Source organism: Perognathus longimembris, chromosome 2, assembly GCF_023159225.1.
Source record: "Perognathus longimembris pacificus isolate PPM17 chromosome 2, ASM2315922v1, whole genome shotgun sequence".
NCBI classification, from domain to species: Eukaryota; Metazoa; Chordata; class Mammalia; order Rodentia; family Heteromyidae; genus Perognathus; species Perognathus longimembris.
Genome location: NC_063162.1, coordinates 28,741,766 through 28,794,741, shown reverse-complemented (window position 1 = coordinate 28,794,741; position 52,976 = coordinate 28,741,766). Strand labels below are relative to the sequence as shown.

At 40.4% G+C, this 52,976-nt stretch overlaps 1 protein-coding gene across 1 annotated transcript; it reads left to right on the top strand.

Moving 5' to 3' along the window:
- The first annotated feature begins 6,420 nt into the window (after positions 1-6,420).
- On the top strand, positions 6,421-48,469 carry Kif11 (kinesin family member 11). The gene is made up of 22 exons (XM_048338691.1): positions 6,421-6,723; positions 12,420-12,552; positions 12,788-12,885; positions 12,976-13,054; positions 14,759-14,944; positions 15,042-15,166; positions 15,881-15,971; positions 16,481-16,723; positions 17,127-17,222; positions 19,388-19,476; positions 21,751-21,838; positions 24,200-24,388; positions 25,841-26,048; positions 29,119-29,291; positions 32,598-32,723; positions 32,801-32,959; positions 34,296-34,402; positions 39,777-40,056; positions 42,002-42,224; positions 43,569-43,720; positions 44,492-44,617; positions 47,452-48,469. Exons 1-22 carry the CDS (start codon positions 6,647-6,649, stop codon positions 47,584-47,586), a joined length of 3,183 nt encoding a protein of 1,060 aa, XP_048194648.1. The 5' UTR covers positions 6,421-6,646; the 3' UTR covers positions 47,587-48,469.
- Positions 48,470-52,976: the final 4,507 nt, after the last annotated feature.

Below are 52,976 nucleotides of genomic sequence, written 5' to 3'. Positions count from 1 at the left end.
TCTCAGCCTCCTGAGTAACTAGGATTATAGCCATGAATCATTGGCACCTGAAAGAACTACATTTATATAAAGTTAAAAGTAAGGAAAAACAAATTTGAGTGTTAGAAATCAAGTTAACGGTTACCTGACTTGGAGAAGTAATAGAAAGGGAGAAGGTGGAGATAAGGGAGTGTTGGGGTATGTTTTATATAGGGGTGTACAAATTTTGAAAATTAATTGAGCTGGACACTTATGCTTACAACACTCCAATCAACTCTCCCCAAACACCAGGCATAGTAGCACATGACTGTAATTCCATCAGTCCAGAGGAGGTTGAAGGCAGGGGAATAATGGGATTCAGGCCACCTTGGGCAACATCATAAAACCTTGCCAAAAAGAAAAAAAGAAAAAGCAAGTTGTTGGTGGTTCATGCCCCTAATCCTAGCTACTTAGGAGGATGAGATCTGGAGGGCTAAGGTTCATGTAAATTCCTGGCAGAAGGGGTTGGGGATATGGCCTAGTGGCAAGAGTGCTTGTCTCGTGTACATGAGGCCCTGGGTTCGATTCCCCAGCACCACATGTACAGAAAATGGCCAGAAGTGGCACTGTGGCTCAAGTGGCAGAGTGCTAGCTTTGAGCAAAAAAGAAGCCAGTGACAGTGCTCAGGCCCTGAGTCCAAGCCCCAGGACTGGCCAAAAAAATAAAAAAATTCCTGGCAGAAAAGTCCAAAACTCCATCTTCAACCCCACCAGCAAAAAGCAGGACTTGGAGGTATGGCTCAAATGGAGCAAGCAAGCTTAGCTAGCTCAAGGTCTTGAGTTTAGACCCTGAGTTACTGAAGGAAAAAAAAAGAGAGAGAAGGAAGCAGTTGGTGTGGGTGGCTCATGCCTGTAATCCTAGTTACTGAGGAGGCTGAGATCTGAGAATCTCAGTTGGAAAATCTGTTTAGATCTATATCTCCAATTAATCACCAAAAAGCAGAAAGTAGAGTTGTGGCCCAAGTGGTAGGGTGCTAGCTTTGAGCAGAAAAGTAGTGCTCAGGTCCTGAATTCAAGCCCTAGTACTGGCATGCTCACGTGCATGTGTGTGCATGCACGCGCGCGTGCACACACACACAAATCCTTTGAGATATATCTTGAAATATTAAAAGATGAAACAAACGGGGCGCCAGTGGCTCACACCTGTAATCCTAGCTACTCAGGAGTCTGAGAGCTGAGGATCGAGGTTCAAAGCCAACCTGGGCAGGAAAGTCCCTGAGACTCTTATCTCTAACCACCAGAAGTGGCAATGTGGCTCAAGTGATAGAGTGCTAGCCTTTAAAAGCTGAAGAGCTCAGGGACAGTGCCCAGGCCCAGAGTACAAGCCCCACAACTACCGCCACCAACAAAAGATTGAGTGGAATTTAGTTCAGAGTAGTCACTGAAGAAAGAGTGAGGAGAAAGTATGGATAAATAATATTGACCTGGAAGGGATCATTACTAAAGCTGGCTAATGGATACAATGTTATTTATTACATTGTTACCTTTGCTTTTGTATATGTTTGGATTTCAGTAACATGAAGTTTAAAATATGTATTAATTTTAAGCCTACAGTAACAAAATATCCTATAATATGAATAAAAAATATTTATATGTAGTTGATTTTTTCCTTTCTTTTTACCCCTTCTTTCCTTTTTTCTTTTCTCTTCCTCCCTCCCCAGTACTGAAGATTAAACCCAATGCCTTAAACGTAATAGGCAAGCACTCTACCACTGAGCTATATCTCTAGCCTGTGATTTATTAGTTATGAGTTCTTCTAAATGACTCATACTTGCTTAGTCTTAAAAGTTTTAATGGACACTACTTAAAAATATATAAAGTAAATAATTCATACTTTCTACAATTAAGACTACCTTTTCCCCTTAATAAGACAGTGTTTCACTTATGTATCCCAGGCTAGCCTTAAAAATGGTGATTCCCCCCTACCTTAGCCTCCTGAACACTGGGCATGTACCACCATACCTGGATTTTAAGACTACTCTTATGCAGGATGTTGGTGGCTCATGTTTGAAATTCTAGCTACACAGGAAGCCAAGAACTGAGGAGCAAAGTTAAAAGCTACCCTGGGCAGAAAAGACAGTGAGACTCTTAGCTCCAATGAACCAACAAAAACGTTGGATATGGAGGTGCAGCTCAAGTGGAAGAGTGCCAGCTTTGAGCTTTTGGACAAAGCTAAGGAGTAGCACCAGGGCTCTAAGCCCAAGTCCCAGTATTACAGGCCTAGTCCTTGCTTTCAGTGGTGAGCATACACCAGTATAAGTCTTACAAATTTGTATTATATTGAGATAACCAAGTAAATTATTGTATAAAATAGATTCATAATATGATTAAAATACTATTAAGGGGAACCAGGGTGGGGTTTCCTATTTTCCAGCTTCACCAAGTAGCAGCTCTGGGACTTTCCTGTTATTACTGCTGCTCCTCCAGATGGGTTGAGGTGACAAGGATATTACCCTTAATAGGTGTTTGGCATGTCCTGGGCTGTTGATAATGGAAGTTTGCACATGGCACAGTTTATTCAGATGGAGGCTGAGCAAACTTCCAGAGCACGTGGGCCAGTATTTGAGCTTCATCAGCAGCTGTCAATGAGGAGTCAGCTGATGTGGCCCTTCTCATGGACTAGCACCAGAACATCCTCCCTCCTCTTTTTGATTGTCCTCAGCTCCTGATATTCTTTCCATCCAAGCCAGAACTTTGTCATTAAAGGTTAAAAGAAGGGACAGGCACGTTTCTCCTCAGTGTGTTTGTGTGCATAAGCGCACACACTTGAACTCAGGGCCTGGGTACTGTTCCTGAACTTTTGTGCTTAAAGTTAGTACTCTAGAACTTGAGCTACAGCGGGACTTTCAGATTTTTGGTAGTTAATTGAACATAAAAGTCTCCTGGATTTTCCTGTCTGGGCTGGGTTCAAACCATAATCTCAGGTCTCAGCCTCCTGAGTAGCTAGGATTATAATCAGGAGCCACTGGTGCCAGCATAAAGAGGGTTTGGCAAAAGATTTGGGGGAGGGGGCTGCATCAGAAAGAGCTCTCTGAAAAGGTAACATTTACATTGAGATTTGAAAGAGACTCACCAGGAGACAACCATGAGAATAGGTGAGGAAGCTATCTCTTGTGAAGGTTTGGGACAGGAGAGTCTGGCATAGTCCAGGGACTGACAAGCGGCCAGGAGACTGAGCTAGAGACTTTTCTCTTTCCCTCCCAGTTAACCTTTGCTATAAAGATTCTATTAGGAAACCAAAAATAGTAACCACAATGTGGATTTAGTGAAGCTTTATACTTAAGCATATATATATATTTTTTTTTTTGCCAGTCCTGGGGTTTGGATTCAGGGCCTGAGCACTGTCACTGGCTTCTTTTTGCTCAAGGCTAGCACTCTACCACTTGAGACACAGCGCCACTTCCAGCTTTTTCTATATATGTGGTGCTGAGGAATCACAAGCAGGGCTTCATGTAGGCTAGGCAAGCACTCTACAGCTCACATTCCCAGGCCCCATTTAAGCATTTTTAACTGTTCTTTTTTTAAAATTTATGAACAGTTCATGAACTGTGTTTTTTCATAGTTTATAAGCACATACAAACTTATTTACTATTGTTCTCTTTAGGTGCTCACAGATACATAGTAACAGAACTTGACATGATTCTAGTGACTATGAACACATGGCTAAAGTTAAATAGGTTGTCCTCAACTGTTCACTACAGAAATGCATATGCGTTGCTCAAGAATTTTAAAAGATCATACAAATAGAAATGATGTTTATGCATAATTTCTGAAGTACTGAAAGAATGCTTAAGTTATGTTAATGTAAGATGCAAAAACATGTTCAATTTAATTTCACTTATTTTTAAATATACATAGATAACTGGAAAGAAATTCATCATATTTTAATGGTGTTAATTTCTGAGAAGTACAGATCTACTATCTATACATAGGAATTCCAGAACAAAAGAATAGATTTAAAAAAGGAACGAGATGTTTGATGAATAATTCAAAGCCATTTCCCAGAATTGATGGAAATGAGTTGCCAGACTGAAAGAATTCTCTGAATGTTCAGTCTAATGGATGAAAATATATGCACACCAGAGTATATCATCAAAATTTCTAGTCCAAGTCAGGTGTCAGGGGCTCACATCTGTAATCCTAGCTATTCAGGAAGCTGAGATCTGAAGGTCATGGCTCTAAGCCAGCCCAAGCAGGAAAGTCTGTGAGACTCCTCTCCAAAGAACCACAGAAAAGCTGGAAGTAGAGCCATAGCTCAAGTTGTAGAGTGCCAGCCTTGAGCAAAATGTTTAGAGACAAGCACTTAGGCTCTTCCTTCAAGCCTAGCACCAAAACAAAAACAAAAGAAAACTTTCTTAAAGTCTAGTACCTAGAATGAAAGCCTCAACTATGAACAGACATAACCCAAATATAATAATTTATTAAAAATATGTAACATTGGGTATATGTGACAGAAAGTAGAGAGGATCGAAAACGCTGGAAGTAAATCTTTATCTACAATGTCAACAAGCGATGCCTAAAATTGGTTAATCAAAAAGCAACAGTATGTACAAATTCCTTCCAAAACCAGGCTTGGTAATGAGTCTGGATTTAATTCCAAGTACAATGAGAAGGTAGTATTTAAGAAGGCACTATTTGGGGGGGCGGGCAGAAAGGGGGTCGATCATGGGGCTTGAACTTGGCCTGGTAGCAGTCCCTGACCTTTTTTGCTCAAGGTTAGTGTTCTACCACTTTGAGCCATAGCTCTACTGCTGGTTTTCTGATGGCTAATTGGAGTAAGAGTCCCAGGTAAGACTTTCCTGCTCGGACTGGCTTCGAACTGCCCTCAGATCTCAGCCTCCTGCGTAGCTAGAGTTAAGGGCCTGAGCCACGAGTGTTGGCTAACGATATTTTATAAGAAATACATTCCCAGCAGAGTGAGCGCAGTGGGAACAGGAGAGAGTAAAAGCAGTTAAACTTGTTAAGGAAGCTGATAACAGGAATTCCTGGTAGAGATAAAAGGCCTGGCACGGAGGTGGTGGCAGACGAGACAGAACAAAGGACTGCGCTAGACAGAGAGGAGCCAGAAGTTCTGGTTAGTGTCCAGATGAGAAAGATGTGGGTAGACGTCGGAGGGCAAGGAGACGTCTGAGGCAATTGCTCGGTAGACAGCTGGCGGTGCATGATGGACAGGACTAGAGGTCTCACCGTAGATGCATTTACGTGGAGGAAACGTGGACGGGATACCAGGGCTTTCCACTGCACCAGGCCATTACTTAAGATAAAGCTGAACTGCCATTTGGGTTCCCATGGGGCTAAGTGTAGCCCATGAGTGCAGCTCGGGGAATCGACCAGACAGGCGCCTAGCGCAGAACGTTCCGGGCCGGCGACGCCACACCATAAGTGACCGCGTTACCCCACCCAAAGTGCAGTCAGGACGGGCGACAGCGCACCTCCCGAAAGCCGGAGGTCGCCGAGGCCAGCCGGCCTGCGCGCCTACGCGAAGCCGGAAACGGAAAGCCCGAGGTCATTGAGGCCGGTAACGCCGGTGAGCGCGAGGCACGCCGGGATTTGTAGGCTGGGACGGCGCGCCTGCGCAATCTCCTAAAGCTGGGCACGCTGACTGTGAACCCCACCCCGCCCCCCACCGTACGGCGCTGGTCCTGTCAGCCTAAGCCCTACCTTGTACTTTCGCCCGGAATCATTTAGCTGTGACTTTCCCTCCATCAGAGGATAAATCCAACGTCCTTCATATGATATCCAATATCTACTTCACGAAAACTATTCTAGACGCAGTCTACAGGGAGCGTCTCTCGGACGCTTGTCTTCTGTGCTTACCATTTTCTAGTCATGATAACTCTAGTTAGCTTTACTTAGATGTTTACTATATGTATGGGTCTATACTATTTTTTTTTTCTGCCAGCCCTGGGGTTTGGACTCAGGGCCTAAGCACTGTCCCTGGCTTCTTGCTCAAGGTTAGCACTCTGCCACTTGAGCCACAGCACCACTTCTAGCCTTTTCTATATATGTGGTGCTTAGGAATCGCTCCCAGGGCTTCATGCATGCTAGGCAAGCACTCTACCACTAGACCACATTCCCAGCCCCGGGTCTATACTACTTACTAGCGTGATCTCATTAATTCTCACCACCACCCTCTGAGGCAGTTACTATCGAGCTATCTCCTCTTCCAGGTGAGACTACCAAGGGTTAGGGACTTCATTTAACTTGAGCAAAACCACACACACTGGACACAGAAAGGCAACCCCGCCCTTTCGTTCTGGCTACAACTTCTGCGCAGGCGCGGCCTCAGCGACCCCGCCCCCGCGTAAGCCACGCCCCCGGGGCGTCAACTCCGTTGACGACACCGCGTTCCATGGTTCCTTGCGCGCCAGCGCTGCTATTGGCCTGGCAACTCCGCTCATTTTTCAAATTGAGGCGCACAGTCGTTACTCGGTTTCTGGGCGCCGACGAAATCGGAGGTTTGGTGGCCCTCGCTGGGGCCTCACGGTCGCTGCAGCTCGAGCTCCGGGTAGGAAGAGAGGGCGAACGCCGAGCTCCGTGCGTCGATCCACCGCACCACACCAGCGCCCGGGGCGGGGACGCGGACAACCCAAGCGCCCATTTATTTTTATTTTTGGACCGGGACGGTCATGGCGTCCCAGCCAAATTCTTCTGCGAAGAAGAAAGAAGAGAAAGGAAAGAACATCCAGGTGGTGGTGAGATGCAGGTAGGGCGAGGGCGAGGCTGGCGGGCCTCGAGCGCTGGGCCTTGACTGCCGGGCTGCCTCCCGAAGGCCGGCGGTCAGCCGTGAGGATTTGTTTGCTTTTCTGGAGCGGATCAAACCCATCGGTTTCTTGGTTCTTGGATGATCGGTCGGATAAAATTACCAGTTGCTATGGGATGCAAAAGAGGAATGTTTGTTGTTGTTTTTTTAACTGCATTTTTTTGGTCTTTTCTTTTTTGGTACTGGTCGAACCCAGGACGTTGCATTTGCTAGGCAAGCGCTTTCCTACTGAGCTACGTCCCCAGGAGGAATGTTTTATTAGAGGCAGTGGTTAGTTAGGCTGCTTCTGTTCACAGGAAAAATTTGATCGTCGGTCATTCTGTTCCTGAAAATTGCGTTCTTATTTATTTATTTTTTGAATGGATGTTGACTTGAGTGTCACTTTTCCGATGCCGGTGTCAGTTTGTAAATAAGGACGCAGGGCCTTGCAGATGATTGACCTCTTGGGGTTGTCATTTCCATTGGTCTCTTAAATGCAGTATGTTGTTCGTGTTTATCAAACATGTAAATATCACTTTATTTTTAAAATAGCGAGTTCATAAGGATGGAGAAGAGTTAGGTGTAGCTGCAGCTTCTGTTTCACCGTCCTCTTTGTTTATAGATTAAAAAGACAGAATTTTAGGGGTGAGGAGAGTGTGTGTGTGTGTGTGTGTGTGTGTGTGTGTGTGTGTAGTCTGTGGGTGTGGGTGGGTGGGCGGTGGTGGTGGTGGTGAGGGGAGGGTCTTCATCTCTCCCTTGACTGGTTTCAGAAATCTAGGACTATTATTATTATTATTATTTATAAGAAATGTGTTTTTGCTGTGTTGTCCTGGTTGCCCCTGAACTGCTGGCCCTCACTCCTGTTCCTCCTACTTCTCAATTTTAAAATGAGCTAGTAGAGGAAGAACAAAGTTTTCGAAATGGCTGCTGAATTAGTGATTGCTTTATTCCTTTTTTAGTTGCTCTTCACAGCCCATCTGTGTAGGTGTACTTTGTGTGTCTGCTTTTTCTTGCTGTCTAAATTGATTATTGCATTTTTTGTAAATGCAAATGTGTTCTAAAATTAAAATTTTATTAACAGTATCTGTGTCAACAAAATTTCTTAGGTGATTAACCAAGCTTTGATGACTAGAGATGTAGATATCAAAGGCAATGGTCCAAGTTTTAAAGCGAGGTGTCAGAGAGGAGATTTGGTGATAATCTTATGTCTAGTCCATGACAAATAACTACTGGGCTTTTGGTTAGTACTTACTTTGAACCTCTCTCTCTCTCTCTCTCTCTCTCTCTCTCTCTCTCTCTCTCTCTCTCTCTCTCTGTTTCCCTTTCCTTGTCTTTCTTTAAACTGGGTATTGGGGTTTGAACTCAGGGATTCCACTTGTTAGGCACACTCCCAGTCCCTTTTGACTTTAGTTATTTAACAGGGACAATTTTTGGACTATGATCTTCCTACCTATAGATAGCTTCCATCATAGCTGGGATAACCGGCACATACCCTTGCTAATTGAGATGAAAATCTCACTTTTTTGTTCCCAAACTGTGATTCTCCCAATCTCCATTTTCCAAGTAGCTATAATTACAGATGTGAGCTCTTTACTCTGGGTCGTGAAGATTTCTCTTTATTTAAAAGATTTACTTTTAATTAGAATAGTTGACAAAATCAATTTTTCTTTAAAAAAGCCCAATAGAAAGATTTTAATGAAGCTTTATTAAATAAAATGTTTAATAGAGCTAGGCAATATTACCTTTCTCTTTGTGCTTTTAATTTTGTTTACTTTTTTTGCTGTCTACGGAATATTTTAGGATTATACAAAGCTATGAAGAAACATAGCAAACATTTGTGTATCCATTATCTGAAATTAAACAGCATACCAATTATTTTAGCTCTCTTCTTCCGTCCTTAGTTTACCTCATACATTTAAGCTTTGTACCTTAGAAGAAATTTTATTTACATTATAACCAATGAAAAGTGCTTAGATTGTGTCTTATATATACAGCAATTTTGGTATAACTTTTTTTTCTGGTTAGACTTAAAATAGCCTTCTTGGTTCAAGTCTGTCATTGAACTTTAGTAATAAGCAACCTGTGAGGCTTTTGAGGCTGGGCAACCTATCCTTATAAGGTCTGGATGATGAAATAGTTAATGAATACTCTTATCTTTCTGAAACTCTCTTCACTTATTCCTAGTTTTTAAATATACATAATACAGAATTTACCTTTTGCTGTTTTTATTTTTGCTAGTGTTGGGATTTGAACTCAGGGCCTGAGCTCTGTCCCTGGCTTCTTTTTGCTCAAGACTAGCACTCTGCTACTTGAGCCGCAATGCCACTTCTGATTTTTTTCTGTTTATGTGATACTGAGGGATCAAACCCAGGGCTTCATGCATGCTAGGCAAGCACTCTACCACTAAGCCACATTCTCAGCCCTTGCTGTTGTTCTTTGAGACAGGGTCTCTATATAGCCCATAGTTATATATTATATACATAGTAATCTTCTTGCCTTGCTTTAGACTCTGGAGTGCTGGGATGACAGGTATACAGTGTACAGGTGAGTGATATTAAAAACATTCATAGGGCTGAGGCTATGGCCTAGTGGCAAGAGTGCTTGCCTCGTATACATGAAGCCCTGGGTTCGATTTCTCAGCACCACATATACAGAAAACGGCCAGGAGTGGCGCTGTGGCTCAAGTGGTAGAGTGCTAGCCTTGAGCAAAAAGAAGCCAGGGACAGTGCTCAGGCCCTGAGTCCAAGCCCCAGGACTGGCCAAAAAACAAAACAAAACAAAACAAAAAGCCATTCATAATAATTTGCAACTATCTCCACTATTCATTTCCATCACTCTTTCCATCTTGAGAAACTGAGGTTATTGACAGAATAATAGTTTCCCATTTCTCTTTCTCCTAATAAGCCCCTAAAAATCACTATTCTACTGTCCATTTCTGATTTTGACTAAGTACCTCATATAAATAAAATAATAGTATAGTATTGATCTTTTTTGTGACTTGTTTATTTCACTTAGCATTATATCCTCAAGGTATATCCATGTTGGGGCATATGTAGAATATCTTTCCTTTTCTTTGTTTTATTTTATTTTGTTTTCATTTTTGCCAGTCCTGGGGCTTTCAGGGCTTGAGAACTGTCCCTGGCTTCTTTTTGCTCAAGGCTAGCACTCTACCACTGAGCCACAGCGCCACTTCCAGCTTTTTCTATATATGTGGTGCTGAGGAGTCGAACCCAGGGCTTCATGTATATGAGGCCAGCACTTTACTGCTAGGCCATATTCCCAGCCCTATATCTTTCCTTTTCTTAAGCTACTTAGTGGTCTATTGTGTGAGTATAGCACATATGTTTATCCATTTATTTTCTGATTGACACTTTGCTTCTGCCTTTTAACTGTGTAAATAATGCTGCCAGGAACACTCTTTGAGACTCTGATATTTATTTGTTTGTTTGTTTGTTTATTATATTTACCTAGAAGTAGAATTGTTAGCTCATATAATTCTATTGTTAACTACTTCTTCTTTTTCTTTAGTGCCAGTCCTGGGGCTTGAACTCAGGGCCTCGGGTGCTATCCTTAAACTGTATTGTTCAAGACTAGTGCTCTACCACTTGAGCCACAGCTCCACTTCTGGCTTTTTGGTGCTTAATTGGAGATAAGAGTGGCATAGACTTTCCTGCCTGGGCTGACTTGAAATCATGATCCTCAGATCTCAGTTTCCTCAATATCTAGGATTACAGCCACTGTTACCTGGCTTGTTAACTTTCTTTGAGGAACCAAGTATATCTTTCAGAGTGGTTGTACCATTTTATGTTTTTGACAAAAGTGTACAAATGTTCGACTTACTTCACATTTTCAACAATTGTTTTTTCATACAATTGTGATATCTGCACACTTCTGTTTTTGCAATTTATTTATTTATAGAAATCAAGTTTCAGACCAGCCTAGGTACCCATGAACAATGGAATATTTCCTCTCATATGTGGAATCTAGACCTTAAACAGTGATAGTGATATGAACTGTTTGGGGAGAAGGCCAGTGGATGAGAAATAGGAAAGAGGGCTGGCTATTCAGGATAAACATGATTGAATTATATTATATTATATATGTATGAATATATGAAAATACCATATTCGAATTGTAATGTTAAAATGAGGTATGGAAGAGAAAGTATAAGAAAGCGATAAAGTTGAATATGATCTAAATATATGATTATGTGAAATTATCACAATGAAACTCATTTATATGATTATAATCTGTAGTTTTAGAAAATATAGGTACCCTGAGCCCAATTATTTGAGAGCCCACATGATTTCTGATATATACTGGTATGTATGATATACAAAGTATGAATGTAGTCATATATGATTTCTATTTGTTCAGTTGGATATGTATAGTTAGGCACTACAGTTACTTTTGTGTGTGTGTGTGTGTGTACCAATACTTAGGCTTGAACTGAGGGCCTGAATGCTGTCCCTTAACCTTTTCAAGTTCAAGGCTAGTGTTCTGTCACTTGGAAATGATGTTAGAATTTGATCTGTATTAGATTTTAGTTCTATAAATTCTTAAGGGCAGTGACTTTAAGGACACAATAATAATTACTTTTTTTTTTTTTTTTGGCCAGTCCTGGGGCTTGGATTCAGGGCCTGAGCACTGTCCCTGGCTTCTTCTTGATCAAGGCTAGCACTCTGCCACTTGAGCCACAGCGCCACTTCTGGCCATTTTTTGTATATGTGGTGCTGGGGAATCGAACCCAGGGCCTCATGTATACGAGGCAGGCACTCTTGCCACTAGGCCATATCCCCAGCCCCTAATAATTACTTTTATGTTTGTTGTAGAACAATGTTGTGGAAAGTAGCAAAATAATAGGATCCAATAGAATCCATTGCTGAGGATCCATGGTAGCTTTATTTCTGTTTGAGGATAGAGTTGTTACTCAGAATACTAGAGTAGTGGTATGGATCACTAATGAATTCATTCTTGCACTAACATAAAATCTCAAAAAAAAAGTGATAGATATGATAATAAAATGTCTAGCATATAATTACTTTGAAATAAATAATTCTGCCTAAAAATTAGTTTAATATTTTTGCTCTAATTCAACTTACCATTGAATTCCTTTTAGCATTCTTCCAATACTGGTGCCCTTATTTCTTTCTTTCTTTCTTTCTTTTTTTTTTTTTTTGCCAGTCCTGGGGCTTGGACTCAGGGCCTGAGCACTGTCCCTGAGCTTCTTTTGCTCAAGGCTAGCACTCTACCACTTGAGCCACAGTGCCACTTCCGGCTTTTTCTGTTTGTGTGGTACTGAGAAATAAAACCCAGGGCTTCATGCGTGCTAGGCAAGCACTCTACCACTAACCCACATTCCCAGCCCAGAAACCATACACTTACTAATTAGAGATATCTGAGTAAAATATGGCTTTAAAGTACTTTTTCTGGGAATTGGATCGTTTTTGTGTGATCTATATGAAGTTCCTGCTTCTTGACAACTTGAGTGCTATTCTTTTGATGACTTAATCACATGTGCAGGCAAGAGGTTAGTTAGCTCAATGACAGACAGTGCTCAGGCCCTGAGTTCAAGCCCCAGTACCAGCACACAAAAAAAGAAAATGTCGTTGATAACCTGTCAAGAGTTCTTGAATAACCTTTGATATTTCTTTTTGTAGGCCATTTAATTTGGCAGAGCGGAAAGCTAATGCCCATTCAGTAGTAGAATGTGATCATGTGCGAAAAGAAGTTAGTGTGCGAACTGGTGGACTGACTGACAAAAGCTCAAGGAAAACATATACTTTTGATATGGTACTTACTTTCTTCTTACTGGGTGCTATTTGTGATTCTCCACTGATATAAAATAATCCTAATATATGTGTTTCTCTAGGAAAATGGTGGCATATACTTAAATAAATAAATTTCAGTTGCCTCCTCAAGTTGTCAGATAGACAAAATTATTGAAATGAGTAAATTCGAGTTTTGCTTTAATTTGCTTACATTAGTTATACATGTTTTCTTTAAGACCTTTTTTTTTTTTTGATAGGTTTTTGGAGCATCTACTAAACAAATTGATGTTTACCGAAGTGTTGTTTGTCCAATTCTGGATGAAGTTATTATGGGCTATAATTGTACTATCTTTGCGTAAGAACAAAAGTATTTTTGAAATTGATTTTTAAAAAGTTTAAATGTATGTATTTGATTTTGATTTAACATTGCTATTAATCTTGGCAGATATGGCCAGACTGGTACTGGGAAAACTTTTACAATGGAAGGTGAGAGGTCACCCAATGAAGCATTCACCTGGGAGGAGGTATTTATTGTTTATAACATACTTTTTCTTCCAGTATGGCAAAACTCTACCTTACCAACAACATACTTTGTTACAAGTATGTCTTGAAATATAGATTAGAGAAATCATGTTAAACATGAATTTAAGATAAATTGCTACTGTGGTAAAATTAAGTATCTGGTAAGATTGCTGTTAAGCATACAGCCTCATTGGACAATGTAAGACCAATACATTCAGCATAGTTAAGTGGTAAAAGAGAGAGATCTGCTGAGGGAATATAGAGAAGAAGACAGTGGTGTTTCCTCATCTGTGGGGATGTTTTCCAAATCCCATAACAGATACATGCAGTATGCTCATAATACCTAACTTACAAGTTAGGTATAATAAAACATTACCAGCAGTAACAAACAAGAAAATAGAAGCAATATAACCATGTGCTGTAAATAAAAGTAATATGAATACAGTTTGTATTCTCTGTTTGTCTTTCAAAATACCGTATGCTTTTCCTCTCATTCAAAGGAAGCAGTTTACATCTTCTCTTTGACATCCAGAGATTGCCAGAATCAATGCCATTGTGCTTTGGGATGTTACTAAGTGAAATGAGAGTCACTTGAACACTAGCACTGTCATACTAGGGTTCCTAAGGTACTAACAGGCAGGTAGCATATATACTGTGACTACAGGAGACAAAGAGATGACCTATGTCCGTGGCTGAATAGTGCAAGGTTTCATTATGCTATTCAGAGTGGTGCACAATTTAACATTTTTTTATTTATTTTAAATACTTACTAAACATTATTTCCCATTAGTATTTTTGTATTGTGGTTGGTTTGAAGACAAGTAAGTGAATTGACTTCTCTAATAGTTGGTTAAGTTTGTGTGTGGGTGCAGGTCATATGGCTTGAACTCAGGTCCTGGATACTGTCCCTGAGTTTTTTTGCCCATGTTTAGCATTCTACCACTTGAGCCACAACTCTGCTTCTGGCTTTTTTGGGGGGAGGGAGAGGGATGTACTTAGTTAGAAATAAGAGTCTTACAGACTTTCCTCTTCAGGCTGGCTTCAAACTGCAATCCTCAGTTCTTAGCCTCGTGAGTAGATAAGATTATAGGTGTGAGCCACCAGCACAGGCTTTGCTAGTTTTTTAACCTTTTTCTCTTTGGCATGTAGTAGTCTCTTAGTATCAATGGTGAGGATGAGATGATGGTTCTAGGGACCCGGACCCTTCCTTATGCCCAAATCCAAGGATGCTCAAGGTTTTTTTGTCAAACAATATAGTATTTGCCAGTAACCTATGTGTTCTTTTTCATATACCTTAAATAATTTCTAGATTACTTATAATACCTAACAATGCAAATGACATGTAAATAGTTGTTTCACTGCATTGTTTAGGGAATAGTTACTATTTAAATATAACTGGGCATGGTGGCACACAGTAGTAATCCCAGCTAGCTACTCAAGAGGCTGGAGCAAGGAGGATCACAATTTCAAGGTCAACCTAAGGAACTTGGTGAGACCTTTTCTCAAAATAGAAAAGATAAAAAAGATTTGGTGTATAGCTTAGTGGGAGAACACTTAACCAGGCTCTAGGTTCAATCCTCAGTATTGCAATCAAACAAACAAAATAGGAGGTCCTCATTATATGTTTTAGCTGCTACAGTGAATAGCATTCCTTATTTTAATCCTTATTAACATTATGTATCATAATAATTATTAATATATTTTAGGATCCTTTGGCTGGTATAATCCCACGTACCCTTCACCAAATTTTTGAGAAACTAAGTGATAATGGTACTGAATTTTCAGTCAAAGTATCTCTATTGGAAATCTATAATGAAGAACTTTTTGATCTTCTTAATCCGTCTACTGATGTGTCTGAGAGACTACAGATGTTTGATGATCCCCGTAACAAGGTAACTCAGTTTTGAGAATGAAATGTTTCTCAAGTTTAATGTGTGAGTCTTTTAGGAAAAAAACAATCTAATTGATGTTCTTTTGATATTTGGTCAGAGGGCAGTGATAATCAAAGGTTTAGAAGAAATTACAGTACACAACAAAGATGAAGTCTATCAAATTTTGGAGAAGGGGGCAGCAAAAAGGAGAACTGCAGCAACTTTAATGAATGCATACTCCAGGTAAAAGCTACAGTCACTTCCCTAGCTCTGTTTTCCTTTTAAGTAAAAAGTACCAACTTGGGCTGGGAATGTGGCTTAGCGGTAGAGTGCTTGACTAGCATACATGAAGCCCTGGGTTTGATTTCTCAGCACCTCATAAACAGAAAAGGCCAGAAGTGGCGCTGTGGCTCAGGAGGTAGAGTGTTAGCCTTGAGCAAAAGGAAGCCAGGAACAGTGATGAGGCCCCAAGTTCTAGTCCCACGACTGGCAAGGGAAAAAAAAGTGCATGAATTTTTTTTTTTTTGCCAGTCCTGGGGCTTGAACTCGGGGCCTAAGCACTGTAAGCTTCCTTTTGCAAAAAGCTAGCACTCTACCACCTGAGCCACAGTGTCACTTCTGGCTTTTTCTGTTTATGTGGTGCTAAGGAATTGAACCCAGGGTTTCAAGTGTGCTAGGCAAGCACTCTACCGCTAAGCCACATTCTCAGCCCTTGAAAATTCTAGTATGGTAATTTTGAGCAGCCTCTTATTGGTGTTTCCCCTGAAGGCAGCAGATATAAAAATCACAAACCTAAGCGTTGTTCCATCTGCTTTCTCTTTTATAAAGTTTAATTGATATTTTCTGTCTGATAATTTCTTTTCTCTCTGGATTTAGATCTTTCCTGCTTTTAGTATTTTATAAGGGGCAAAAATGTTTTACATTGTAATGAATGGGCAACTTGATCTTGTTTTCTAGTCGTTCCCACTCAGTCTTTTCTGTTACAATACATATGAAAGAAACGACAATTGATGGGGAAGAGCTTGTTAAAATTGGGAAGCTGAACTTGGTAAGTATCCACCTTAATTACCACTGTTTTGTCTTCTTCATCTCACAGAGCAACTTGATGCCTCCTACTTATGAACAATATTTTTATAGTCACTTGGTCATTAGCTATGTCGTGGAAGAAGAAATTAGTTATATAAAATTTATATTGCATGAGGCACTGGTGGCTCATGCCTATAATCCTAACTACTTGTGAGGCTGAAATCTAAGGATTCTGGTTTGAGGCCAGCTCGGGCAGTAAAGTCTGTAAGACTCTTATCTCCAATAAGTTACTCAGAAAAAGCTGGAAGTTGGTGCTGGCTCAAGTGGTAGAGTGGTAACCTTGAGCATAAAGAGGCTCAGGACAGTGCCCAGGAAGAGCGAAAAAAGAAAATATATATGTGTATATATATACACACACACATACACACACACACATAAAAATCTGGCTACTTGATATTTCGTATGTAATATGAGATGGAAAATCTTTGTATCCAAATCCAGTATAGTAATTTTTTATTTTTAAAACCAAAGGTTGATCTTGCAGGAAGTGAAAACATTGGTCGTTCTGGAGCAGTTGACAAGAGAGCTCGGGAAGCTGGAAATATCAACCAATCACTGTTGACTTTGGGGAGGGTCATTACTGCCCTTGTAGAAAGAACCCCTCATGTTCCTTACCGTGAGTCTAAACTAACTAGGATCCTCCAAGATTCCCTTGGGGGCCGAACAAGAACATCTATAATTGCAACAATTTCTCCTGCATCTTTCAATCTGGAGGTAAGGCTTTTGAAAGGACGCTGCAAAGAATAAGAGATGTAATTTAGGTATAAAACATTTTGAAAGTTCATTTATTAGTTTCCTTCATTCAGGACATTGCATGTAGACATAAGCAATATGAAAGAGGAATCATTGAAAAAAAGTTTTTAACTTTAAAAGGCAAATTATTTAACAGTTTTCCATACAAAATTACTAAGAAAAAATAGAAAAGATGAAATTGGACAGAAGAATAAGAAAGAAGTTACTAAAAAAGGAAGGATAAAAAGGTTGGATATTATAATCTTAATAGATTTTTAAGTTAAATATAGCCATAAATGACCCATTTGTAAGTTATATAGTACTTTCTAGGTGGCAAAAGTTTATTATCCTTCTAATGTCTTCAATAATTGATTTTTCATGACAGGAAACTCTGAGTACATTGGAATATGCTCATAGAGCAAAGAACATAATGAATAAGCCTGAAGTTAATCAGAAACTCACCAAAAAAGCTCTTATTAAGGTAATTGCGAATTTTTGTGGATCAGTGTAATCTTGTTTGGCATGTGAAGAGAAGTACGAAATAGATCTTTGTTTAAAAAGATTTGTTGGGGGCTGGGGATATAGCCTAGTGGCAAGAGTGCCTGCCTCGGATACACGAGGTTCGATTCCCCAGCACCACATATACAGAAAACGGCCAGAAGCGGCGCTGTGGCTCAAGTGGCAGAGTGCTAGCCTTGAGCGGGAAGAAGCCAGGGACAGTGCTCAGGCCCTGAGTCCAAGGCCCAGGACTGGCCAAAAAAAAAAATAAATAAAAAATAAAGATTTGTTGGGGCTGGGAATATGGCCTAGTGGCAAGAGTGCTTGCCTCCTACACATGAAGCTCTCGGTTTGATTCCCCAGCACCACATATATGGAAAACAGCCAGAAGGGGCGCTGTGGCTCATGTGGCAGAGTGCTAGCCTTGAGCAGGAAGAAGCCAGGGACGGTGCTCAGGCCCTTAGTCCAAGGCCCAGGACTGGCCAAAAAAGAAAAAAGATTTGTTAACTTGCTTGTCATGGGCATTTGTTGTTGGAATTTCATTTTGCTACCCCAGCAAAAGGTGGTTTTTTTTCCCTTTTGATTATTATTACTGTTACTGTTTTTCTTTCTTTAGTGCTGAAATTGAACCTAGATCCTTGAGCATGCTAGGCAAGTGCTCTACTACTTAGCTACACATTCCTAGCCCTTTGTGGTAGGCATTTAACTAGATTTAAATGAAAAGCTTTTTTCTAGCACTAATGTGTTGACTTTACCAGACTGTTAACTCAGGTCATACCCTTGGCCAAATGTACATTTATTTAGTTAAAAATGTTGTTATTATTATTTTTCCAGTCTTGGGGCTTAAACTCAGGGCCTGGGCATTGTCCCTGTGCTTCTTTTGCTCAAGGCTGCACTCTACCACTTGCGCCACAGCGCCACTTCTGGCTTTTTCTGTTTGTGTGGTACTGAGGAGTCAAAACCAGGGCTTCATGCATGCTAGGCAAGCACTGTAGGCAAGCTACATCCCCAACCTGATTATTATTATCTTTAGGGTGAGATTTATATATTCACATATTATGAGCTTTGTATTTGATGATTTCTAATACATTTATGTAGTTCTAAGATGTACCATAATGTAGTTTTAGCAAATTTTATTGATGTAGTTGCTTTTTGCTGCTTTTTAATCAATTACCTGGCAACTGATCTGCTTTTTTTTTTCTTCCTCTTTTAGGAAGTTTGCTAGGCAGGTGCTAGACCATTTGAGCTACACCCTAGGAATTTTTTGCTTTTATCTATTTTGTTGTTTGTGCTGGTTCTAGAGCTTGAATTCAGGGCCTAGATGCTGAGCTTTTTTTTTTTTTTTTCCCAAGGTTAGTGCTCTATCTCTTGAGCCATTTGCTTTTTGCTGGAGATAAAAATCTCATCAACTTTCCTGCCCAGGCAGGCTTCAAACTGAGATCCTCAAATCTTAGCCTCCTCACAGCTAGGATTACAGTTGTGAGGCACTGGTACCTGGCTTTGAAATTGGATCGGTTTCTCCCACCTCCCCCTGTTTTGGTGGTCCTGGGGCATGAAGTCAGGGCCTGGGTGCTGTCCCTGAGTTTATTTTGCTCAAGGCTAGCACTTGAGCCAGATCTCCTTTTCCGGCTTTTTGGGGGTAATTTATTGGAGATGTGAATCTTATGGACTTTCCTCCTCAGGCTGGCTTTGAACTGTGATCCTCAGCTCTCAGCCTCTTGAGTAGCTAGGATTACAGGCATGAGCCTCTAGTGCCCATCTTAAATTGAATACTTTTTAAAGGATGTTTGTAATGAGTACATTTAAAGAAGATTTGACGACCACTGAAAATTTTTCTTTTTTTTTTTTTGGCATCTGAGCACTGTCCCTGGCTTCTTTTTGCTCAAGACTAGCATTCTACCACTTGAGCCACAGCGCTTCTGTTTATGTGCTGCTGAGGAACTGAACCCAGGGCTTCATGCATGCAAGGCAAGCACTCTACTGCTAAGCCACATTCCCAGCCCCTAGTAAAAACTTTTTACCAGGCCTTTTGTTTGAAAAAAAAAAAGCCACGAAATGGTAACTTTATGTTTTATTTGTTGCATATGCTCCTCAAACTGAATTTTGAAAAAGTACTAAATTGACACCTACACTCTTCCTCTTATGTAGGAGTATACAGAAGAGATAGAGCGTCTGAAACGAGATCTTGCTGCAGCCCGGGAGAAAAATGGAGTATATATTTCTGAAGAAAATTTTAGGTAAGTCTTTGGCTATGGAGTTGATTTGCAAGAATATGATTGGGGTCTTTTGGTTGTTCATTTATTTTCTTTTACTTTTTGTAATTGTTTTCTTTTCCGTTTTTGCCAATCCTGGGGCTTAAACTCAGGTCCTGGGCACTGTCCCTGAGCTTTTGCTCAAGGCTAGCACTATACCACTTGAGCCTCAGCACCACTTCTAGCTTTTACTGTTTATGTGGTACCGAGGAATCAAACCCAGGGCTTCATACATGCTAGGCAAGCACTTTACCACTAAGCTACATTCCCAGCCCCTGTATTTGTTTTCTTGAGACAAGATTTCACTATGTAGACCAGGGTATGATAATAAAGAGTCTTGTTAAAGTCATTCCAGAAGGACTATATGTTTTGTGGTTAAAAGATGCTGCTTTGATTTTATTCTGTTTTAATGATTTTTAACTATATTTTGTTGAATTTTATTTTTGCTGTCAAATTTTTAGTTCCTAAAAGCTTTCTTCCCTGCTCTATTAATATATAGCATTCTTTTCTTTTACAAATGAAAGTTGTATTACTATTGAGTTTTTCTTTTTATGCCTTTTCTTTAGGATATTTATTCTTGTCTCTTCCCAATTTGTTGTAGCATGTTTGTTTGAGCTTATTTTCCTCAAATATCTAGTGATTTTTGACTGGTTATGAAAACAGAAGGGATGTGTATGTGTATGTATGGATTTTATATGCTTAAAAAGTATTAGTCTGGGTTTCCACCAATAACCTTAGTCAAGGCTTTTCTGCTTCCAGATTACTCTAGCAGTTGATAATGGCTTAGCGGGGCTATAAGAACTGAAGATCCCTCTGTTCATTATATAGATTTTCACTCAGATGCCTTGTTTCCAGACCCTAAACCTTCTTATACTTTCCATTGTGTATGTAGTTAATGAAAAGGAAACTGGCACTCCCCATGCTGTTAATATGACAGTGGCTTCAGGAATAGGAAAAGGTTGCCCCCTAGAGGAAACTCAGCAATATCCAGACTTAATGTGCAAGAGGTGGTTGTACTGTAGTTTGAACTCAGAGCCCAATGCTTGCTAGGTAGGTGCCTTACCACTTGAGTTACATACCCAGCCTTTTTGCTTTAGTTTTCAGTAGGATCTGGTCTTGCCCTGGCAGGCTTGGACCATGATCCTCCTATTTATGCTTCTCACATAGCTGCTAGGACAAGCATGTGCCACTTTACCCAGGAATGCCCTCCCATTACTAACACAACTATCACAATACCACGTAATCCCTAGGCAATGAAAAAAGGGTTATCCCCTAGAGCAGACTTCCCCAGCCTCAGCACCAATGACATTTTGTACTAGATACTTCTTTGTTCTGAGGCGATCCTGTGAATCTCGGGAAGAGCCCCAGCACCAATGACATTTTGTACTAGATACTTCTTTGTTCTGAGGAGATCCTGTGAATCTCAGGAAGTTTTTTAATAGCGGTCATCTCTCTACTAGATGTCACCAAGCAACTCCATCTTTACCAACTATAGTCACCAAAAAACAAAAGGGTTGGAGATGTGCCAGTCTACTCCCCCCACATTATAATTTTAACCAGATGGTGACTCGCATCTGTAGTTCTAGCTACTTGGGAGGCCAAGATTGGAAGGATCTCAATTCAAGGCCAATCTGGGTAAAAAGTTAGTGATACCCCTCTCAACTTATTATTTTATGAGAACATCATTCCCTTTTTTTTCTTCTTGCCATTCCTGGGGCTTAAACTTATGGCCTGGGCACTGTCCCTGGCTTCCTTTTGCTCAAGGCTAGCACTCCATCACTTGAGCCACAATGCCACTTGTGGCTTTTTCTGTTTATGTGGTACTGAGGAATCCAACCCAGGGCTTCATGAATGCAAGGCAAGCACTCTACCACTAAACCACCTTCCCGGTCCCTGCTTTTTTTGTTTGCTTTTGGTTTTGTTTTTGATGATATTAGGGATTTCATGTTAGGCAAGCGTCCCCCCACTGGAGCTATTACCCCAATTTAGCTACTCAGATTGTTATACACACACTTTTCCCTTAGTAGGCATTCTTAGTGTCAGAATGGAGTCAAAAGAAAAAAAAAACAGTGCAAGACTGACAGGGCATTTCTTCATTGTCATTTGTGTTTATTGTTTTACAACACCAATGATTGTGTCATTGTCATGATAATTGTAAGGGTAGAAAAGAGTCTGTGTAACTGCATAATTCTTTTACTGTGAAATATTTTGTTGGATTTAGAACAACTACTATTAAATTCAAATTAAACTTTACTTTAGAGCCATGAATGGAAAATTAACTGTTCAAGAAGAGCAGATTGTTGAATTGGTTGAAAAAATCGGTGCCCTTGAAGAGGAGCTAAGTAGGGTAAGCATTCAAAGTAATATTTATATTACAAGAAAAGCAAATATTAAAAGAAAATTTTAGGATGTTGGAGATCTGATACTTCCTCTTTTTGAAGGATTTTTTTCTTTTCCAACTCTTTTTCTTTTTTTTTGGTCAGTCGTAGGGCTTGAACTCTGGGCCTGGCTGCTGTCCCTGAGCTCTTCAGCTCAAGGCTAGTACTCTAGCACTCTGAGCCACAGTGCCATTTCTGGTTTTCTTGTAGTTAGTTGGAAATAAGAGTTTCATGGACTTTCCTACCCAGGCTGGCTTTGAACTGTGATCTTCAGATCTCAGCCTCCTGAGTAGCTAGGATTACAGGCATGAGTCACCAGCACCGGGCTCTTGCCAACTCTTACACTGAAAGAAAGGTGTATCATAATTTTACACACAATGATGATGAAAAAGCTTTGACACAAATACATTACCAGAATTACAGGTGTTATGAGAAATCTATTGCTAGGTAATTTTTATCACTGTGCAGACCTCGAGCATACTGCATGAGCCAACTACATGTATAAAATATAGTCTTCTTTGAATTGTTTTTAACTAAAAGCTAAGGTTCAAGGGCTGGGGATTCAGTTCAGTGGAAGAACACTTACCTGGCAAGTACAAGGCTCTGAGTTCAATCCTCAGCTCTGCAAAAAAAAAAAAAAAAAAAAAAGGCTAAATTGAAAACATACCCATTAGCACGGACTTCCACTTCCCCATCTTGTCTCACTGGAAAAATCTTCAAGGGTGCCACACGTGAGCCTGAGCCTCCTCTTCTTCTTTAATGCCTGAACAGCCTGCCTGAGTCTTGTTCTCAGTTACTTCTTTAAGTAGAGGGAGTGTGCTCCAATAGTAAAATTTGCAATCTAGTAAATACGTGAGTCAGTAACATAGTCCTGTGTTATTCTCAAGTATTATGGTCTGTACATAAGTTATGTATTACTTTTTTTGTTAGTCGTGGAACTTGAACTCAGGGTGTCTGATCGCTGTCCATGAGCTTTTTTCAGCTCAAGACTAGTGTTCTTATCACTTTGAGCCACAGATCTGTTTCTGGCTTCTTTTTTCTTTTTTTCTTCCTAGTCGTGGAGCTTGAACTCAGGGCCTGGGCTCTGTCCCTGAGCTTCTTTTGCTCAAAGCTAGCACTCTACCACTTGAGCCACAGCACCACTTCCAGCATTTTCTTTTTATGTGGTACTGAGGAATCGAACCCAGGGCTTCATGCATGCTTGGCAAGCACTCTACCACTAAGCCATCTTCCCAGCCCTATGTTTCTGGCTTTTTGGTAGTTAATTGGCAATAAGAGTCTGTCTTCAAACCAAGATCCTTAGATCTTGGCCTCCTGAGTAGCTAGGATTACAGGCCTGAGCTACCAGCATCCAGCAGTATGTTGCTTTTTTTTTTTTTTTTTTTTTTTTTTGCCAGTTCTGGGGCTTAAACTCAGGGCCTGAGTACTATTCCTGGTTTCTTTTTGCTCAAGGCTAGCACGCTACCACTTGAGCCACAGCACCACTTCTGGCTTTTTTCTATATACGTGGTGCTAAGGAACCAAACCCAGGGCTTTGTGTATATGAGGCAAGCACTCTACCACTAGGCCATATTCCCAGCTCCTTTATGTTGCATTTTTATACAACGAGCAGCACAGTAGACTTACCTGGTATTACCACAAACATGTGTAAGTCATTCTTCTACTACTTTATGACAGCTGTGGCATCAACAAGTAATAGGAATTTTTCAGCTCCATTATAATTTCAGTTTTTCTTTCTTCTTGGAATTTCTGGGATTTGAACCCAGGGCATACAGACAAGTACTGTACCAATGAGCTACATGCCTAGCTCCAGGTCCATTATTTATGGTACTACTGTTGCATTTATAATCTGTTGTTGACTGAGCCATCATTACATGACAAATGTCTAAGTGGTTTGTAAATTTTTGTTGTGAAAACTTGGAAGTGTCAGTGCTGAGGGATTTTTGCTAACATGCTTGTTACACAAAGGAATACAGGTTTGGGGAGAGACTAGGTGTTTAATAAAAGTAATAACTACATCTAGCTTAGGCAAAGACCTGAACTTTGGTGCCACCCTCACATTAACACCTTTGTAATACAGATCCACCAAGAGTGGCAGGGCCTGAAGAATTAATAGCACTATGTTGACTTGTTATTCTCTGTTTTGAATAAGCTTGTAGAAAGAAACCAGATGTTATATAAATTGTGTTAGTCTGTCTGGTAACTTGTGACCATTTTAACATGATAATAATTTGTTCTTTTTTCCTAGTATATTATGAACTATTCAGGTGTCTGACGAACCATTTCAACACTTTTAATTCTTAAAGAAATGCTTAATGTATTATATGTAGGTTACAGAGTTGTTTGTGGATAATAAAAATGAACTTTACCAGTGTAAGTCTGAACTTCAAAATAAGACACAGGAACTGGAAACCACTCAGAAACATCTGCAAGAAACTAAATTGCAGCTTGTTAAAGAAGAATATGTCTCTTCCGCTTTGGAAAGTACTGAAGAGAAACTTCATGATGCTGCCAGCCAGGTTTGTCTTTTGTTTTGGTTTGTGATAGTATTAAATAAAAGATGGGCCTGGTACTGGTAGCTGTTACCTGAATAATCCTATCCATTTTGGAGGATGAGGTTGGGAGGATTAGGATTCCAGGACAGCCTGGTGTGATTCATAGCTGGATGTATAGAGTACACACTTGTTTCAGCTACAGGGAAAGCAGAGCTTGAGATTGCAGTTCTATGCCAGCCCAGACAAGACCCTCATGGCAATGGAAGAGGCAGAGTTTAGTCACTGACTATCATCCTAGATACACAGGAAGTGGGAGGCTGAAGGTCCAGACTGACACAGGGAAAAAGCAAGACTTTATCTCAAAAATAACCAGAACAAAAAGGGCTAGATGCGTGACTCAAATTCTTGCTTAGCCAGCCAGAAGCTCTGAGGATAATAATTAAAGAATGGGTAGAAGTAACTTTATCTGGTTAATTGTGAGGTTTTAATTATCCCAAATGATAGATAGTTTTGTAATCTTAAACAACACTTTTTACTCTTTCATTCTTCTTTACTGGAGATGATAAATTAAGAAAAAAGATAGAAGGGAAGGGGGCTGGCAAGGAGATCAGGCCCCTTTAGCCAGCCTCACCTGCAGCCTTAGAGTGAATTATTAGTTTAATAAAACACAATCTAGCATCCAAGGGCTCATTCCTACTATGTAAACCCTACACCCGACAGCCGGGGAGCCAGGCTGTCAAGATAACTCCAGCAGCTCAGCGGCACAGGCTGACAACACTGTCCCCGTGGTTCTTTTTGTAAAAAATTGTTAAAATGAAATGTACGTGTGTGTGTGTGTGTGTGTGTGTGTGTGTGTGTGTGTGTGTGTGTGTGTGTGTGTGTAGACAGTGATTCTTATTAGTTGTAGTTATAGTATGTAAAGTCTTCATAAACAAACCTACTCTTGGATTTTTGAAAAAAACACAACTTTTGTGGGCATGTATAATAGTTTTTCTTTTTCTTTTTTTTTTGGCCAGTCCTGGGCCTTGGACTCTGGGCCTGAGCACTGTCCGTGGCTTCCTTTTGCTCAAGGCTAGCACTCTGCCACTTGAGCCACAGCGCCACTTCTGGCCGTTTTCTGTATATGTGGTGCTGGGGAATCGAACCCAGGGCCTCATGTATATGAGGCAAGCTCTCTTGCCACTAGGCCATATCCCCAGCCCCAATAGTTTTTCTTTTTCTAATGCTTTTTGTTTGTGGTGACAAAACTAAATAGTCAAGGAATTTAGTGCTTTCTAATGATGGAATTATTGAATTTTTTACTAGGTATGCTTTTGAGGCAGCAAGTAAAACATGATGTGAAAAAACTTTGAGCGAGCACAATTATTGTGATGGATTTAAAAAATCATTTTTCCTTGTATAGATTAATAGGAGAGGGGAGGTAAGGTGTTAATTAGATTCTGCCTTGTCATTGTTAATTTAAAATTTTTTTTATAGTTGCTTAGCACAGTTGAAGAAACTACAAAAGATGTATGTGGTCTCCATTCTAAACTGGACCGTAAGAAAGCAATCGACCAATACAATGCAGAAGCTCAGGATATTTTTGGTAAAAATCTGAGTAGTCTATTTAATAATATGGAAGAATTAATTAAGGATGGCAGCTCAAAGCAAAAGGACATACTTGAAGTTCATAAGACCTTGTTTGGTAAGTCTGTGCTTTCTAATCTTTTCTTTGAATATTTAATTGTATGTCATTATTTATTTAACATGATTTTTCCAAGTTTTCCAATGATATAACAGGATTTGCTTCACTTTTTATCATCTCAAACTGCTGGAAATCAACACATATCTCATATATTATTTTAAACACTGTATATGCTATTTTGATGTTTTCTTTAATATCTGAAGCATATATGCTGGCCAATAATCATTACAATTAGTTTCTTGGTGCCTTGGACAGATTCTTGAGGTTTATCTGATGCTAGATGCTATTCCAGGTCTTTTCTCCAATTAACTGTATATTGTAGGCAAACATGCCACCTCTCTAAGCCAACTTTGTCTTCTACAAAATATAAGGCATGCGTGTGTATGGGAGGGGGGGTGGAATTGGCAGAGTGTACAGTTTTTCTTAGGTGATTACTAAACTTTTATTAAGAAATGCCTCATATCATTTTGGTCTAAAAGAAAATGTCAGTTTCATGTCTGTTACAAGTGTTCATTTTGTTTCGATTATTTTACATTTGTAATCTTGAGTCTAAATCTTGAAAACCTGGGAAGTTTTCCTCTTATCTGTTCCCTCTCCTATTTTATTGTTATTATTATAGGAGCTGGTGTCAAGATTTGTAAAAAAAAAAAAAATACACATTCTTCAATAATGATCTTATATTTAGGAAGGTTTTTCTTAAGGATGTATGTTTCCAGTATTGTCTTTCATTCTATTGACCTTGGCAAAATACACAGTAGATTTCCTGATCATTGCATTTTTTTCTCAGTCATTGAAATGTATCTTTTGTGTGTTTTTTTTGTTTTTTTTTGGCCAATCCTGGGGCTTGGACTCAGAGCCTGAGCACTGTCCCTGGCTTCTTTTTGCTCAAGGCTAGCACTCTGCCACTTGAGCCACAGCGCCACCTCTGGCCATTTTCTGTATATGTGGTGCTGGGGAATCGAACCCAGGGCTTCATGTATATGAGGCAAGCATTCTTGCCACTAGGCCATATCCCCAGCCCTCTTTTGTGGTTTTAAGTGGATTATTTTACAGGTGTGACTTTATCACTGAATTTTTAAAAAGAGATAGAATTAAGTGGAAATTCAAGGCTTCATAGGAAATTTGAGGCTAGCCTGGGCACCTTAGTGGAGACCCTGTTTCAAAATATACAAAGGGGCTGTGATGTTTGTAGTTCAGCAGTAGAGCACTTGCCAGTATGGTGGGAGCTCTGAGTTCCATCACTAGCACTCTCCCCAAAATACTTGCAAGCTTGTTTAGGCTAGAGACTAATGCTTTTATCTTCTTTGAACTAAAACTAATTTCAGAGGTCTCCAACCCCATATTCATTCCTTACAGTTATTACTGTTAGATTTCTTGGGTCTCTTTCTAGAAATATTCTCTGCTACTTCTTTTTTATTTATTTTGGGGACTGTCTGTCTTGAAAGTTTGCTATGTTAATAATTTTTAAATTTTTCTTTTGGAAGTGAAACTAAAGTATTCATAGTATTATAATTTGGAAGATCAAGATATGTAATAATTTTTTAAATCACCTATAAATTTTGGTATTGATTTCTGGTTCATTCTTCCATAAAGTTTTTTATTTACTAGTACAGTACTGTATATTATCTTTAGATATTAATTTCAGAGTATTCTAGTTTTGATTGGGGTCTATCTATCTATCTATCTATCTATCTATCTATCATCTATCATCTATCATCCAGTGCAGGTCTTCAGACATAAACTCAGGGCCTGGCTGCTGTCCCTGAGGGGTTTTTTTGCTCATGGATAGCATTTTATCATTTGAGCCACAGCTCCACTTCCAGCTTTTTGGTGGTTAATTGGAGATAAGACTTTCTTGTCTGGGCTGGCTTCAAACCATGATCTTCCACTCTCAGCTGCCTGAGTAGTGAGGATTATAACCATAAACCATCAGTGCCCAGCTACAGTAAGATGTTTTATGAGTCTGACATACTTACAAATATGTCAAGGGCCTACAGAACATTATGGAGCATATATACTAAATATTTTAAATCTTTCCTTATGAAGTACAGGCTGGGAATATGGCCTAGTGGCAAGAGTGCTTGCCTTGTATACATGAGGCCCTGGGTTCAATTCCTCAGCACCACATATACAGAAAATGGCCAGAAGTGGCGCTGTGGCTCAAGTGGCAGAGTGCTAGCCTTGAGCAAAAAGAAGCCAGGGACAGTGCTCAGGCCCTGAGTTCACGGCCTAGGACTGGCCAAAAAAAAAAAAAAAAAAAAAAAGAAGTAGGCCAATTCTTATTTTTGTCTTTGCCAGTCTAGTCCTAAGGCTTGCTCTCTGGGCTGTTCCTGAGCTCCTTTTGCTCAAGGCTAGCACTATTCCAATTGAGCCACAGCACTACTTCTAGATTTTCGGTGATTTCATTGGAGATAAAGAATCTCACAGATTTTCCTTCCCAGGCTGGCTTCAAACTGATCCTCAGATCTCAGCCTCCTGATTATAGACTTGAGGCACTGGTGCACAGCTGAGCCAATTCTTTGTTACTGAAAATTCTACAAGGAGATGATTTTTGTTAACCTCTTTTAAAAATGGTCCTAACTAAATTTCCTTTCTTCCTTCCTTCCCTTCCTTCCCTTCCCTTCCTTCCTTCCTTCCTTCCTTCCTTCCTTCCTTCCTTCCTTCCTTCCTTCCTTCCTTCCTTCCTCCCTCCCTCCCTCCCTCCCTCCCTCCCTCCCTCCCTCCCTCCCTCCCTCCCTCCCTCCCTCCCTCCCTCCCTCCCTCCCTCCCTCCCTCCCTCCCTTTCTTCCTTCCTTCCCTCTGGGCCTCCATGCTGTCCCTTGAGCTGCTTTTGCTCAAGGTTAGTATTCTACCACCTGAGCCACAGCACCACTTATGGCTTTTTTTGAGTAGTTTTTTGGAGAATAAGAGTCTCATGAACTTTCCTGCCTGGGCTTGCTTTGAACTGTGATCCTCATATCTCAGCCTCCTGAGTAGGTAGGATTACAGGAGTGAGCCACTGTTGCCTGGCCTAACTTCATTTAAGTATGTTTAGTTATACCAAAGTTTTCGTCTTTGTTTTTTGTTGCAGGTAATCTGATGTCTTCCAGTGTCTCTGCATTAGACACCATTACCACAACTTCACTGGAATCACTCACGGCGGTCCCAGAAACTGTTTCAGCTCATATTGCTCACATTTCCAATATGATATTAGAGAAACAGTCATTAGCATCACAAACTAAAACTGTACTGCAGAGACTGATTGTTAGTAAATCTCTTTAATTTTTTTATTTTAATAAGTATTTATTTTAATTTCACAGGATTAAAGTAGGGAGAAAGAGAAACATTTCCTATTCTTTTTTTTTGCCAGTCCTGGGCCTTGGACTCAGGGCCTGAGCACTGTCCCTGGCTTGTTTTTTGCTCAAAGCTAGCACTCTGCCACTTGAGCCACAGCGCCACTTCTGGCCATTTTCTGTATATGTGGTGCTGGGGAATCGAACCCAGGGCTTCATGTATATGAGGCAAGTGCTCTTGCCACTAGGCCATATCCCCAGCCCCCATTTCCTATTCTTCATGCAGGAAATGGGTATTAAGATGAAATCCTCTTATTATATATTATTATTTTTTACATTAGTTGTTCAAGGGTTCATTGTGACATTTCCACACATGCATACAGTGTACCTTGATCAAACTCATCCCATCCATCTCTTTCTCTCATTTTCCATCCCCTATTTTGTGTTTTTTTTTTTTTGTGTGTGTGTGTTGGTATTGGGGTTTGACCTCAGGGCGTAGGCACTGTCCCTGAGGTTTTGTACTCAAGATTAGTTCTCTACTACTTTGAGCCACCATGCCATTTCCAGCTTTTTGGTAGTTAATTGCAAGTAAGAGTCTCACTCTTCTGCCTGGGCTACCTTTGAACTGTAATCCTCAGATCTCAATCTCCTGAGTAGCTAGGATTACAGGTGACAGCTACCAGCACCCAGCCATCCCCCATTTCTTAAATCAGTTTCAACACCTTTCATTGTTTTATTTTGTTTGTTGTTTTTTTTTGGCCAGTCCTGGGCCTTGGACTCAGGGCCTGAGCACTGTCCCTGGCTTCTTCCAGCTCAAGGCTAGCACTCTGCCACTTGAGCCACAGCGCCACTTCTGGCCGTTTTCTGTATATGTGGTGCTGGGGAATCGAACCTAGGGCCTCATGTATCCGAGGCAGGCACTCTTGCCACTAGGCTATATCCCCAGCCCCTCATTGTTTTATTTTATACATGCTTATAAAGTACTTTGACTACATTAACCATCATTCACCGTCTCCATTGGCCCTACTTCCTGCTGATACCTGTCCCCAACAGCCTGTTTTACTTTCCATGATTTATGTTTTCCTTTTTTTTTTTTTTTTAAAGTATATATTTAAAGGAATCTCACCTTGGAAATTCACATTATAATTTAATCAGATTAACCTCATATGCTTTACTGCCCCCTCTTCAATAATTTATGCTCTCTTCATATGTAGATACCATGTATTTCAAAGGGTTATATTTAATGAATCATCAAAAACAATATTAATGGCTCTCAGTTCATCTTAAGCTCTGCTAGACCCAGTGAAACATATCACTATGATAGTATGTTTATACTTTTGTTTTGTTTTGTTTTTTGGTTGTTTATAGGGATTGAACTCAGGGCCTGAGCTCTGTTCCTGAGCTCTTTTGCTCAAGGCTAGTGCTCTGCCATTTTGAACCACAGCTCCACTTCTGGCTTTTTGAGTCATTAATTGGAGATAAGAGCCTTAATCTAGTATAGCCTTACTCCTTAAAAGTCATGTTATACCCAACCAGGAGTTTGGTGATGAGTAGTTAATTTAAAAAGTATGGTAATATGTAATAGTAATGTAGGAACCATAGCAAGTAGACTTATGAGACCATATATAACAATTCCTGGGGTTAGATTTGTGTGGCAAAGCCGTATTGGGTCTTGCCTCTAAAGCTGTTCTCCACAGTTGTCTAGAAATCACATCTTTAATTACAATTACCATTACCTCTTCCATACCTGATTTGTGTGCAGGCTTTATTCTGTAATTATATGGTTTATCTAGGAAGTACTGAGCTATACTGCTTATTTTATTTTCTGTGTACAGGCTTTCTGCCTCTGTTTTTGAAGTTTACAATATTTATTTAACAATTTTTCAGTAAATACTGTAAATATTAGCCCTCTGCCTAGGTCACTGTTTATATGATACTACTTGATAGGTTTCACTTGTCCAAATTTGATGAAAACATTCTGTCAAAACTGGGTGCCAGTGGCTCATGCCTGTAATCTTACCTTAGCTACTCAGGAGGCTGAGAACTGAGGATTGCGGTTTAAAGCCAGCCTGGGCAGGAAAGTCCACTCTTACCTCCAATTAGCCACCAGAAAACCAAGTGGTAGAGCCAGCCTTGAGCTGAAGAGCTCTGGGACAGTGCCCAGGCCCATAGTTCAAGTCCCACGACCCACCAAAAAAGAACAAAGTTCTGTCATTACTAACTTTTCAGGAATTAATTCAAACACTATCTTTCTACATAGCAAGTTAAAAACATTGCTTGAATTGAAAGAAAACATGATTATATAATTCAGCTAACTGGAGATGGACTCTCATAGACTTTTCTGCCCTAGCTAAATAGTTTTGGTTTGTTTTGTTTTTGGCCAGTTCTGGGGGCTTGGAACTCAGGGCCTGAGCGCTGTCCCTGGCTTCTTTTTGCTCAAAGCTAGCACTCTACCTCTTGAGCCACAGCACCACTTCTGGCCTTTTCTGTTTATGTGGTGCTGAGGAATTGAACCCAGGCCTTCATGCATGCTAGGCAAGTACTCTACCGCTAAGCCACATTCTCAGCCCTAGCTAGCTAGTTTTGAATCACACTCTTTCAGTGTCTGGCTCCAAAGCCGTAATGACTATTTGGACTGAACTTTTATGGCCAGTAACCTGAAGGTGCTTGAAATTCATTTTGTTAAAATGCACTATACATTTTTTAATTCCCTCCTGCTGGGACTCATACCAGTGAGTTGAGAGCTTACCAAATGATTATCATTTACTTCTAAATTCTTTTTTTTTTTTTTTTTGGCCAGTCCTGGGCCTTGGACTCAGGGCCTGAGCACTGTCCCTGGTTTCTTTTTGCTCAAGTCTAGCACTCTGCCACTTGAGCCACAGCACCACTTCTGGCTGTTTTCGATATATGTGGTGCTGGAGAATCGAACCCAGGGCTTCATGTATATAAGGCAGGCGCTCTTGCCACTAGGCCATATTCCCAGCCCCTACTTCTAAATTCTTCTGAATTTTTTCCTCCATTAGGCTTTTAACAATTTACTATTGTGTACTACATGAACATTTTCTTAATTACTGGAGGCAGAACTAAGTGATTTATGATGAATATAAACTCTAGATACGCAGCTATCTCAGTATAGGATATAAAGAATAGAAAACGTTATTTCAGTTTGAATGTGTATCTGTAGTTGCTCAAATATTTATTATATTATGTTTTAACCACTTAAGTTTACGAAAATGAAAATATTCTCAAAGACTTGTTTGTTTATATTTAAAACCAGAACGAACTTACAACTGAACTTCTGAGTTCACTGGAGAAGATTTTATCCCCTTCTGTGGTGTCCATATGGAAAATCAATAGACAACTGCAACACATCTTTAAGACTTCACAGGCGGTAGCTGAAACGGTAACAGGTGTTAGATTCTTCATATGTCAAAATTGATGCATTGTTTAAGAAAGATAGTGATTTCTTTTTCTTCAAAGATAGAAGATCAGAAAAAAGAAATAGATGGCTTTCTCAGCGAATTATGTGACAATCTACATGAGCTACAAGAAAATACTGTTTCCTCCTTGGTTGAATCACAGAAGCGTTGTGAAAACTTAAGTGAAGACTTGAAGATGATGAAGCAGACACACTCACAGGTATCATGTGTAGCTGACATGGGAGTGAAAAAGTGTTTTAGGATTTGAATGCTGTGAAATCCATATACATACCTGAAGCTATCATCCATCACTGTTATAATAGTATTTAATGTACAATGACAGAGTAGTTCTTTTAATATTTAATACCTCAATTAATATTTGAGAATTTGCTTCATGTAGGTCATTGACCTGAAACACATTAGGAAAACAAGTCTTTTCTTCATACCAAGGTGAAAGATGATGAGTTAACATCAAACCTTTAGAGAAAGGCAGTTGTAATTTTAAAGTGAAAGGTAATTTTTGTAAATTACTTCTTTCTAAGAAGATATTATCTTTAAGTCCTGCTTGCTCTTATTTCTGTATTACTGACAAAAGACATTTACATTTTACTAAATTATTATTTTTTGAAGTACTGAGGATTGAACTCAGTCTTTTGCTTCATAGGAAGGTGGTCTGCTACTTAAGTCATACCTCCTCAGCCCTTTACTCTTTTTTTTTTTCTTCTTGCCAGTCCTGGGACTTGAACTTAGGGCCTGGGCACTGTCCCTGAGCTTCTTTTACTCAAGACTAACCTTCTGCCCCTTGAGCCACGGTGCCACTTCTGGCCTTTTCTGTTTATGAACCCAGGGCTTCATGCATGTTAGGCAAGCACTGTATCACTAAGCCACATTCCCAGCTCTACTGTATTTATTAATTAATTAATTTGTTTATTATTTCATTATTTATTTTTGTGTCAGTCCAGCCTTGAAGTCAGGCCTGGAGTATATGGTTCCTCAGCTTTTTTGCTCAAGGCTAGCTAGCATTTTACCACTTGAGCCACAGCTCTCCACTTTTCAGCTTTTTGGCGGTTAACTGGAGATAAGAGTCTCATGGACTTTTCTGCCCAGGCTGGTTTCAAACCAACATCCTCAGATCTCAGCTTCCTGAGTAGCTGGGATTACAGTTGTGAGCAACCTGGATTCTGTATTTGGCTTGCTTGAATTATGAGATCATCAGCATCAACTTTCCCTTTTACTGGTGTTATCAGTTTAAAAAAAAGTCACTGTATCTTTGCCACTTAAGTGTTTATTTAATTAATTTGGAAGTACAATGAAAGTAATATGTTACAATCATACATCTGCAGATTACTTACTGTAAAAACCCTTTAATATTATTCTTTTAACATCACTTTCACTGTTTTCCAGTGTGTATGTGAGATGGAATTAAAGACCTCTTGTCAAGAATTTATGTAATTTTCACCTATGGGAGAATGCTTCTTTGTCGTCAGTCATAAAATGAAAAAATGTTCCAAGTCACAATTTCAACTGTCTTCCCCTTCTTATATCTTTTCCTATAGGAACTTTGCCAGTTAGTCAGTCTTTGGGAGAACAGATTCTCTGCTTTGGAAGAAAAGTGTGAAAACATCCAGAAACCACTTAGTGGTGGTCAACAAAATACAGAACAGTAAGTTCTTTTTAATTTTTTTTCTAGTAGTGAGATTTGAATTCAGGGCCTGGTGCTTAGTTGGCTGGTGCTCTACCATGTGAATCAAGCCTCTAGATCTGCTTTTTTTTTTGCCAGTCCTGGTCCTTGAACTCAGGGCTTGGGCACTGTCCCTGGCTTCTTTTTGCTCAAGGCTAGCACTCTGCCACTTGAGCCACAGTGCCATATCTGGCCGTTTTCTATATATGTCATGCTTGGGAATTGAACCCAGGGCTTCATTGTATATGAGGGAAGCACTCTTGCCACTAGGCCATGTTCCCAGCCCCTAGCTCTGCTTTTTGCTTGTTATTTTGGTAGTTATTATTCTTTTCTTCTTTAATTTACATTATTGTTATAAAGGTAATATATGGAGGGATTACACTTACATGAGTCAGGTAATGAGTATATTTCCTTTTATAAAGTTTCTTCTGTTCCCTCACTCTCTCCTAGCCCATCTCCCCTCCCATCTCCACCCACAAGTTGTATGATTCATGTTCATCAGTAAACCTCCACTGCTGCAATTCTCACCCATTTTCCCTTCCCCCTACTGTCCTGACGATATACACTTGAATACACCATACATTAAGAAGACAGAGTCATCATCAAAAAAAAAAAAGAAGGAAAAAGATCTCTTATTTCCACTTCTTGGAGTTTGTTTCGAGATATATATCTGTAGATATATGTATGTTCTCATATATATGAGAACATGCACTGTTTTTCTCTCTGAGCTTGGCTTAACATGATTTGCTCACTTAACATCATTTGTTTTAGTTCCATCCATTTCCCTACAAATGACATAATTTTATTCTTTCTAAAGGCTATGTAAAAATTCCACTGTGTGTAGTTACCATATATTTTGGATCCACTCATATATAGTGGGGCATCTGGACTGTTTCCATATTTTGGCTATTGTGAATAGTGCAGCAGTGAACAGGTGTCTTTATCATATCCTGGCTCATGATGTTCAAGGTTTTTTAAAAAATTAATTAATTTATCGTCAAAGTGATATACAGAGGGGTTACAGTTTCATACATGAGACAGTGGGTAGGTACATTTATCAAACTTGTTATTTCCTCCCTCATTTTTCGCCCAACTATGAGTGCTATCCAGAGTTGTACTGATAGGGGCTGGGGATATGGCTTAATGGCAACAGTGCCTGCCTCGTCTACATGAGGCCCTGGGTTCGATTCCCCAGCACCACATATACAGAAAACGGCCAGAAGTGGCGCTCTGGCTCAAGTGGCAGAGTGCTAGCCTTGAGCAAAAGGAAGCCAGGGACAGTGCTCAGGCCCTGAGTCCAAGCCCCAGGACTGGCCAAAAAAAAAAAACAAACCAACAAACAGAGTTGTACTGATTTGCATTCCCACCAACAGTGCAATAGGGTTCCTTTTTCCCTACATCCCCACCAACATTTATTGTTGTCTGAATTCACAATGTTGGCCAAACTTACTGGGGTAAGATGGAATCTTACAGTTGCATTTCCTTTGGCCAGGGATGATGAGCATTTCCTCATGTGTTTCTTTGCCATTCTCACTTCTTCTGAGAAGTCTCTCCTTACCCCCTTTAGTGATTGGTTTATTGGGTTTGGGAGAGGTTAGTTTCTTTTATTTTTATTTTTTAATTTTTTGCCAGTCCTGGGACTTGGACTCAGGGCCTGAGCACCGTCCCTGGCTTCCTTTTGCTCAAGGCTAGCACTCTACCACTTGAGCCACAGCGCCACTTCCAGCTTTTTCAATATATGTGGTGCTGAGGAATCGAACCCAGGGCTTTATGTATATGAGGTGAGCACTTTACCACTAGGCCATATTCCCAGCCCCAAGGTTAGTTTCTTGAGCTCCTTGTATATATTGGATATTTTGCCTTCAGTAGTGTGTTATTCAGTCTCCATGTGTTTGAGTGTTTTTTGCATGTTGAGAACTAATTTGTTTTGTTGAGACTAGTTTGGTTCTGCTGTATTCAGACGGGATGAGAGGGGTTATAATCTTCTTGTATTTGCTTAGGTTATTTGTGTGTCCTATGATATTATCAGTTTGGGAGAATGTTCTGTGGGCTGCTGAGAAGAATGTGAATTGGAGGTCCTTGTTGGGTGGAATACTCTGTAGATATCTGTTAAGTCCATTTGGGTTATTGTGTCATTTAATTCAGAAGCTTCTTTGCTTTTATGTGCTGGTTGACTTGTCCTGTGGTGAGTGTGGATTGTGAAAATCTCCCCTTATTATCGTGTTGGGGGTCTTTCATGTTCTGTAAATCCAATAATGTTTGTTTAATGTTTTTAGGTGCTCAATTATTTGGTGTATAAATATTAATCACCGTGATTTACTTTTCATGGATCATTGCCTTTATTTAGTGACTTTCCTTGTCTCTTCATACTGGTTTTAATGAAAAATCTATTTTATCAGATATCAATATTGCTGCTTCTGCCTTCTTGCAAGATACATTTTTTTTTGTTTTTTATCCAATTTGCTGTTCTATGTCTTTGGCTGGGTAATTGAGTCTGTTGCTATTTCAGGTAATTATGGAGAGAAGTGTCATGTTTCCTGCCTTTTTCTTCTTTTCCTGTAATTTGCTTCTTTCCTCTTCCTGTGTTTATTAAACTAGTCTTCTAGTCTTTTTTTTTTTTTTTTTTTTTTTTTTGCCAGTCCTGGGGCTTGGACTGAGGGCCTGAGCACTGTCCCTGGCTTCCTTTTTGCTCAAGGCTAGTACTCTACCTCGAGTCACAGCGCCACTTCCAGCCTTTTCTGTTTATGTGGTGCTGAGAAATCGAACCCAGGGCTTCATGCATGCTAGGCAAGCACTCTACCACTAGGCCATATTCCCAGCCCAAATGCCTTGTTTTTTCTTGTCAGTGGGTTATATTTTCTTGAGATTGAGGAAGTTTTCTGTTATTTTGTCAAATAAGTTTTCAGTGCCTTTAGTTTTGAGTTCTTGTCCCTTATCTATCTCGATTATGTGTAGATTTGTTTGTTTGTTTGTTTTTGGCCAGTCCTGGGGACTCAGGCCTGAGCACTGTCCCTGGCTTATTTTTGCTCAAGGCTAGCACTCTGCCACTTGAGCCACAGGGCCACTTCTGGCCATTTTCTGTATATGTAGTGCTGGGGAATTGAACCCAGGGCCTCATGTATACGAGGCAAGCACTCTTGCCACTAGGCCATATCCCCAGCCCGATTATGTGTAGATTTGATCTTTGGGCTGAATTTGCCAATTCTTGGATTTCAGTTTGGCATGTTCTCAGTGTTTTTTCCATACCCTTGATTTTTTTTTGTTCTATCCTGTTTTGTCAACTCCTCATAACCCATTTCCTACTACTTCACTTATTGTATTGCTTATGCTTTCGATATGGTTTGCAGCAGAGAAATTGCATGCTTCTAAGCTCTTTGTTGAAGTCAGTTCTCAGGGTGTTGAATTTCATCTTTTTTTTTTTTTTTTTTTTTGCCAGTCCTGGGGGCCTGAACTCAGGGTCCGAGTACTGTATCCCTGGCTTCCTTTTGCTCAAGGCTAGCACTCTACCCCTTGAGCCACAGCACCACTTCTGGCTTTTTCTCTGTATATGTGGTGCTGAGGTATCAAACCCAGGGCTTCATGTATAAGGCAAGCACTCTACCACTAGGCCATATTACTAGCCCTAATTTCATCTTTTAACAAGGTGTGTAGTGTTTCTTTCTCTCCATATCTTTTCGGTCATTTCATCCTTGTATTCTTCTTTGTTTTTTGGTCATTCCTTTTTTTGTTAGCCGGTTTTCTCATTACTTTAACAGTCCTTTTGCCCTCCTTCTCCTCGTCCCCACCCTCACTAAGGTCCTTCCCTGGATTGTTGCTGGCTTTTTTTTTTTTTTTCTGCCATTCCTGGGCCTTGGACTCAGGGCTTGAGCAATGCCTCTGGCTTCTTTTTGCTCAAGGCTAGCACTCTGCCACTTGAGCCACAGCGCCACTTCTGGCTGTTTTCTGTATATCTGGTACTGGGGAATTGAACCCCAGGGCTTCATGTACATGAGGCAAACACTACCACTAAGCCACATTCTCGGCCCTGTTGTTGGCTTTTGAATTTGGTTTGTTGTCTTGATTGCTCATCAATTTTGTAATCGTTAACTGTGATTTGTGCATTTGGGTTCAGGGAATGCTGGGCTGTTCAGATTGTGTATTAAGTTCAATGGTGATGGAGTGTGATTCACTAGGTGGATCTCTGCCAGACTGCATTTGTTAACTTTCAGCTCAGGGTGGTGTAACCAGTCTAATGGATCCTGGCCATTTGTTAGGGCTTTTTTGGGTTGGTCTAGTGCCCTGGCCTGGATCTGTGTCTGGAGTACGATTCCCATTAGGTTGTCCTGGCCTGAGATCTAGACTGGCCTCTCCTTCCATAGAGGCTGGAAGTAGCATTCCAACACGTGGTGCTCAATTGAACCCAAGGAGTGGAGGCAGATTCCCATTATGCATTAAGGGGAGGTGAGCCCCACTTGTCCTAAACTGGTGTCTATTTCCCATGGGGTGGGGAAGAGCATTTGGACCTCTAAGATAGGCATGAGCCTTGGAGGGGGTAGGTTCCTGCAAGGTGGGGCCGGTTGGGGAAATCATCCCCACTTGAGTCCCAACTGATGCCCACTCCCGAGTCCGGGAATGGTGTCCACTTCCCACAAAGTGGGGAGTTACAGTTCAGGCCTCTAAGCAGATGAGAAGCTTGGAGGGGGCAGGTTCCTGCAGGGCAGTGATGGGGAAACTATCCCCACTAGAGTCCTCAACTGAAATCTGCTTCCTACAAGTGGGGAGTTGCAGCATTCAGGCCTCTGGGACAGGCATGACCCTCGGACAGGCTCCCATAGGCCTGTGGATGGAGATTGTCCCCACTGCCTTTTAGCTGGTCAGGTTTTTTTTCTCTGCCATGAGCTGCATTTGTGGAGAATGCAGGTGCCCAGAGGCCCAGCCTGGTGGCTGTCAGTAGTTGGAGTTTTCTGGCTTGGAGTCAAAGTTGTGTTGTGGTGGTCTTCCACAGGAAGTGGAAGGTGCCCCAGAAAGGGCTCTGGCCTCTTTGCCCTCTTCAGTCTGGTGTCCCTTCTCAGGCAGGAAGGAGGGGGGTCCTGGCCAAGCACTCTGGGTTACCACCTATGCAAAGGAAAACCACCACATTTCTAAGGAAATGTTCCATGAGAAAAGATGACTTTTTCAAAGGTTGTTAATGGCAAGTGTGATTTCAGCTGGAAAATTCCTGGGCAAGTCCATTCTAGGATTAGAAAATTCATCAAGAGCATGAGCTATACAGTACACTGCCTACCTTGGATTTCCAATGGAGAGCCCCAGAATCTTGGGAAGTGTATCCTTTGAACTATGGTTTTCCAATTGATAGTGTTATTCTCTGTTCGCACAGGAAATCTAAGGACATAATCAACAAAACAACTTTCCACAGAAAAAAGATAATTGCTGATTCTGATGGCTTGTCACAAGAACTCAGACATTTTAACCAAGAGGGTACAAAACTAGTTGAAGAGTCTTTGAAGCTCTGTGATATACTCAACAGTGACCTGCAAACTGTATCTCAAAAGTCTGAACAGAGATGTGAGTCTCTGAACACAAACATAGTTTCTTTTTCTGAACAGTGGATATCTTGCTTGAATAAAAGGAAAGAAGAACTTGAGAGCTTACTGGAGGTAATAACTATTCCAGGAACCTACTTGGGGACAGTTACTAATCAGAAAATTAAATGTTCTTAAGGTATAATGAGTAAATTAGTATTGATAAGCTGTGCATGATCTTTTTTTCATGCCTTGGTATGTGTCTTGATCCAAAATTCATTTAATGTTTTTCCTATTTCTGTCCTGTATCTAGTCTTGGTTTTTGACTTACAATTTCCCTGAGTAAACTATATTTTGACAGTAATATCTTCCATTTATATTACTTTCTCCAGTTATTTTTAAATTAAAGTATTAAAGATACTGTTTTAGTGGCTCAAAGGATATTTGATGTTTGTGGGTTTGCTTAAAGTGAACACTTGACAATGAGCACTTTGTGACTTGATTTTTCTGTGCAATAAAAAGATTTTGCTACTTTCTCAAAGTAAATACAAAGCTTTATAAGCAATCTGGGGAGGGGGGAACCAGCGTTCATAGAAAAGCAGCTTTTCTATAAAAACTGTTTTGGGTTTGAGACAAAAACAAACAAGGTTATAAGACTAGACAGCCTGTTGTACTTATTATAGAGTCCTGAAATTATGTCAGGCACTCCTCCTGCTGAAGCAATAAAGAGTAACAGGCGTGATAGTGTACATCTTAATCCCAGCACTAAGGAGGCAGAGGCTATGCTCAGAATCAGGAATTCACAGCTAGCCTAAGTTTTAGTACCTCCATGAGTTATTTTTACCCAAAACTTAAAACTTGAATTAGATAAAGCCTTTAGATCTAATCAGTTTATAAAAAATACAGCACAGAGAAGCAGATGTCAATGTTTGGAATATGAGATGTTCATAATGTAATACTCTAGTTTCTTTTTTGCCTCCCTCCTTTCCTCTCTCTTCTCTTCCCTTCTTCCCTTGCCCCCTCCCTATGGTACTAGAGCTTAAAGTCAGCTTTTTCCATTCATGGTTGGTACTATACTACTTGAATAATGCTTCCAGTTCTAGCTCTTTGCTAGTTAATTGGAGATATGAGTCTGCCCAGGTTGGTCACAAGACTTATTTTAGTGTTAAAGGAGAGAGAAATTGCCAGGTGCTGGTGGCTCACACCTGTAATCCTAGCTATTCAGGTGGCTGAGATCTGAGGATTGCAGTTCAAAGCCAATCCAGGCTGGAAAGTATTATGAAACTCTTTATCTATAATTAACCCATCAGAAAACCGGAAGTGGTACTGTGACTCAAAGTAGTAGAGTGTTAGCCTTGAGCAAAAGACCTCAGGGACAGTGCCCAGGCGCCAAGTTCAAGCCCTGCAACCAACCAAAAAAAAAAAGTTATAAAAAGGAAAACATTTTCCTCCTCTTTAAGGAAGAGACCCAGCTTTTTAAACAACAAAAGTTTTTCAAGACAAATACGACATAATTTATAGATTAAAAAAGAATCTTAATACTAGAGGACCTAAAGTCCTAGTTTCCTGGAGATAGCCCTTTCTTACATCTCTTATACTGGAATAATTGTTGAGAATGACTACCTTGCTTTGAAAAGCGTCTTAGTTTGACTAACAAATTATACCTGCTTAAGGTATAGCATTTTCTTGTGATGAATTTGGATTCAAACATCAATTATGAGAATCAATTTGGTGAAATGTGAATACTGACTTTGATATGAAGGACTACATGACAATTTTTTAGGCATGATAGTGGTCTTAAAAAGGCTCTTAACTTTGAATTAAACATATAAATGATTCAGAATTTGTTCTGAGTATGAGGAGGTAGCTGCCAGCCGCACTTCAGCTATGCCTCCTATGTCGACACATGCTGAGTCTGGGTGATGACAACAAGAGGATTAGTTATCTTGTTCTCTACTTCTGTAGTGGTTTTTAAAAACTCTTATTATGTTAAGTTTCAAGGTTAGGGAAAATGACCTATTCCATTGAAGAACTGACAACTTTAATTTAATCAGTAAAGCTTATTCCTATCACTTGCTAGGGTGTAAACCAGTGTTGTGAAGCTTCCAGGTCAGAGATGACTGAACTATCACGTGGACATAAAGCAGCCTTTGCCAGCCAGCACAATTTGCTTCTTGATCAGATAATTGCTGATGAAAAAAAATTGGTGGGACAAAGTCTAGAACTTAATGAAACCGTAAAAGTTGGTCTGACCAAGCTTAACTGCTTTCTGGAACAGGATCTGAAACTGGATATCCCAACAGGTAAATTGGAAACAGAATTGAGTTTTTAAAAAATTGAACTCAACCTATGTAGTATTAGGTGTTCTTTTTTTTTTTTTTAAACAATTAGCTTATATTAGTTATGGAGGAGGGGATTCATTGTATTGTTTGGTGGTGTTCCTTTATAACTGGGTCTTGCCACTGTCTGTTAGGAATTTATCATCCTGCAGTAATCAGTTTAAGAATGCAAAAAGTTAGGTCTCCAAAGATAGTGTTAGGTGGTATGTATCAAGGATTTGGGCATTGCAATACAGGTAACTGGCTTTACTAGCAAAGGATGTGGTAGTGCACACATATAATCCCTGTGCTCATGAGGCTGAAGCAGAAGGATTGAGAGTTTGAGTTCAGCTTGGATTACATAGCGAGCCCCTGTCTCTTGGAAAGAAAAAAAAAAAAGACATTTTAAAACTGACCATCTACCTAGTGTTGTGTGAGAAGGGATGTGATTAAGTAAATCCAGTTTGATGTAGAGTTCACCACATTGTATATTTGTCATGGAGTGCACAGTTATCCTTTATCGAGGTAACTGCTATTTCACACAATATGATTCATTGGGTTATTGGTTGGGTTGTGGTGATGGTTGCATACTTTGTAGTTTCACTGGCAACTCTAGACTATATATTTAAAATGAGTGAATTTTGTGGTGCCTAAATCATACCTCAAAGCCTTTTGTATTTAAAGAACAAATTAGGAACTGGAAGTGTGCCTTAAGTGGTAGAGTGGTTCAGAGTGAGAAAGCCTTGAGAGAATGTGAGGCCCAGAGTTCAGTCCCTCAGTACCAGCTCAAATAAAAAGGAGAGGAAATGTTTTTTTAAGAATTTTTGCTAAAGAATATTGTCCTCCATGAGACCTTTAAGATTTATTGTTCACTTATTAATGAAATTAGGAATGTAAATGCTTCAGTGAAAATGCAAATGGCTTTGTAAATTATGACAACATGCACTTATAAAGAAATATAACTCCTTATTTGACTGACCCATTAACCACGAAATACAGTGAGATGATTACTCCTGACAAGACACTCATATTAGCAAAACTGTTAGCATGTCTCACTTCAGTAGTATGCTGCCATTTCTCAGGACTCCTGGAATTTCTTCCTATTTTTGAAGGTAGGGTGACTGTCCAGGTCTATTGTAAAATTAGGAAACAATACTAGGTTCAAGCAAATGTTCCTGGCAGGTAATGACACTGATGCTTACATGTAGCAATCATAGTTTTGGAAGACAAGGCTCATTTGAAAACAAATTTTAGCTTTTTTTTAATTTTAAAGAATCATATTTAACTTCCAAACTTCAGTTTTCTTTACTTATCTAATGTCTGTTGAAGGAACCACACCAGAGAGGAAAAATTATTTATATCCAATGACTCTGGTGAGAACTGAACCACGTGAACAACTCCTGGATCAGTTGGAAAAGAAACAGCCTCACCTGTTAAAGATGCTGAGCCGTTCAGAAAATCACAAAGAAGAGGCCAGTCAGGTAAACTTTTAAGCATCATAAGTTACAGCTGTCCCAGCAACTGCTAATGTGGTTGCTTTCATGTGCAGAATGTTACTCTGCCTCCTTACCCTATCTCTTGTGATAGTTGTCTGTCCCAATGTGAAGAAAGGAACAGCCACTATTTAAAATGTGCCAGACACTGTGCTAACTCTACCTGTAGACTCAGTTCTTTCAGTAACCCTATGAGGTGTAATACTAATATTGAACCCTTTGAATAGAGAAGCAAACTAAGAACCTCACAAATCAGTCAGAACCTAGACAATCAAGCCTATACTTTGTTCTCTTTAGTTACTAGTAATTATATAGGAAAGGTGAGAAATTAGAAAACAAAAAGTAAACCAAAAAAAATCTCATGATCCTGAGATAACACTGTAGGCTAGTGAACTTGTTTTTTTTTTTTTTTTTGCCAATCCTAGGGCTTAGGACTCAGGTCCTGAGCGCTGTCCCTGGCTTCTTTTTTTTGCTCGAGGCTGACACTCTACCTCTTCAGCCACAGCGCCACTTCCAGCCTTTTCTGTTTATGTGGTGCCAAGGAATCGAATCCAGGGCTTTATGCATCCTAGGCAAGCAATCTACCGCTAAGCCATATACCCAGCCCTGGAACTTGTACTCTTTATTTAAAAAAAAAAAAAAAACACATTATAGGAATTAGTTCTATTATGTTGTACATTTTGCTAATTTGTTGAGGCTTAACTTTTATTGTGTGGTATCCAAAGAAGAAACTGCTCTTCTTTTGTGATCTTATTTTAGGTCTTGGAGGAAGAAAAAGCAGTCCTGGGGCAATGTACTGAAGAACCTTTAAGTGAAGAACCACCTGTACATTCTGTCCATAGTAATGTGGATTGTTCTTCAAGTGGTGGGGTTCCATTTTTCCAGGTAACTGTTTCAATTTACATAACCCTTCCATGTCTGCTATAGGCCAGATAGACATTGACTATTTGGTGTAAAGGCACTGCTTTTCACTGGATACAGTGCTTCATACCTATAACCTCAGCATTAAGGAGGTAAAAAGATATGGAGTTCAAAGCCAGCATAGGGTTCATAACAAGACACTGTTTAAAAAAATAAGGCATTATTTTGGTGTGGAACAAAAAAAAAACAAAACATTTTTAGTCATTCCTTTGGAATAGCTTTTGGGTGTGTATGGAGAGAGGGAGAGAGGGAGAGGGAGCAGCTACTGGAGCTTGAGTTCAGGGCCTTGTAGCCTTGCTCAGCTTTTTTCACTCAAGCTTGATACTTGACCACTTGAGCCATACCTTCACTTCAGACGGTTTGCTGATTAAGTGAAGATAAGACACTCAGATTTGTCTGCCTGAGCTATTTCTTCGAAATGGGATCCTTAGATCTCAGCCTCCTGAATGGCTAGAATTGCATGTACGGGCCACCTGTCTGGTTGATTTGAATTATTTAGATACGTAATAATGGTAAGGAAAGTATTTTTTTCTTTCTTGCCAGTCCTTGGGCTTGAACTCAGGGCCTGAACACTCCCTGGCTTCTTTTTGCTCAAGGCTAGCACTCTACCACCTGAACCACAGTGCCACTTCTGGCTTTTTCTATATATGTGGTGCTGAGGAATCAAACCCATTTATGTGAGGCAAACACTGTCCTAGGCCATATTCCCAGCCCCCAAGGAAAAGTAAGGATAAAGGTAATTTTTTTTCTTTATCTATGTCAAGAATCTTTAGCTGTTCTGCTTCTGATAATGAGCAACCATTTTTCTCTTCTTCCTCTTACCTTGGAAGTCCTGGTGCCTCTCTCTCAGCCTATCAGACTTTGAAGGCTAAAGGGCTTAAAAGACTGAGAACTGATGGGCTGGGAATAGTATATTTATGAGCAGTGTGCAAGGAAAGATGACAGTATTTTACAGTTCTTTGTGGGCAAATAGGAAGATTCTAGTGAAGTATAACTCCCAAATATGAAATGTAAAGTGCACTTTAAAAATAATGCAAGTCGGGGCTGGGGATATGGCCTAGTGGCAAGAGTGCCTGCCTCATATACATGAGGCCCTGGGTTCGAGTCCCCAGCACAACATATACAGAAAATGGCCAGAAGTGGCTCTGTGGCTCAAGTGGCAGAGTGCTAGCCTTGAGCAAAAAGAAGCCAGGGACAGTGCTCAGGCCCTGAGTCCAAGCCCCATGACTGGCAAAAAAAAAAATAAAAATAAAATAATGCAAGTCAAAGTATTTTAAGGTAGCCACAGCTTTGCTGCTTGAAATAGAATTGTGATTATGCATGGTAACAATATGTTTTCCTAGCAGAGTTTCTAGTAGCAGCACAGTTGACATTTTAAAGTAGATAACTGCTGTGACTCTCCTGGTAATAAATAACTCTGATGTTTAGTAGCTTCCTGGCTTCTCATAGAAGCCATTAAGTACCCTTAAAACGTCACTGGGGGAAGAAGTCACCCTGTTAAAAAAAACCACTGCCCTGCAGTAAAATCTGTAATTATGTCTTAGAAAATGATGTAGAAAAGTATTACCCCTTTCACCCTACTCCTTCCCTACTGGTAAAATAAGGCATTCACAAGTACATGCCAAAAAAAATTGCTGGCTCTAATGTGTGCTAAGGCTTTTCTAAAGCGCTTTTTTTTTTTTTTGCCTATAACTCAAAAAACTTGAAAATACTACACAGGAGCTAGGCGTCAGTGGCTCATGCTTGTATCCTAGGTGTTCAAGAGACTGAGACCTGAGGATTGTGGTTTGAAGCCAACTGTGACAGCAAAGTCCATGAGACTCTCTGATCTCTAATTAACCAACAAAAAGCTGGAAGTAGAGCTACGGCATAAGTAGTAGAGTGCCATCCTTGAGTGAAAAACTAAAAGCTCCAGAATGCCCCTCACACACAACAGAAAAGAAAAAAAAAATGAACAAATGAAGCCGGGCACTGGTGGCTCACACTTGTAATCCTAGCTACTCAAGAGACCGAGACCTAAGAGTCCAGGTTTGAAGCCAGCCCAGGGCAGAAAAGTTCCTGTGAGACTGTTATCTCCAATTAACCTCTCAAAAACCAGAAGTGGTGCTATGGCTCAAGTGGTGCTATGGCACTTGAGCACAAAGAGGCTCAGAGATCAGGCCCAGGCCTCGAGTTCAAGCCCCACAACCACCACCACCAACAAAAGAACAAATAGTCTGGGTAATGTGTACTGAATGTTATATGTATTCTTTCTTTATAAGTAGTTGTACAAAGGAGTTGTCCTTTAACAAAACAGTTTGTGAATACAATGCATCTTGATCAGTGTCATGCCTTTTAACAATCTTAGCCATCCCTCCCCTACCCAATTCTTCCTGAACTCTTAATTTTGCAGGCTGCACAATTCTTGACTGCAGTTCTTGATTGCATTCTCCTCCTCTTCATTTGTCTGCTCCTCTCCCCTTGACCCTATCCCACCTCTTTCAAGTATCCCCTTCCCAGTATTTTTGTTGAACTTTGACTTTGCCTTTTTAAGGAATTGCACTTTTTGGTTCTCCTATGAAACTACCATATTTCAGTTAATACACTTGCACACCACCCAGCGTATTTACTTATAAGTTTATAAGCTAATTCTTGCTTCCACATTAAGAGGAAAGACATGCATCCCTTGTCTCTCTTGGCCTGATATACTTAACACGATTTTTCCAGGTCTTTCCATTTCGTTACAAATAATACAGTATCTTTTTAATGGAGGAGTATTGAATGTTATATTGGTTTAATTTCTCTCTTTAAATCTGCAGCATAAAAAAACACATGGAAAAGACAAAGAAAACAGAGGCGTTAACCCACTGGAGAGGTCTAAAGTAGAAGAAACCGCAGAGTTCCCTGTTATAAAGAGCAGATTACCACTGCGAGCCCAGACCAACCTCACTTAACACGAGGGCCAGCAGTATGAAGAAAAATAAAACGTGAAGTGCCGGAGCTGAAACCTTGTGTACAGATTAAAAATAAATCATATGTATCTAGGCAGTGTAGCAAAAGTAGTTGAATTTAGTTTCTACCCATTTTTTTTGTCCATCCTGTATGTATTAACTTGAATTCCATTTGGATTTTGCATTGATAAAGTTTCTACTTTTTCATATAAAGTAGTTCTTCATAGCAAATGAAAAGTTTTGGTTTTTTAAAAATTTTTATTAAAAACTTAGTATATGGGAACCTCATTGTTCTAGACTGGGACTTGAATAGGTAAATATCACCAGCACAGCCTTAGAAAGGCCCATATCTTCATTCTCTGCTATGCCTTGCCTTAGTTAAGTATATTTTCTTAACTTTCCTGTTTTGCATTCTCTGCAGCTCACTTTCTGCCTTTTTGTCTCATCCAGCCATTTGTAGAGCTATAAAAAGGTGTCCTTTCTTATCATGACAAGGCCAAGATTTAACTAGAAGTCTTAAACACGGTTCATGCAGTTACCTCTAAAATCATTGTCAATACTAAAAATCCTGATGTAGCCCTCTTTGAGCATTTTTAATTTGGTTGTCCCAGATATGAAAGCATTTCATTCCTTTGTAAGGACTAACACACTAGCCTCCCCAGAGTTCACCAACCCCCAATACTTACCTTCCCTAGAAGACAGACTGTGGTTACGGAAGGTCTGCTTATGTCTGTTTCATGGCTTTGTGACCCCCACTCTAAGGCCTTTGTCTTTTGAAATGGTCACAATGGCTTAAGGGCTTTTGTTAAGTATGACTACAATTTACATTCTTTTGCTTAGCTGATAAAAACTTCATTTTTTGAATATAATAAAATGTGTTTATGTACATCTTTTTCTGTTGGAATCTTAGCCCCTAAAAGGGCCCTGGTACTTTAGTCTGGCAACCATGTTTCTGGATGTTGTTGAGATATTTCAATATCAAGAACCATAGAACCGACTGGTAATATGGCTTAGTGGTAGAGTGCTTGCCTAGCAATGCATGAAGCCCTGGGTTCAATTCTTTGGCACCGCATACACAGAAAAGGCAAGAAGTAGCACTGTGGCTCAAGTGGTAGAGTGCTAGCCTTGAGCAAAAAGAAGCCAGGGGCAGTGCTTAGGCCCCAAGTTCAAGCCTCAGGATTGGCCAAAAGAAATAGATCAGCTGGGTACCAGTGGCTCATGCTTTTGTCCTAGTTACTCAGGAGTCTGAGATCAAAGACAGTCTAGGCAGGAAAGTCCCTGATACTTATTTTTTTCTTGTTTTTTGCCATCCTGGAGCTTGAACTCAGGGCCTGAGCACTGTCCCTGGCTTCTTTTTGCTCAAAGCTAGCACTCTACCACTTGAGCCACAGCACCACTTACAGCTTCTAATATGTGGTACTGTGGAATCAAACTCAGGGCTTCATGAATGCTAGGCAAGCACTCTACCGCTAAGCCACATTCCCAGCCCCCCATGATACTCTTATCTCCAGTGAACTATTCAAAAAAGCTGGAATAGTGCTGTGGCTCAAGTGGTAGAGCACTAGCCTTGAACAAAAGAAGCTCAGGGACAGCATCCAGACTGAGAGTTCAAGTCCAGGACTGCCCACCGCCCCCCCCTCCCCCCCCAAAAAAAAAACAAGACAAAATATAAAACCAAAAATCTATCCGAAGTGTTTAAAATTAGAGAACTTTTTTGTTTGTGAGACACAAGGTATTGCTGTCTGGACCAGATTGTCCTCAAACTCACAGCCTAGCTCAGCCTTGCCAGTGTCAGAATTGTAGGCCTTCACCAATTCTTGGCAAAAATGTGCTGCTTTGAGAAACTAAGTTTACATGTAGAAAGATTAATCTTTTTTTTTCTCTCAGTCCTAGGCTTGAATTCTCAAGGCCTCTGGACACTGTCCCTGAGCTTCTTTTGCTCAAGCCTAGCACTCTACCACTTGAACCACAGTGCCACTGTCCAGCCTTTTCTGTTTATGTGGTACTGAGGAATGGAACCCAGGGCTTCAGGCATGCTGGGCAGATACTCTACCACTGAGCCACATTCCCAGCCCCAGATTAATCATTTCAATGGGAATAATGGATGTAATTTTTTTGGTGTGTTGGTTCTGGGGCTTGAACTCAGGGCTTGGGTGCTGTCCCTGAGTTGTTTTTTTTTTTGGTCTTTCTTTTTTGGTACTGGGGATTGAACACAGGACGTTGCACTTGCTGGGCAAGTGCTTTGCCACTGAACTACATCCCAGCACTGTCCCTGAGCTTTTATACTCAAGGCTCTACTTCTGGCTTTTTGGGTAGCTAATTGGAGATAGAGTCTAATGGGCTTTCCTGCCTAGGCTGGCTTCAAACTGTGATTCTTGGATAGCTATGGTTAGAAGTGAGTCACCTGCACCTGGCTAATTAATGTACATAATTTTCTTCTCTTTTTTTTTTTTTTTGTCAGTCATGGGTCTTGAACTCAGGGCCTAGGTGCTGGCCCTGAGCTCTTTTTCTCAAGGCTAGTACTTTAGCACTTTGAGCCACAGTGCCACTTCTGGCTTTTTGGTAGTTAATTGGAGATAAGAGTCTCATGGACTTTCTTGCCCGGACTGGCTTTTTGAACTGCAATGTTCAGATCTCAACCTTCTAGGTAGCTAGGATTATAGGTGTTAGCCACTGGTGCCCAGCAATGGACATAATTTTCTATGCATGCATGTCAACATAGGCTATGGGTGATATTTAATCATGCTTCTTGGCAAATCTGTAATTAATGTATTTGGTTTCTTCACTAACTTGCTTGATCCATAATTCCTTACCTGGTGGTGATATTTATAGTTAAGCAAGTTGCATTAAAACTTCTAAAATAGGGGCTAAGGATATGGCCTACTGGTAAGAGTGCTTGCCTCGGGCTGGGGATATAGCCTAGTGGCAAGAGTGCCTGCCTCGGATACACGAGGCCCTAGGTTCGATTCCCCAGCACCACATATACAGAAAACGGCCAGGGGGCTGGGGATATAGCCTAGTGGCAAGAGTGCCTGCCTCAGATACATGAGGCCCTAGGTTCGATTCCCCAGCACCACATATACAGAAAACGGCCAGAAGCGGCGCTGTGGCTCAAGTGGCAGAGTGCTAGCCTTGAGCGGGAAGAAGCCAGGGACAGTGCTCAGGCCCTGAGTCCAAGGCCCAGGACTGGCCAAAAAAAAAAAAAAAAAAAAAAGAGTGCTTGCCTCGTATACATGAAGCCCTGGGTTCAACTCTTCAGTACCACATATACAGAAAAGGCCAGAAGTGGCTCAAATAGCAGAGTGCTAGCCTTGAGCAAAAAGAAGCCAGGGACAGGGCTCAGGCCCTGAGTTCAAGCCAGGACTGGCAAAAAAACAAAAACAAAAACCCTTCTAAAATAGACTTCTTCTTGGGTACCTCTCAAGAAGAAAGGCTCTGGTATACATGCCAGGCCTCCAGTTGTACTGTAAGGAGCTGTGCCTTAGGTCCAATGGTCATAATTCATAAAAGACAGACTCACCCACACACAACCTCAAGTGTAGCTTGAGTCATCTCATTCCTTAACTATGTTAAAACTGTTGGGAATACCTACACTAATATAACCACGTGACAAAAGCATAAATAAACCTCTAGAAAAATTTAACACCCAGAGCCATAAATCAGCTCTATAAACTTTCATATGCAATATCAGGCACTCAGCCAAGGGCATTGGCCAAAAAAGAAAAGGATGTGGTAGTAAGAGGATGATGAGGATGAATTGAATTTTAAGCATTATAGGCATGGCCTACATAGTAAAATCAGAACTTGTTCCTTTATAAATACATTGAAAAAACACCCAGAAACACAATTCAAACTCTGGAAATAGCCAAAAGTTTATCCCCAGGCTGGGAATATGGCTTCGTGGAAGAGTGCTTGCCTATTATGCACAAAGCCATGGGTTCGATTCCTCAGTAACACATAAAAAGCTGAAAGTAGTGCTGTGGCTCAAGTGGTAAGATGCTAGCCTTTTGTTTTGCTTTTTCCAGTCCTGGAGCTTGGACTCGGGGACCTGAGCACTGTCCCTGGCTGCTTTTAGCCACAGCACCACTTCTGCTTTTCTATATATGTGGTGCTGAGGATTCAAACCCAGGGCTTCATGTATACAAGGCAAGCATTCTTGCCACTAGACCATTTTCCAGCCCCCTAGAGTGCTAGCCTTGATAAAAAAGAAGCCAGGGACAGTGCTCAGGCCCTGAAGCCAAGACCCAGCTCTGGCCAAAACCAAAAAAAGTTTCTAAACATCAAGCACATGACAAATTAAGAAAAAGACAACCCAAGCTGGCACTAGTGATGTCTATAATCGAAGCTATTCAGGAGCCCTGACAGACAAATCCATGGAAGACAGTCAAAGTGCCCATATCCAGACTCTCCACCAAAAATTCCATATCCAACAAAAGTTTCCTTTTAGGTGAAGGAGAATCTAAATCACTTCAAGATAAAACAGTTTAGCATCAGCAAGCAAGAACTATTAGGAGTCCATCAGACCAAAATGAAGAAACATCCAACTAGTCTACATGAAGAAATAGAGCATTGGGTAAAGGTAACTAAATAGGTAAATGTAAGACAACTCTTTTTGCTTCGTGTATTTTCCCTCATACATGATTTTTTTTTTTTTTTTTTTTTTTTTTTGGCCAGTCCTGGGCCTTGGACTCAGGGCCTGAGCACTGTCCCTGGCTTCTTCCCGCTCAAGGCTAGCACTCTGCCACTTGAGCCACAGCGCCACTTCTGGCCGTTTTCTGTATATGTGGTGCTGGGGAATCGAACCTAGGGCCTCGTGTATCCGAGGCAGGCACTCTTGCCACTAGGCTATATCCCCAGCCCTCATACATGATTTTTTAAAGCTCCATCCAACTACAATTTTATTAATCTGTGCTGATGGTCATACTGTATGAATATGTAATCTGTAAGCAGCACATAATAAAGGGAAGGCAGCTATAGTAGTAAGATTATGCTATTAATCTGAAGTCCATTGTTAACTTAAGTGGCTATATAATCCTCCAAACATAAAAGGAAATGACTAAAATATAGTAAAAGAAAATATGAGGGGCTGGGAATGTGGCGTAGTGGCAAAAGTGCTTGCCTCATATACATGAAGCTCGGCTCAATTCCCTAGCACCACATATATAGAAAATGTCCAGAAGTGGCGTTTTGGCTCAAGTGGCAGAGTGCTAGTCTTGAGCAAAAAGAAGCCAAGGACAGTGCTTGGGCCCTGAGTTCAAGGCCCAGGACTGGCAAAAATGAAACAAAACAAAACAAAATATGATAGTTAAAATGGTACACTGAAAAATATTTCACACAGAAAAGCCATAATAGAAGACAGAAAAAAGACATAGGTGTGGAAAATACAACCAGAT

Coding starts and splice junctions, on each gene's coding strand:
- Kif11 (XM_048338691.1), top strand. CDS start 6,647: ATGGCGTCCCAGCCAAATTCTTCTGCGAAGAAGAAAGAAGAGAAAGGA. Junction 14,945..15,041: donor TTGATGATCCCCGTAACAAG/GTAACTCAGTTT, acceptor ATATTTGGTCAG/AGGGCAGTGATAATCAAAGG. Junction 24,389..25,840: donor TTCATGATGCTGCCAGCCAG/GTTTGTCTTTTG, acceptor TTTTTTTTATAG/TTGCTTAGCACAGTTGAAGA.